At 38.8% G+C, this 72,089-nt stretch overlaps 1 protein-coding gene across 1 annotated transcript; it reads left to right on the top strand.

Annotated features, from left to right (window-relative positions):
• Window positions 1–30,334: 30,334 nt before the first annotated feature.
• On the top strand, window positions 30,335–71,877 carry rspo1 (R-spondin 1). Its single transcript, XM_062992144.1, has 5 exons — window positions 30,335–30,431; window positions 43,463–43,657; window positions 46,442–46,585; window positions 50,845–51,057; window positions 71,723–71,877. The coding sequence occupies exons 1-5, from the start codon at window positions 30,335–30,337 to the stop codon at window positions 71,875–71,877; spliced, it is 804 nt and encodes a 267-aa protein (XP_062848214.1).
• The last annotated feature ends 212 nt before the right edge of the window (window positions 71,878–72,089 follow it).

The following is a 72,089-nucleotide window of genomic DNA, read 5'->3' as shown; positions in this document are numbered from 1 at the left end:
AAATCAGAAAAAGTTGGGACAGCATGGAAAATGCAAATAATAAAAAAACTAAATTACCTTTGCCAATGGCACTGACTCATCCCCATACCATGACAGACCCTGTTATGGACTTATTGCTGATAACAGTCTGGATGGTCCTTTTCGTCTTTGGCTTGGAACAAATAGCGTCCATTTTTTCCAAAAAAGACCTGGAACACTGATTCATCTGACCACAAGTCGACGCTTCTGGACATGGTTAACATAAGGCTTCTTTTTTGCACAGTAAAGTTTTAAGTGGCATTTGTGCATGTACAGTGCCTTGCAAAAGTATTCAGCCCCCTTGAACTTTTCAACCTTTTGCCACATTTCAGGCTTCAAACATAACGATATGAAATTGTAATTTTTTGTGAAGAATCAACAACAAGTGGGACACAATCGTGAAGTGGAACGAAATTTATTGGATATTTTAAACTTTTTTTAGAAATAAAAAACTGAAAAGTGGGGCGTGCAATATTATTCAGCCCCCTTGCGTTAATACTTTGTAGCGCCACCTTTTGCTGCGATTACAGCTGCAAGTCGCTTGGGGTATGTCTCTATCAGTTTTGCACATCGAGAGACAGAAATTTTTGCCCATTCTTCCTTGCAAAACAGCTCGAGCTCAGTGAGGTTGGATGGAGAGCGTTTGTGAACAGCAGTTTTCAGCTCTTTCCACAGATTCTCGATGGGATTCAGGTCTGGACTTTGACTTGGCCATTCTAACACCTGGATACGTTTATTTGTGAACCATTCCATTGTAGATTTTGCTTTATGTTTTGGATCATTGTCTTGTTGGAAGATAAATCTCCGTCCCAGTCTCAGGTCTTTTGCAGACTGCAACAGGTTTTCTTCCAGAATGGTCCTGTATTTGGCTCCATCCATCTTCCCATCAATTTTAACCATCTTCCCTGTCCCTGCTGAAGAAAAGCAGGCCCAAACCATGATGCTGCCACCACCATGTTTGACAGTGGGGATGGTGTGTTCAGGGTGATGAGCTGTGTTGCTTTTACGCCAAACATAACGTTTTGCATTGTGGCCAAAAAGTTCGATTTTGGTTTCATCTGACCAGAGCACCTTCTTCCACATGTTTGGTGTGTCTCCCAGGTGACTTTTTATAGATATCTTTGAGAAATGGCTTTCTTCTTGCCACTCTTCCATAAAGGCCAGATTTGTGCAGTGTATGACTGATTGTGTCCTATGGACAGAGTCTCCCACCTCAGCTGTAGATCTCTGCAGTTCATTCAGAGTGATCATGGGCCTCTTGGCTGCATCTCTGATCAGTCTTCTCCTTGTTTGAGCTGAAAGTTTAGAGGGACGGCCGGGTCTTGGTAGATTTGCAGTGGTCTGATACTCCTTCCATTTCAATATGATCGCTTGCACAGTGCTCCTTGAGATGTTTAAAGCTTGGGAAATCTTTTTGTATCCAAATCCGACTTTAAGCTTCTCCACAACAGTATCTCGGACCTGCCTGGTGTGTTCCTTGGTCTTCATGATGCTCTCTGCGCTTTAAACAGAACTCTGAGACTGTCACAGAGCAGGTGCATTTATACGGAGACTTGATTACACACAGGTGGATTCTATTTATCACCATCAGTCATTTAGGTCAACATTGGATCATTCAGAGATCCTCACTGAACTTCTGGAGTGAGTTTGCTGCACTGAAAGTAAAGGGGCTGAATAATATTGCACGCCCCACTTTTTAGTTTTTTATTTCTAAAAAAAGTTTAAAATATCCAATAAATTTCGTTCCACTTCACGATTGTGTCCCACTTGTTGTTGATTCTTCACAAAAAATTACAATTTCATATCGTTATGTTTGAAGCCTGAAATGTGGCAAAAGGTTGAAAAGTTCAAGGGGGCTGAATACTTTTGCAAGGCACTGTAACTCTGTATTGTAGTGCTTGACAAAGGTTTGCTAAAGTAATCTCTCACCCATGTGGTTATATCAGCTATTGATGAGTGGCGGTTCTTGATGCAGTGTCGACTGAGGAATCGAAGATCACGGGCGTTCAGCTTAAGCTTGCGCTCTTGGCTGTTACGCACTGAAATTCCTCCTGAAATTCCTTGAATATATATATATTATGCACTGTAGAGGGAAAAACATGTAAATCCCTTCCAATCTTTCTATGAGGTACATTGTCATTAATTTTGGAGATCCTCTGATCATCTTTGCTCATCAAAGACTCCTGGATGCTGTTTTTGTACCAAACCATGATTACAATCACCTGTTGACATCATCTGTTTAAAATCGCATCATTATTTAGTTTTTTCACCTCATTACTAGCCCTAAATTGCCCCCGTCCCAACTTTTTTTGGAATGTGTTGCAGGCCTGAAATGCAGAAATGGATGTTTATTAATACATGAAATGAAATTGAGCAGATAAAACATGAAATATCATGGGTTCATCCTGTCTGCAATCAAATTAAAGCCAAAGTAAATGTAAGGAACACTGCATTTTTATTTTATTTGCATTTTCCAATACTGTCCCAACCTTTTCTGATTTGGGGTTGTAAGTAACCTTTGAACATCATACTACACATTGCTACGGTAATTCTATTCAACTGCAAAAAAGTCCATAGATAACATCTGTTTAAAATGTGTATAAATTTTGCCCCCTTCTGTATACAATGCTGTTAAAAAGTATATGCCTTAGTTCCAATATCTTCTATTTTTGCTATTTTGGTTCAAACATTTTGATCTTTAAAAAAAAATTAATATAAGGTAAAGAAAACACAAGTAAACACAAAATACAGCTTTTAAATGTTTGTCCTGTTTATTAAAGATACAGATTTAGATTTAAAACATTTAAATGTGAGCCGCTCAGGTGGCGCAGTGCTAAAAACACACGCTGGAATCTCGAAAACACCAGAGCTGGGATCTCGAATACATCGTATCGAATCTCAGCTCTGCCTGCCGGCTAAGGCTGAGCGGCCACATGAACAACAATTGGCCTGTTGTTCAGATGGGCGGGTCTAAGCCGGATGGGGTCTCTCTCTCATGACTGGTGCAATTACGACCTCTGCTGGCTGATTGATGGCGCCTGCACAGAGATGAGAAAAGAGTGCTCTAAGGGTGTGTCTCTCTGTACACAACGCGCGAGCTGCACTGCACTCGTCAAAGTGTAGGTGATAAGATGCATACGCATGCTGCCCACGTGTCGGAGGGGGCGTGGGTTAGCTTCGTTCTCCTCAATCAGAGCAGGGATCGGCATTGGTGGAGAGGAAGCATGATGCAATCGGGCAGTTGGACGCGCTAAAAAGGGGGAAAATGAATTATATATATATATATATATATATATATATATATATTTATATATATATATATATATATATATATATATATATAAATATTTAAATGTGACAAATTATGGGAAGAGGAAAATACTTTTTAGTACTCACTTAATCTTTTCAACCTAAATTATTTGAAAATCTGCATTGAGGAATGTTTCTTTTGAACTGACTGACAATTTTCAGTGCAGTAGCCGACTGCATCTTTTCACCTGCATGAGGTGAGTTCATATGTAGATCAGCTTTGTGCATGGAGAGCCACACCCTGATCAATGTATTATTACTTAACCCTGTGCAGGTGCCATCAATCAGCCAGCAGAGGTCGTAATTGCTTCAGTTATGAGGAGTCCCTATCCGGCTCCCACCCTGTATGATTTTAAGTGTAAAGTGACATTTTAGTTTTCAAATTAGTTTTAAGTTTTATTCAAAATATATTGTTTAGCCACAAAAAAGAACAATTGGAAAGATCATTTCATGATATACAGTGCTGTGAAGGATTTGTTAATGTTTCAGATCCTTGGCTTGATGCATTGACACTCTATTGCACTACCACTAGCATGTTTGACTCTTGATATAATGTTCTTATTTTCAAAACACTGTTAGCTTTCACATCAGATGTAAGAAGGGGTTATCAATATTTTTTTTAGCAAATGTAAGATGAGCCTTTATGTTTCTCTTGGTTAGCAGGGGTTTTGCCTTACAGCTCTTTCATGAATGCAATATTTGCTTAGGCTCTTAGGCTCACTAGTGGTGCAATAATTAATGCTGTTCTTATCAGAGGCAAGTGAGGCCTGTCGGTACTTAGATGTTCCGTTTGGTTCTTTTGTAACTATTTGGATGAGTTGCCAGTGTGCTGTGGAAAGAATTTTGGTAGGCTGACCACTTCTGAAAAAATTCACCACTGTTCCAAATTTTCTGTATTTGGATAATGGTTCTCATTGTGGTTTGATGAAGTCACAAAGCCTTAGAAACGACTTTGTAACTATTTCAAGTGTCATATGTTTTAATAACTTTCAATGTCATCTCATCTGAATTTTCTTTTGATTGTGTCATAGTTTGCTGCTTGTTGGAACCTTTGTATCCTGCTTCACATTTCTGAAGAGGTTTTATTTAAGTAAATAAACAAGACCAGCTATAATCAAGACGGTCTAGGCTTAATTATCCAATATTCTGTAGTTCATTGCAGTCCAAGACAAGACAAATACCTTGTGTAAGATACATGATAAAATTAAGTGATTTTTATATACGTAGAAACAGGGCAAATACTTTCTTAAGGAACTGAATGCATAACAAGTGTGTGCAAACTTTACACTTTAACTGCACTGAATTTATAAAACACATTTTTATTAAAAAGTACCTATTTGTGTCTTATTTTTAAGTGTGTTTTTATTTAAGTTTTTTTTTCCCAGTACCTATAGATTTTATCTCATGTTCTAACACAAGTAAATGCTTCCATGGCCTAAGTTCAGCTTAAATACAAAAAAAAAAACCAAGTACCTAATGAGTTCTTAATATTATCAAAATAGCAAAGATGGTGACATGTCAACATAAACAACCTTAATTCCTTGCAGAAAAAGAAACACTGAACCTGTACTGATGATACATGCTGTGGTTAGGTATGTTACCTGGCCAGCCATATCCAGCCATATCCACCTAATATGGTCAAACAAATAAGCTCTGTAATAAGCTATTTTCTCCCCTTTTTCTCCTGACCTTTTAGCATATCCAATTATCTAATTGCATTATGCTTCCTCTCTACTGATGCCGATCCCCACCCTGATTGAGGAGAACGAGACTGACACACGCCCCCCCTCCGACATGTGTGTAGTAGCCGGCTACATCTTTTCACTTGCATGAGGCGAATTCATATGCGGATCAGCTTTTTGCACGGAGAGCCACACCCTGATCAATGCATTATTCCTCGACCCTGTTCAGGCGCCATCAATCAGCCAGCAGAGGTCGTAATTGCCTCAGTTATGAGGAGTCCCTATCCGGCTCCCACCCTGTATAATCAACAGCCAATTGTTGTTCACATAGGCGCCCAGCCCAGTCGGATGGCAGAGCTGAGTTTTGAACCGATGAGTTTGAAATGTCAGCTCTGGTGTGCTAGTGTTTAAGTGTGTTTTATTTACGTTTTTGTTCCAGTACCTAGATCTCATGTTCTTACATAAGTGGATGCTTCTATGGCCTAAGTTCAGCACAAATACAAAAAAGCAAGTACCTAATGACTTTTTAATCTTATCAAAATAGCAAAGATGGTGACATGTCAAAGTAAACAACCTTAATTCCTTGCAGAGCAAGTGACTTATTACTTAATTCTAAAACACTGAACCTGTATGGATGATACATGCTGTAGTTAGGTATGTTACCTGGCTAGCAATAACCACCTGTGATGACCTAAGATGGTCAGATAAATAAACTCTGTCATGTCTTTTTATTAAATACTCAGAGCTCAGAACAATTTTAGAGGAATGTTCAGTGTGTCCTTAGGAGTTTGTCCTTACTAGTTTGAGTTGCATGACATTTTTTCTACAACCCCAAATCTGGACCATTCAGACCATCTTTGTTCTTTTGACTTTCCATTCATGGATACTGCTTCCAAATCATGATTACAATCACCTGTTGACATTATCTGTTTGAAATCACATCATTATTTAATTTTTTACCTTATCACTAGCCCTAAATTGCCCCCATCCTAAGTCTTGGAAATGTGTTTCAGGCCTGAAATGCAAGAATGGATGTACAGTGCATCCGGAAAGTATCACAGCGCTTCACTTTTTCCACATTTTGTTATGTTACAGCCTTATTCCAAAATGAATTAAATTCATTTCTTTCCCTCAGAATTCTACACACACACACACAATACCCCATAATGACAAAGTGAAAAAAGTTTGTTTTAAATTTTTGCAAATTTATTAAAAATAAAACACAAAAATATAACATGTACATAAGTATTCACAGCCTTGGTGAAGGGTACAGAAATGGTGAAGGGTACAGAAAAATTTTGGCAGCATTGAAGGTCCCAAAGAGCACAGTGGCCTTCATCATCCGTAAATGGAAGAAGTTTGGAACCACCAGGATTCTTCTTAGTGCTGGCCACCCGGCCAATCTGAGCGATTGGGGTAGAAGGGCCTTAGTTAGGGAGGTGACCAAGAACCCGATGGTCACTCTGACAGAGCTCCAGCGTTGCTCTGTGGCGAGAGGAGAACCTTCCAGTCAGGCCTGTACTGTAGAGTGGCCAGACGGAGGCCGCGTCTTAGTAAAAGGCACATGACAGCCCGCTTGGAGTTTGCCAAAGGGCACCTGAAGGACTCTCAGACCATGAGAAACAAAATTCTCTGGTCTGATAAAACAAAGATTGAACTCTTTGGCCTGAATGCCAAGCGTCATGTCTGGAGGAAACCAGGCACCGCTTATCACCTAGACAATACCATTACTACAGTGAAGCATGGTGGTGGCAGCATCATGATGTGGGGATGTTTTTCGGCAGCAGGAACTGGAAGACTAGTCCTGATAGAGGGAAAGATAAATGCAGCTAAGTACACCAAGATCCTTGATGATAACCTGCTCCAGAGCGCTCTAGACCTCAGACTGGGATGAAGGTTCATCTTCCAACAGGACAACAACCTAAGCACACAGCCAAGAGAACAAAGGAGTGGCTTTGGAGAAAGTCTGTGAATGTCCTTGAGTGGCCCAGCCAGAGCCCAGACTTTTACCTGATTAAACATCTCTGGAGAGATCTGAAATTGGCTGTGCACTGATGCTCCCCATCCAACCTGATGGAGCTTGAGAGGTTCTGCAAAGAAGAATAGGAGAAACTGCCCAAAAATAGGTGTGCCAAGCTTGTAGCATCATACTCAAAAAGACTTGAGGCTGTAATTTCTGCCAAAGATGCTTATGTACATGTTATTTGTAAAAATTTCAAACTAACTTTTTTCACTTTGCCATCATGGGGTATTGTGTGTGTGTGTGTGTGTGTAGAACTTTGAGGGGAAACATGAATTTAATTCATTTTGGAATTAGGCTGTAACATAACAAAATGTGGAAAAAGTGAAGCGCTGTGAATACTTTCCGGATGCATTGTATTTTAACAAATGAAATATTCGGTTCATACTGTTTGCAATTAAATAAAAGTCAAACTAAATGTAAGAAACAGTGTAAAGTATATTCCTGACAGTTTTCTTACTGAGCAACATGCTTTGCTCAATGTTCTGGTTTCATGTGTTTTGACTTTCAAGCTTTTTCATTTTGTCTATTGTTTAAGTTTCAATTTGAAGTTATCTGGTTTTTGTACTAGTCACTCATATCATTGGGAACATTTGGCTTTTGTACTCAACTCATTTTGTTAATAAACATTTTGTACTGCACTTAGTTCCAAGCTACATTAACATTGTGTCATCTATCCAAATGTTATTTATAGTGGAGAACTCTTCCATCAACCATCTGCTCTAGTTCTATAAAAAAATTCTGATGTTTTTTAATTAGTGAATACAAAAACATTAATAATTTACACATCATACTTTACTATCCTGTACAGTATACTTAAGCATGGTTTAAAGTAGACCTATTTACACAGATTTTCTATGAAACTTAGGATTTTAGGATGATTTCAATTAATCAAATAATTACAAAAGTTAAGCAAGAGTTAACCTTTTAATACTCCTGTCTCTGCTGAATGTATGACACCAGTGTGGCCTTTCAATAAACATGCCGAAAGCACAAAGCACACTTCATGTTATCATGGGTATACTGTCTACCTAGATAAAGAACAGGATGAAACAGAGCAGCTTTCTTTTGAATTGTGCCAAAACGCTGTAAGTTTTCCAACCACACCACCTCTCCAGACTGAGGAAATGAATAATTTGGAATCCAGTTACAGGATTATTTATTGCTGTAAATATGCTGCATTGCTAAAACACATTCAGCACTCTATATTATTTTGCTTTTACTTGTTTTCTACTAAGCCAAAAATAACTAAATACAGTGGTACCTTGAAACTCGACGTCAATTGGTTCTGGGAGTGGCGTTGAGTTTAAAAGGCGTTGAGTTTAAAAGGCGTTGAGTTTCAGGGTATTTTTTTCCATAAGGATGTTTGGGAAACCTGTGGAACTGCATACACCGATCAGCCATAACAATAAAACCACCTCCTGGTTTCTACACACACTGTCCATTTTATCAGCTCCATCTACCATATAGGAGCACTTTGTAATTCTACAATTACTGACTGTAGTCCATCTACTGTATTTCTCTACATACTTTTTAGCCTGTTTTCATCCTGTTCTTCAATGGTCAGGACCCCCCACAGGACCATGACAGAGCAGGTATTATTTAGGTGGTGGATCATTCTCAGCACTGCAGTGACACTGACATGGTGATGGTGTGTTAGTGTGTGTAGTGCTGGTATAAGTGGATCAGACACAGCAGCGCTGCTGGAGTTTTTAAATACCGTGTCCACTCACTGTCCTCTATATTAGACACTCCTACCTAGTTGGTCCACCTTGTAGATGTAAAGTCAGAGATGATCTATTGCTGCTGTTTGAGTTGGTCATCTTCTAGACCTTCATCAGTGGTCACAGGACGCTGCCCATGGGGCGCTGTTGGCTGGATATATTTGGTTGGTGGACTATTCTCAGTCCAGCAGTGACAGTGAGGTGTTTAAAAACTCCAGCAGTGCTTCTGTGTCTGATCCACTCATACCAGCACAACACACACTAACACACCACCACCATGTCAGTGTCACTGCAGTGCTGTGAATGATCCACCACCCAAATAATACCTGCTCTGTGGTGGTCCTGTGGGGTCCTGACCATTGAAGAACAGGGTGAAAGCAGGCTAAAAAAAGTATGTAGAGAAACAGATGGAATACAAACAGTAATTGTAGAACTAAAAAGTGCTTCTATATGGTAAGTGTAGTTGATAAAATGAACCGTGAGCATAGAAACAAGGAGATGGTCATAATGTTATGCCTAATCGGTGTATATTTTAGGCTAATGAAAAATAATGGGGTTGTTTTTAACACTTATACACTAAAAAGAACACAAATATAATGAAAGAAAACACTGGAATACAATTAAAAACAGTTAAATACATTAAAACCTGCTCTTTAAGATAAGATAAGATAAGATAATCCTTTATTAGTCCCACAGTGGGGAAATTTACAGTGTTGCAGCAGCGAAGGGACAGTAAAGCACTCAGTACAAAAAATAGACAATAAAAAGTACAGTGTATAACAATAATAATAATAAAAAGTCAAAAACTCTGAAAAAACTAAATATTTACAAATAATTACAAACAATAATTGCACATGGGATTTATTTTAAACCTTTACCTTTACCTTTACTTCTTTATTGTTTTCTTTATGCTTCTTAATCATGGAGATGCTTGATCTTGGAATACCGTATTTTGTTCAGTAAGTGTGCATTCACATGACAGAGCTGGCTGTGTATAGATTGTGGTGGTGCACAAAGCTTAACGGGACTAATTGTCCTAAAACAACGCGTGAGGAATTTTATTAGTGGAGAGAACTTATGAGCAGTAATAATTAAGAGAGGTTTAGTTTTCCTATGTTGTGACGATTAGCATTTTAGACTCTCTCGGAAAAGCTGATTCGCCCAGTGCTGAGCAAAACGGCAGTTGCACACTCGTCGAGTTTAAGGGAAACGTCAAGCTACAAGGTACCACTGTATTTAAAAATTAACCAAGAGATGTGTGTTTGAAGGTGTGTGTGTGTAGGGGGAATCTACATCAAATAGTGTTCAAGTTTTATTAAATTTATGTTACTATTAAAATTTTACTAGTTGTATGTAAGTTGTTGTTGTATGTAATTGTCTAGTTTAGTTTTTTGACGTTTTGTTTACTTAGATGTTTATATTGCAGCCCTAATCAGCTGTATTAAACATCCTGTCATTCATTTAATTTGCATTAATAAGTTTATTTTTGCATTTTTTGATGCACTTTGTGGGCATAGAGTTACTGACTGTAGCCCATTTGTCACTCTGTTGATCTGGGGCTCTATTTTTCCCAGTCATTACATTAGTGTGTTTCAAAATTCCAACAACTATGATGTACCTGCTACACTTATAGACATAAAACACACACTACCATGTTATTACCATGTTAGTGTCATTCGGTTCATCTGGTTAAAGGGAGTCTTTTGACTGATAATCGGCATACATGGTGGTAACAAAGTGTTCAGAGCAACTTTGTCTACCTACAAAGTTCGTCTTTATGTTAAATGTAGCTTAGAAAATAATCTATAAATGCAGATACCAGATACAGTGGGGCCAAAAAGTATTTAGTCAGCCACTGATTGTGCAGGTTCTCCTACTTAGAGAGATGAGAGAGGTCTGTAATTTTCATCATAGGTACACTTCAACTATGAGAGACAAAATGAGAAAAAAAAATCCAGGACATCACATTGTACGATTTTTAAAGAATTTACTTGTAAATTATGGTGGAAAATAAGTATTTGGTCACCCACAAACAAGCAAGATTTCTGGCTCTCACAGACCTGTAACTTCTTCTTTAAGAAGCTCTTCTGTCCTCCACTTGTTACCTGTATTAATGGCACCTGTTTGACCTCGTTATCAAACAGTCAGACTCCAAACTCAACCATGGCCAAGACCAAAGAGCTGTTGAAGGACACCAGGAAGAAAATTGTAGACCTGCACCAGGCTGGGAAGAGTGAATCTACAATAGGCAAGCAGGTTGGTGTGAATAAATCAACTGTGGGAGCAATTGTAAGAAAATGGAAGACATACAAGACCATTGATAATCTCCCTCGATCTGGGGCCCCATGCAAGATCTCATCCCGTGGGGTCAAAATGATCATGAGAACAGTGAGCAAAAATCCCAGAACTACACGGAGGGACCTGATGAATGACCTGAAGAGAGCTGGGACCAAAGTAACAAAGGCTACCATCAGTAACACACTACGCCGAGAGGGACTCAAATCCTGCAGTGCCAGGCGTGTCCCCCTGCTTAAGCCAGTACATGTCCAGGCCCATCTGAAGTTTGCCAGAGAGCTTATGGATGATCCAGAAGAGGATTGGGAGAATATCATGTGGTCAGATGAAACCAAAATGGAACTTTTTGGTAAAAACTCAACTCGTCGTGTTTGGAGGAAGAAGAATGCTGAGTTGCATCCCAAGAACACCATACCTACTGTGAAGCATGGGGGTGGAAACATCATGCTTTGGGGCTGTTTTTCTGCAAAGGGGACAGGACGACTGATCCGTGTTAAGGGAAGAATGAACGGGGCCATGTATCGTGAGATTTTAAGCCAAAACCTCCTTCCATCAGTGAGAGCATTGAAGATGGAACGTGGCTGGGTCTTCCAGCATGACAATGATCCCAAACACACCGCTCGGGCAATGAAGGAGTGGCTCCGTAAAAAGCATTTCAAGGTCCTGGAGTGGCCTAGCCAGTCTCCAGACCTCAACCCCATAGAAAATTTGTGGAGGGAGTTGAAAGTCCGTGTTGCCCAGCGACAGCCCCAAAACATCACTGCTCTAGAGGAGATCTGCATGGAGGAATGGGCCAAGATACCAGCTACAGTGTGTGCAAACCTGGTGAAGACTTATAGGAAATGTTTGACCCCTGTCATTGCCAACAAAGGTTATGTTACAAAGTATTGAGTTGAACTTTTGTTATTGACCAAATACTTATTTTCCACCATAATTTACAAATAAATTCTTAAAAAATCCTACAATGTGATTTCCTGGATTTTTTTTCTCATTTTGTCTCTCATAGTTGAAGTGTACCTATGATGAAAATTACAGACCTCTCTCATCTTTCTAAGTAGGAGAACTTGCACAATCAGTGGCTGACTAAATACTTTTTTGGCCCAACTGCAGATGTACCCAGTAAAGTACTCAGTGAGTGTATATTCCATTACACAATGTCATTTTCAGATTACAAGGAGGTTTAAGCATTTATCACTCCCAGTAGGAGGTTTAGAAATGTTTAAGTCATTAACTGAGCAAAAGCGATTGTTGGCCCACCTCTTAATATTATGTTCTTTTCTGTTTGATGGATTTGAAGAACATCCACATATATTATTCTGACAATCATATCCTGCCTCTCAGGGTAGTCTGATGCTGGAGTCATAAACCTATCATTAAATGTCATTAAGCCCCAGGTTGCTTGTTATGTTGGCCACACAGTCATCTATGCTGGATGTAGTATAGCAACCTTAACCACCACTGGCTGATGGACAATGACAAAAATTATGACCCTAATAAAATTTTTTTAAAGAGTTGCATGGATAAGCATCTTAAAACTGACACTAAAAAGACTGTGTTAGAGTTGCTTTAGAGATGTCACAGAGAGTGTGGTTTAAGGTGCCATGGTAGCAAAGCAGGTAGCCATAATTTTGTATAGCTTAAGAGAGCAGGGTTCAAGTCATGCTTTGTTACTATCCATGCAAAGTTTGCCTAACACATTTCCTTTAACATCTTGAAACATGCCAGTAAACAGACAGGCTACTGCAAATCGCCCCTACAAAGTGTGTGCTGCCTTGCAAATGATTTTGGCCTGTGTCTAGTTTGTTTCCTTACTTCTGTATTGAATCTGTATTGTATTACACATGTAAGCTTTAACACAAGCTTAATTAGAATGTCCATGCAGCTCTCAATAATGTGAACCATATTTCATGGCTTTTTAACCACAGACATATTTTTATGTAATACAAATGGTTTCTATAATTAATTAATTTGATTTCATTAAGTGCTTTACTGGGTTTAGATTTTCTTCACCAACGGCAACAATCAAATTGGAAATTATTGTTAGCAGCAGATCCTTTAACTCCTGTAAGTTGAGAGGTGGAGCCTCATTTAAATTTGTTCATTTAAATCCAGCTGGACATAAAAGAAGTATTTCAACTATGATGTTTATGTTGGTAACCAGAAACCAAAAAATACAACGCACTCTGCATGATCCAAAGGCAAAAACCCCCAAACCATTATTTTTTTTCACTAATTTACAACTGCAGTGCAGATTTTTATTTGTAATGTCATAAAACCAGTGGTCAATTTCTTTATGCATTTAGGATGTGGTCACAAATCAACCACACAGCATAATGTCAACAAAACACTGTACCACTACATACTGCTCCTATTTAGTATAGCATGCATTGTTTAAATATCAGAATTTACTGTATTTTAGTCTGTAGTATCATTTAAATGCCTTAAAGGATCCAAAAAAATTGATAAAAAGGGTCTGACTTGTGCCCAGGTGGCACAGCGGGATATTCCGCTGACGCACCAGCACAGAGTTTCTGAACTCCCGGGTTCGAGGCTCGGTGTTGCCACCGGTCGGCTGGGCGCCATCTGGCGGGCATAATTGGCAGTGCCTGCAGCAGATACAAATTGTCCAATGTATCTGCAGGGTGGGGACCGGACTATATGTGGGTGGGTGGGTCTTCATACGCTGTGTAAGGACCCTGATTGGCAGAAGAGACGCCCGTGCAGGAAGCACGGACGAGAAGAGGAGGGCTGTACACGTGTAAAGAAGGCGTGGGCAGCGGCGTGCTCTCATTGGATGCAAATCTGGAGTCTGTCTGCAGCTAAAGACAAATTGGATGTGCTTAATTGGGAAGAAAAATGCATAACACCGCCCAAAGGGTCTAACTTCAAAACATCTTGCCTGCACTGTCCCTTTAATAAACTTGTTCCTAATGTTGGGCTCATTACTCCCAACAAGAACTGCAGCATCTTCATCTTTGCCACCTCCAGCTTCCTCTTCTGCTTTTTAGTCGGTGCCCCTGCCTTTGATCCATAAAACATACTGTAGCAGGCCTAACTACTGTCTTCTAAACTTTTCCTTTCACTCTGGCACATATTTTGCATCACCCTCACATACTACTCTGCCACTCCCTATTTTAGTCTAGTTGAAAACAGTCTAGTTGCCACCTCTCCCAAACATTTTTCCACTGGTAAGTCATCTAGACCAACTGCCTTTCCACTCTTCATTCTCTTTATAGCTGCCATCACTTTCTCCTTGCTATTCCGGGGCACTCCCTGATTTACTATCTGTGTCGTCCAACCTTCTCTTTCTCTTTTTCTTTAATCATCAGCTCCCTTAAATACTCTTTCCACCCTTTCAATACACTCTCCTCAATGGGTGGCATGGTGGCTCAGTGGGTAACACTGTTTCCTCACAGCAAGAAGGCCCTGGGTTTGATCGCCAGGTGGGGCGTGTGGAGTTTGCATGTTCTCCCCGTGTCTGCGTGGGTTTTCTCTGGGAGCTCTGGTTTCCTCCCACAGTCCAAAGACATGCAAGTGAGGTGAATTGGAGATACAAAATTGTCCATGACTGTGTTTGGCGTTAAAACTTGTGAACTGATGAATCTTGTGTATCAAGTAACTACTGTTTCTGTCATGATGTCACACCAATTACCTTCCTACCTTATTCCCTCATCACTTTCAAAGTCATTGGCCAGTTGTCTAGCTTCCCTGTACTGCCACCCATCACCTGTTTCACCTCTTTCGTGAATTTCACACCACAGTGTTGTTTCGTTTAACCTATACCATCTGATTATTGGTTCTTTCCTTACTCTCTTCCTCCTCTTAACCTGTAAAGACATCCTATAGACCACCATCCAATGCTATCTAACTACATTCCTCCCTGTTACCACCTTCCAGTCTCCAATCTCTTTCAAGTTCCATATCCTGCATAGGATACTGTCCACCTGTGTGCACCTTCACCTGCTCTTATACATTACCCTGTGTTCATCATCCAGACATCAACGTGTTTTCTGTGCAGCACTTCACCCAACACTGCAAGAGAGTTTGAAAGAAAACCCATAACACCCTCTGAACCACCACTGCCTAAGAAAATTCTGCCCACAGAAAGAAGCACTTGGGTCTTTCCCTTCAACTAAGGCAATGAGTCGGGCTATCCATTAAAGACCTTCCACTGCCTCTGGACTTAAAGAAGTTAGGACCCAGATATGTGGGAGCATTTAAAGTGGTTAGAAAGGTTAACCTGGTAACCTATACCATCCGGCTACCTTGGTCCATGAGGATTACCCCAACCTTCCATGTAGAACCTCTCAGGTAATATGCAGCTCCCTGAACCACCCCCATACCCAATCCTTTACCTCCACAACTGAAATTTGGAAAGTATATGAACTAAAAGAACAATTCTGGGTGCCAGCCTAAAACATCCTTGACCTAGAGTTCATCAGTGTTCTGGCACAATTAAGCAGCAGGTATTGGAACATTAGGAGCTGTTCCTGTGGGGAGGCTCTGTAATGGGTTACCTTTGCCCATTTCATCTCATGGCAGAAGGTGTAGATAAGCTCATCATAGGCCTAAACAAACTACAAATCCCAGGAGCTGTAGCATTAATTAACGCTATTACACTGCACCTGAGGCCAAGTGTGGTGCCGAGTCATTTTCTACACTTGGTAAGGTAGTCAACTGAAATGTGTTCTTCTTGCTTTTTCTTCAAAGAGAAAGGAGATCTGTTTTATGTTTGCCTACTTGGCTATCTATTTATTTTAGTGTACTCTTCTACATTACTCGGTCATCCTACCCTATTTAAAATATCCAGCAGTTTTGATTCTTTAAACCAACTTCAAGTCGTTTTTGTCTCGCTTTCTTCCTTCTTTTTGTTAGTTTGTCTTCTAGGTGAAAAGCATTGAAACTTCAGCTGTGTCAGCTGATTGGTGTAGGAGAAGCTAGTTGGCTGACTGTGGTTACAGTTCCGCTCTCACCCTTAATGCCTAGTTCACACTACAGTACAATATTTTTGACCTGATTTTCGCTCGCCGACTGGTCGGAGCTAGATTTGCCGGCTCGGGAGAAACTCGGCCTTCGTTCAGCAATCAAAACCTGGCTCTAATCACTATGTGTGAACTGCTCAACAACTCGATCTGAACGAATGACTGAAGATAAATATCTAGCTTGCTAGATATCTGGATATGAGTCGGCCGACTGGCAATAAGTGCGGTGTCGAACAGCCATTGAGAACGCAAGTTACAGCGTGAGGGGAAACGCAGTGGAGGAGTTGTAAAAAGGTGGGACAATTGCACACACTCAAGTTTGACAGTATTTCTGACCTTATCGTTCTCTACAAAACATAACACCATTAACCTCCAACTCACTATAGAACAAACATCCCTGCTGGCCACATAGCTCAATCCACTCAGATTCACTTATTTTTTCACCTTAATTTATCAGCGCACAAACTTTGATCGCTCGCTACTTATTGACGTGCATTTTTGGATGTGGTATCATTAAACCCCTCATCACTTCTCGCGTGTGTTTTTATGACAAAACATAGTTTGGGAGACCAGAGAAGCTCGCCTGCGATTCCAGTTGGTGATAGATGGTGTAGTGTGAAACCCCCTACCGCCGATCAGTCGTGTAGTGTGAAAGCCGACTTGAAAGACTCCCGATTACAAGAGATCCAGTTGTGTAGTGTGAATTGTACAGCGACCTGACGACTTGGAAAGTCGTGTAGTGTGAACTCGGCATAAGTTGAGAAAATCTCAGAGGAGGAGGAGGAGTCAACTCTTGTTAGTGAACAGTGGTCTGGGCTCCCTTTTGGCTGACATAGTAGAGTGTTCAACTATAATGCTCTATGGACAAGTATCAAATCCTGCTCTTGGTGGTGATTTTTTAATTTTTTAGCCATCCCTTTTGTGTATATTCCTTTTCTCCATTCCTAGAAAAGATGAGACAGTTTGTAAAATACAAAATAATTAAATAAATAAAACACTGTAAATCTGTAAATTGTAAATTTTCTTCTGTCAAAAGTAGGGCAGCATGGTGGCTAAGTGGGTAGCACTGTCACAGCAAGAAGGTCCTGGGTTCGATCCCCAGGTGGGGCGGTCCAGGTCCTTTCTGTGTGGAGTTTGCATGTTCTCCCTGTGTCTGCGTGGGTTTACTCCGGGTGCTCCGGTTTCCTCCCACATTCCAAAGACATGCAAGTGAAGTGAATTGGAAATACTAAATTGTCCAGGACTGTGTTCGATATAACCTTGTGAACTGATGAATCTTGTGTAATGAGTAACTACCGTTCCTGTCATGAATGTAACCAAAGTGTAAAACATGACATTAAAATCCTAATAAACAAAAACATAAACTGTCAAAAGTATAAAGAAAAGATTTTCAATGTTTTTTTCCTGACTAACTTAATTACATGTTGTAAATATAAACAAATTAAAAATTTGGTGCTGCTCAACAGTCCATGGTCACCATTGGCTTATTCTCCTCTTTATAAAATACAATACAGTTTAAATAGGAGACAAATATGGACTGCAGGCAGTCCAGTCAAGCACATGCAGTCTGTGTCTACAAAGCCATGCTGTTGTAGCACATGCAAAATTAAACCTGTTGTTGTCTTGCTGAAATAACCATTGACTTTCCATGAAAATATGGTCCTTCTGAATTTTTGGATTAGAGAACTCGATATCCTATAAAACGTTTTAACTGTTTTTCTCTCTATCAGAGATAAACTCTGGTCCAAAGAACTCAGTTGTGTTTCTACATAGAATTGATGTATGGCTTACTCTGTGCATAATAGAGTTTCAGGTTGCATTTCTTGAAGTGGCAGATGACTGGTTTTCCGAAGTACTCCTGAGCACATGTGGCTATATTTATCACTGTAGCATGACAGTTTCTCATGCACATTAAACAGTGGTTTCCGGCTTTACCCTACAAAGACTGAGATTTCTCCAGATTTCCTGAATCTTTATACAATATCACATAAAATTGATGTTGCAACATTTAAAGTATTTGCAATCTTGTGCTGATCAAACTGATTGATGAATCTCTCACAAATTTTAGCACAGATCGGTGATCCACAACGCTTGCAAAGACTGAGCCTTTGTTTGTTTGTTTGTTAAAGGATTTTAACATCATGATTTTACACTTTTGGTTACATTCATGACAGGAATGGTAGTTACTCATTACACAAGGTTCATCACTTCTCAAGGTTATATCGAACACAGTCATGGACAATTTAGTGTCTCCAACTCACTTCACTTGCATGTCTTTGGACTGTGGGAAACCCATGCAGAACATGCAAACTCCACACAGAAAGGACCCAGACCGCCCCACCTGGGGATCAAACCCAGGACCTTTTGCTGTGAGGAGACAGTGCTACCCACATAGCCACCATGCCACTCAACTGAGCCTTTAGCCCAACGACGTTTGCTTGGCGTTCGAAACTTGGCTCTCAATCGCTATGTGTGAACTATCCAACAACTCGATCCGAGTGGCTCGCCGAGTGCTTGGCGATCGAAGCGAGATTTCTAGCATGTCAGATATCTGGATCTGAGTTGCCGACAGCCAATGAGAACGCAAGATACAGGGTGAGGGGAAACGCAGAGGAGAAGTTGTAAAAAGATGGGACAGGGGCATAATATAGTTTATATCAGAATACATCGGTACACACACAAGTTTTATACAGTATTTCTGACCTGATCGTTCTCTACAAAACATAACACCAACGTTACATTGCAAAAATATTTATTATCCTCCAACTCACTATAGAAAAATCCATGCTGTTCCTATTTTTACTCCTTGATTTTACGCTGCACATCAGCGCACAAACTTTGATCGCTCGTTTCTTGTTGACGTGCATTTTTGGACGTGGTATCATTAAACCCCTCGTCACTTCTTGTGTTTGTTTTCATGACAAAATGTAATTGGGAGACCAGAGAAGACCACGTAGTTTGGGAGACCAGAGAAGCTCGCCTGCGATTCCAGTGGCAGATGGTGATAGATGGTGTAGTGTGAAACCCCCTATCTCCGATCAGTCGTGTAGTGTGAAAGCCACACCGACTTAAAAGACTCCTGATTACAAGCAATCCAGTTCTGTAGTGTAAACTGTACAGCGACCTGACGACTTGGAAAGTCTTGTAGTGTGAACTTGGCATTAAGATCCGCCGAGCCACTATGCTGCGGCATACACACTCACATTTGGGGCAATTTTAGTAGCTTCAGTTATCCTGACTACATGTTCTTGAGCTTGAGAGAAAAAAATGGAGCAGCTGAAGGAATCCGACACAGACAGGGGGAGAACATGCAAAGTACACACCAAAAGGATTATAATAATTATTATTGTTATTATAAATGCAACATGCAGTATATTTATCATGCAAGGACAGTTTAAATGCATTCAGTTCTGTTGTAAACAGTTCACCCTTAGTAACACAGCTGAGCCAGAACTCGTTAGAGAACTCTGCTGCTCTTTATAAGCCAATGGCACGCAACCTCAACTGAACACACTAAACCAGTGCTAGGATTTCTCGACAGCTCATAAGTAAAAAGGAAACGTACTTGATTATGGGCATGGATTATTATTTTGTTTTGAGACTGTATAAAATGATTTATAAAATGGTTATGAATTGGAGCCTGTAAATATTAGCACCAATCATCAGCACAATTACAAAACATAACATATTAGCTTTAAAACATTTGCAAAACAAATTCTGCACATTGCAAAAGCTTGAAGCATCATGGAAAACCTACATTCCGTCATACATGATAAACAGACCTTTTTACCATTAAACTCTAGATTTAATATACACAAATAAATAAAGTACAACTCTTTCACAAAAACTGTGGACACTAAACATTTTAATAGCTCATTATTAACTGACATTTGTAGTGTGGTTTTATTTTGTAGAACATGTTGCTGTAAATTTCACTAAAATAAAGAGAAAACCTAAATTAAGCTAACTTGTATATATGCAGGATAATCACTTTAGCTATCAAATTTCCTTTAATGCTGTTTTGCTGGGTATCTTGCTATATGGTGTGTGTGTGTGTGTGTGTTTGTGTAGGGGTGGGGCCAGCCGAATCTCCTGTGCGACAGAATTACACTAAATGGAGTTGGATGCAAACTTCTAAAGAGAGAAAGCACCAGACTCACCGCACACACAGCTGGATGTTGTCCGGCCTTTAAAAGGGGATTTATGTGGAGCTTACTTTAGAATGACTACAGAGAACTGCACAATAAACAAGACCTTTTTAGGGCTGTACATGCAGCTCAATTAATTTAGGAAATCATTACAAAATACTAATTTAAAGGTGATCATTTTTTTATTTTCTTCTACTGTTCACGTGGGATATCTATCAAGCATTACATCTTTGGGGACATAAACTGAAAGAGCGTGTTTGTTCCAGCCTAAAGAGACACATTGTTAGTATTTCGGCATTGTGTGTGGATATCTATATAGACTGCACTGAAAACATTTAGAGGCTAAATAAGTCTCTCAACACATAGCAGGTAGGATCAACTTAAGCCTTCTTTTTTATGGGTGACAACTGAAAAACCAAAATTACACTGAAATCTATCAACTGATCACTACAGCACCTGAATCATCTGAATCAGGTTAACTAGCAGTACAAAACTGATGTCAATGTATCCTAAGTAGAATTTTGCAGTTTTTGGGTTTGTACATGTTATGTGTAAAAATACATGTTTAACAACAGTAGGTTACTAAAGAAAACCATTAAACATCTTATATACAATAAATTTAAACAGAACAATATATTTAATATATACTTTTATATAATATATTTTATTGGCGATGGACTGGTGTCATGTCCAAGGTTTTCTAGCCCGCCACGACCCTGATCAGGATAACAGTCAAAATCTAATGTGATTGTATTGGTGTCTGTTTGCAACCTTTTATAACCTATTATAGGTCTATTTGAAATTGTATATGTTTATAATATAATTATAAATATAATTTTAATTATAATTCTAATAAATTCTATAATTCTAATTAAATTAAATAAAAAATATAATTAATTTTTCCAAAGTGCATTTACATTTAGGGAATAGAGCACTTGATTTATTCTGGCACCATGTACTTGACAGTTTGTGTCTGCCTGTTGCCTGTTGAGAAGGACTATAACATTCACCTTGTACTCTCTTTCCCTTGACATAAGTGACATGTGCTTTTCAGTTATAGATCTATAGATATAGATATTATATTGCTATATTTATTAATTAACAAACCCCATTTTCAGAAAAGTTGTGACATCCTAAAAATGCAAACTGAAATCTCTAAGTTGTTAGTTCACTTGAACCTTTATTAAAAGACAAAAAGAACAAAAGATTTCAGTGTTTTTAATGATGATGAAAATTTTGAAAAAAAAAAAAAAAAGCTGGGACAGAGGCATGTTCACCACTCTGTCACAGCCCCCCTGTTCTCAACTAATTGTTGAATTTTTCCAAGTGGATTTTTGCTGTATACAAGACTTGAACTGCTGAACAGTTGTCCGATTCTCCTCTTCATGATGCGTCATACATTTTCAATAGGCTACAGATCTGGACTGCAGGCAGGCCAATCAAGTGCACTCTATGTCTACGAAGCCTCACTGTTGTAACTTATGCGCTATAGGCCTGGGATTGTCCTGTTGAAATATACATACATACATAAAGTTCATGGGAAAAGACGTGGCCGTATTGTAGCACATGTCAAGATACCAACATAAGCCTTCGCATTCATGGCACCTTCATAAATATGCAGGTCACCCATGTCCTGGGCACTAACTGATGCTGTTTTAGTAGTCTTTTAGTTAGACAGTCTTTTATCTCTGGCACCTAGAGTTCTATGTCCGTTTTTCAAAAAACAAGCTAAAATTAGGACTCGTCTAACTACAGAACACATTTTCTGTGTTTTGGTTCATCTCACATTACTTTGGGCCCAGAGAACTTGCTGGCATTTCTGGGCAAAATTAATATATGGCTTTCTCTTTGCATAACACAGTTTCTTAATAAAGTGGTGGACTATGTTAATTAATACTGATTTACTGAGTACTCTGAGTACTCCTGAACCTATGTGGCTATGTCCATCACTACTGAATGAAGATGTCAACAATACTGCCTGAAGGCTCAGTGGTCAAACATTCAGCAGTGTTTTTGCCCTTGGCCTTTTTATGCAGACTCCAAGAATCTTTTTATAATATTATAAACTGTAGATGGTAAAAGACCAAAACTTTTTGCAATCTTGCACTAAGAAAAATTGTGAGAAAATTGTCAGTCAGTTAAGGGAAAATTTTTTAGCACAAAGTGGTGAATCACAACCCATTTTAGCTTGCAAAGTCTAAGCCTTTGGTAGATGCTCCTTTTATACTCAGTTTTGATGACCTCACCTGTTACCTGTTATGAGTTAAACTGCTAATTGTGAAACCCTCCAGAACAATGTTACATTTATAAACATAGTCTTGTTTTACCCCTGTCCCAACTTTTTAGAGTGTGTTGCAGATGTCACTTCTATTAATTTTTGAATTTACAATATACAATTAGGTTTTGTCAGTAAAAACACTAAAAATGTACTTACTTTTATCATTTAAATAAAAGCTCAAGTGATTTAACAAATGATACTTTTATTATTAGTTTTTATTGCATTTTAAAAAAATGCTCCAACTTTTTTGTATCCCTTTATAACATGTTTATATTTTGCACTCTGACACCAACAGTCTGGAAAGATTAAAACTGTATATATTTTTTTAAACTACCGTCATGCATCATTGTTAAGCATTTCTAAATGGTTGAGAAAAATGTATGCATTCGGCTTTGCCACATGATATGATAGCAACCGAATCAACTCGTATAGAAGTAACAGCAAAGATAAAGAACCACCCATCCACTGAAATAATCCAGAGCTCTAGAAAGAATGAACTTTGTAGCCTCCCTTACATAAATATTATTTGCTAATCTAGATATAGACTACACAAGACATAGATATTATATACACACACATGAACTCATTTAAATAAACTGAAGAATACATACATGTTGGTTTATTCATAGTAGTATTATTAGTTTAAGTGTTTCTTCTATAACAAAATAAATCATTTAATAAATAAAATAAATTTAATTTTAAAATTTAAATTAAAACAATTTAAAAAAGCGATATGATTAGGGTAAATACATTGGAAAAATATGAATATTTTCTGAACGCAAAACAGCCACACATGGAGATTTAAAATATGGGGCCACATGTCCAGATTTAAATGTGTTAGTTAGAAGTCAAAAGATTTATTACTCCTGCAGCTTTAAACATGAAGTGGTCTCTGAGCTTGTGCCCTACCAATTTTAGCTGATTAATAAATAATAAATAAATTAATATAAATAATAAAGATTATTAGAAGATCATAAGAGGCTACTTTTACAAAACTAGATTATGAAACTGAATATTTATTCTGCAATATAATAAAACTAAAGAGATTGTAGTTTATGTACCAAAAGTATAGATATAACAATAGTTCTAAATCCAGATTATAAATGCACAGTTTATAACACATATAACAGTATACTTCATATAATAGTTAGTTTAGTAAACCAATATTTAGTTTATCTATTTAACTATGACTATTTTAAACATTGATGGATGGAGCCGTTAAAGTACAAGGCAGTAATTATTTTAAGGACCAGAATAGCTTTTAACTTGCCCTGCTCTTCCACACGGAACAGACCAGACAAAGACATCTTTGCTTTGTTCTGAGCTTTATTACCGACTGTGTTTATAGCCTGTTTATTGCTTCATGGTTCCGCCTTAACTTCCAGTGCTTAGCGGATTATGCTGGTCTGTAGTAGGGCTTTTGGAGCTGGAATGGAAAAAGCTTGGTTTACACAGAAAAAAAATGTGGGAAAAGCTGGATCTCCTGGAGATGCTAGGCTTTTAGGACTTATTTTATTACACCAATAGAACTAATTGCGTGCTCTCTTGTAGGCTCCCCCTTGGTGGCAGCTCTTTTTCAGAGCAGCCTAAATAATTAATAAATCAAATAGAACTTACAAAGCGGCAATTTAATCTCCTGATTATTTGATGAAGGGTTTCAGATGCCAGGTTCAGTTTGTCATTAGGTTGAAAGGAAGCAATGAGGAAGAACGAGACGCCTGCGTAATGAATGTGGAAGCTAAAATAAAGCATAATGTTAAAAAGCTTGTTCCTCAATATCATAAACACTCATTTACAGAAAATGCTTATTAGACTGCCTTATTAGGACAGAACTGAACTCACAGCCTGACATCTATTAATACAGTATATTACAGATTATGGAAATTTAAAAATAATCCATACTCATGTTGTTTAGTTTAATTGTTCTACTGGAAACTATCTTACATGAAGGCTCACTTCTTTCCTTGTTCCAGGGCGATGGCATATCCCTGTGTCAGACATGACACATCGCTCCCAATTAATATCTTTAAACTAGGCCTTGGACAGCAGGCTCTGGGAGTTTTTGGCTCATGCTAATAAATATGAGGAAGGTGTTTAAGACATTTGTCTATTATTCATCATCAAAGGCAAATAAACACTGACAAAACTCTCTCTGGGGCAGAGTAGAATAAAGGTAGTGCTGTGAGGATGATGGGTGGTGGGAGAGATGGAAGCAGTCCAGATATTTTGTACATCCATATGTGTGTCTTCATGCAGCTGTGTGTTTCTGAGCGTTTGTGTTAGTTCATGGATTGGTATTTGTTAATCACTTCTTTGGACAAAATATCTGATTTAGACAAGCAAGAGAGGATGTGACTAAAAGCTTTCTGGAACCTGTTAAACAAAAGCAACTTCATACATTTTAGGAAGTAACTTGACATTCTACATAACCACTGTGACGTTCTGTGTGACTCCTTATTACATCTACATCTTCTGCATTTAGCAGACGCTTTTATCCAAAGCGACTTACAGTACTGTGACAGTATATTGTCTAAGTAATTGAGGGTTAAGGGTCTTGCTTAAAGGCAACCTGGCAGTGGTGGGACTTAAATCAGCAACCTTTCCATTAAGCGTCCAGTACCTTAACCACTAGGCTACAACTGCCCCCTTTATAGTGGTTAATTAAAACACCTGCAAATATGCTCATGTGTATAATAAAATTGTGTTTCTCCCATTGTCAAAAGACATGCAGTCAAGCCAATTGGCGCTACTAAAATTGCTCTAAGTGTGTGTGTGTGTGGCTGTATATGTGTCTGCCTTGTGATTGACTGGCGACTTGTCCAGGGTGTTTCTTACCTTTTGCCCAATGAATCAGACCCTCTGTAACCCTGACTTATACCCTGATAAAGCAGTGGTAAAAACAGACAACGAATAAATGACCACAACCCTGATAAAGCAGTGGTAAAGCAGACAATGAATAAATGAATTAATGTTTCTAATTCTCTTGAAGGTGTTTTTTTGCATTCCTTTCCATGGCTGACAACACACCGTTTAGCTCTAATGTAGTGCAGTTTGCTTTAACTAAACAATGCCTCACAAAATTTATCTTCATCATATTGTTCTTCTCACTTGTGAGACATGATTACATACTTAACTGACATATTACCTACTGCTGTTCAGTAAGGTGAGTGTAAATCCACAAATATAACAGGCAACTCTATGTAAACAGCAAAAAAAAACATTTGGTTGTGTCCCAAATGGAATCTAGTTTGCTACACTCTTTAGTACACACTCATTTACATTTAAAATAAAATTCCTTACAACTTTCTTATACACTGATCAGCCATACAATTAAAACCACCTTCTTGTTTCTACACTCACTGTCCATTTTATCAGCTCCACTTACCATGTAGTAGCACTTTGTAGTTCTACAATTACTGACTGTAGTCTACCTGTTTCTCTGCATGCTTTGTTACCCCCCTTTCTTGCTGTTCTTAAATGGTCAGGACCCCCACAGGACCACTACAGAGTAGGTATTATTTGGGTGGTGGACGATTCTCAGCACTGCAGTGACACTGACATGGTGGTGGTGTGTTAGTGTGTGTTGTGCTGGTATGAGTGGATAAGACACAGAAATGCTGATGAAGTTTTGACCTCACTGTCACTGTTGAACTGAGAATAGTCCACCAACCAGAAATATCCAGCCAACAGCACCCCGTGGGTAGCGTCCTGTGACCACTGATGAAGGTCTAGAAGATGATCAACTCAAACAGCAGCAATAGATGAGCGATTGTCTCTGACTTTAGATGTACAAGGTGGACCAACTAGGTAGTAGTGGACGGTGAATGGACACAGTGTTTAAAAACTCCATGAGCGCTGCTGTGTCTGATCCACTCATACCAGCACAACACACACAACCACCATGTCATTGTAACTGCAGGGCTGAAAATGATCCACCATCTAAATAATACTTGCTCTGTGGTGGTCCTGCGGTCCTGACCATTGAAGAACAGGGTAAAAGCAGGCTAAAAAAGTGTGTAGCGAAACAGATTGACTACAGGCATTTTAAGAGAGATTAAAGCCTTTTTGGAAGCAAAGGTTGGCCCAAGTTTACATTAGTGCCTTTATATTAGTATACAGTTATAAGCCTAAATTATTTTGTCCATCATATGTATTGCACATTTGACAGTATACATTCAAAAAATTTCACATGGTCATTGTTGAGGGTCAACACAAGTCAACAGGAGTGGGAAATCGACTCCTCTTTATAATTATTTTTGCAGATGATATACAACACAGTGTTGTCTCTGCCGTTTCTCATTTATATAGTTTCACGAAGACTCGACCTCTTTGCTCAAGGCATTTTTTTTACATAAACTTTTGGCATGTATATGACACAAAGGTTGTCTGGTTGATCTCAAGATCAAGATGTTGGTTTGACTCATTATTTACAAAACATAATTTCTGTAAAACATAAAAGCCATAATTCTGAGATTTATTTATTTAATAATAAAGCTGGTGATTTACCAGTTTAGTTGTTAGTACTACTGTCAGTACTGGAATGTTTTCACATTTACAGAATCAGCCCAAAGGAATTCAATCCAACCAAACTGCATCCTGATATGACCCTACATTAAAAGGCATGAACGCCTCATGTGTAGTGACAGAGCATTGTCAATTTTACTTTGAATATGACTTAACTCATGAGTTAGTCAGAATATATTTATTTTATTTTTTGAAATAAACATTAAAATGTAATTGTGTTAATTCATGTCGGACGCTGTTTTTGTGTTCACACTGTTTACAGAAAAAAAATTGAGTAAACATGTTTTTATGCTCTTGTTAAGCTTGCGGGCAATGACCAAAACTATTTATGGCATTTTCTTCATCATGCCATGACTGCTAGTGATGTCACGCCAAGACACAGCAGTCTTGGAACAGGAATAGTATGGGAATTTACTTTCATATCATGCTTTTTACTTATATGATTGTACTGTATCTCACAATCTATGTAATGGTTACCCTAGTTTACTGTTATAAAGTTTTCTTTAACCCACTGATCAATTAAAAAACCTTTTTCTTGGACATGCTCATAAAATAATTTAGTTATTCTAAATAATCTTTTCGGGCGGCACAGTGGCTCGGTGGGTAGCACTGCCACCTCACAGCAAGAAGGTCCTTGGTTTGATTTCCAGGCGGTACGATCCGGGTCCTTGCTGCGTGGAGTTTGCATGTTGTCCCTGTGTCTGCGTGGCTTTCTCTGGGAGCTTTGGTTTTCTCCCACAGTCCAAAACCATGAAGTCAGGGTAATTGGAGACACTGAATTGTCCTATAGGTGAATGTGTGTGTGTGTGTGTGTCTGCCCTGCCATGGACTGGCACCTCGTCCAGGGTGTTACTGTGGGCCTTGCGCCTATTAAAAAGCTGGGATAAGCCCCCCCAGCAAGCAGAATCTGTAAACCCCATGAACTGTCAAAAGTACAAATAACTTTCTGTAAATATGGTCCATCAAAGGCTCAATCTTTGTAACTGGCTTATCACTTTGTACCAAACTTTGTAAGAGAACTGACAATACCTTGTCAGTACTTCTGTCAGTACTTCACCATCTACCATACATAATATAGTGGAAATAAAATCAGGGAATTCAAAGAATTTTTTGTACAGGAGGGGCACAGTCTGCTGCTGCATTAAGAAATTAAACCTAAAACGCTGTTATGAAAACAGAAAGCCGTAAATGAAATCTATGCAAAAATGCTGCTGAATTCTTTGGGCCTTTTATGGGCTTTTATCTCAGAATAAGTGAAGGACAGTGGAAATGTGTGCTGTGGTCAAATGAGTCCACATTTTGTCTTGTTTTTGGAAAAACAGAATCTAGTTTTCTGTGCGATAGACGAAACAGACCATCTAGACTGTTATCAGCAAAATGTTCAAAAGCCAACAGCTGTCATTGCATAGGGGTGACCTGCATATTTGTGAAGGTACTAATAATGCAAAGACATACACTGATCAGCTATTACATTAAAACCACCTCCTTGTTTCTACACTCACTGTCCATTTTATCAGCTCCACTTACCATATAGAAGCACTTATACAATTACTGACTGTAGTCCATCTGTTTCTCTGCATGCTTTGTTAGCCCCCGTTCATGCTGTTCTTCAATGGTCAGGACCCCCACAGGACCACTACAGAGCAGGTATTATTAAGGTTGTGGATGATTATCAGCACTGCAGTGACACTGACATGGTGGTGGTGTGTTAGTGTGTGTTGTGCTGGTATGAATGGATCAGACACAGCAGCACTGATGGAGTTTTTAAAACACCTCACTGTCACTGCTGGACTGAGCACCTTGTGGGCAGCGGCCTGTGACCACTGATGAAGGTCTAGAAGATGACCAACTCAAACAGCAGCAATAGATGAGCGATCATCTTTGACTTTACATCTACAAGGTGGACCAACTAGGCAGGAGTGTCTAATAGAGTGGACATTGAGTAGACATGGTATTTACAAACTCCATCAGCGCTAACTCCATCAGCGCTGCTGTGTCTTATCCACTCATACCAGCACAACACACACTAACACACCACCACCATGTCATTGTCACTGCAGTGCTGAGAATGATCCACCACCTAAATAATACCTACTCTGTAGTGGTCCTGTGGGGGTTCTGACCATTAAAGAACAGCATGAAAGGGGGCTAACAAAGCATGCAGAGAAACAGATGGACTGCAGTCAGTAAAACTACAAAGTGCTTCTATATGGTAAGTGGAGCTGATAAAATGGACAGTGAGTGTAGAAACAAGGAGGTGGTTTTAATGTTATGGCTGGGAGTTTAGAGAGACATATGTTGCCAAGGTGATGTCCTTTCCCCAGATGTACATGGTTATTTCAGCAAGACAATTCCAGGCCTCTTTCTTTTTTTTCTGACTGTGTTAAATCAAATTTTCGTTTTGTTTATATTTACAAAATACAATTTAGTCAGTGAAAACACTGGAAATCTTTTAATTTTGCTTGTTTTTTTGTGCATTTTGCAAAATTCTCAACTTTTTCAGAAATGGGATTTGTAAGAGGCATGTTGCAATACTTTAAAACATTTAACATTAAGTATATCCGACTAAAAACTTAAGTGAAATAAGGAATGAATAAATAAATAAAAGATTAAACACAAGCTTTTTGGTATTTTAAATATCTATTCTGAGACTTGTATTATGGTAATATACAATACCATCATTACACATTATTTGCTTTCAATTTAATATTCTTTTATTTATTATTCTTTCTATTCCTTTATAGGTTGTAATTCAGTAAAAAAAATCTGCATTTTTTGACATACAGTTTAACATGCTCATGTCTCATTGTGTTTTCTACCACTGCCTCCTATTTCACCTTCCATCTTTCCGTGTCTTTCTTTCCCTGGCAGGTCTTGGCACTGACAGATGTGCTGTCACACACAGGAGCCCAGAACTTCTCTCCACTTTGTTTTGGCACTCCTCCACCCCCAGCATCTCTAATAAAACACATACTTCTGGGCTGGGCTGTTCACTCACACCAACCTCTCCAGGCTGCTGCTGCTGCTGCTACGTACTACATTCTCCCTCCAGTCCAGCGTGACTTCATGGGTTGAAGAGCCGTGGCCTTTTACAAATTCATCATCTCACCTTCTGTCTGGACACCTGAGCCCAGCTCTGTTCCTAATCGACACCTTCATCCTCATATTAAGTGTTATGGCTCCTTGTTCTTTGGGTGTGTTTGGATTTGCAGCTGTGTTAGTCTTGGCTAAAGGGAGTAGAGGCAACAGTGGGAAGTAAATAGCTCCACCTGCCTCAGTGTAGTAAAAGGGGGGCACCCCTTCACATCCGTCAGCCCACAGGGGGAGTACCAGCACTGCTGGGCAGCAAAGAATATGCAGCTGGAACTGGTAGTGCTGACGGTGGTCTTCCTCAGCTCTATGGGTTTCAGCGACAGCCTGAAGATCCTCAGAGGAAGAAAACAGAGACACAGTAAGTTAACACATCTGTACTGATTCATCTGCTCTCTTTCGGGTGCTGCTAATCTGTCAGACTTTCCCTTCGTTTTCTCTTTGATTTTTTTTGTCATAACAATATGTAATTGTGTAATTTAGGTTTAAACTTTACTTAAAATTGCAAGCGACTTATGCCCTGGTCTTTGCGATTGTTATAATTTCTGCAGCTGTTCTTTCTTACCTGGACTAACAATTATAAATGTAAATGTTGTAGCATGTGCAAAATGAGGCCTGACATTTTCTTGGTGAAACAACACTCTGTCTGGATGGTCCCTTTTGTCATTGGCATAAAGATCGTTATGTCAGTTTTACCCAAAAACAAGCTGAAACAGTAATGACCAAAGCACATGTTGTCACACTGTCATTTGGTTCTAATAAGCTTGGGCCCAAAAAACTTAGCAGTTTATACATAGAATTAGTGTATGCAGGTACTGATGCAGGTACGAACTGTGTTATGTGACAACAGTTTTACAAAGTACTCCATAACCCACGTGGCTATATTTATCACAATAGTTTAAAGGTCCCCAACCACCAAGCCGCAGGCGGGTACCGGTCCGTGGGTCATTTATTACCGGGCTGCACAGAAAGAATAAATAATTAAAGATTGCTATAAGCGCAATTCAATTTCCAATACTCTTCGGGTGTTACTGTCTCCAGTCGCCACTAGGTGGGAGCAGCATCTTGTTGCATCGAAAAAAGCTCAGGCTTCCCACTGATTTTCCATTCTATAGTTTTTCTATTTTAAATCCTCCCGCCCCCGCCGGGCCGTGAAATTATATCTTATATGAAACTGGTCTGTGGTGCAAAAAAGGTTGGGGAGATTTCTCCTGATTCCCTAAATATTTTCACAATATTATGTAAGGAAGAAGGGGAAAGACTTTGTTTACACTGAGAAACGCTGACTTTATAATTGGTGAGTTACGACCCATCTATACTTGCAAAGACTGAGCCTTCAGTGGATCCTTTTTTTATTCCCAATCATAAAACCCTCACCTGTTATCAGTTTACCTGCTTATTGTGGATTGTCTCAAGAGTGTTACTTATATATTCTACAAATTGTTACTCTTATTTGGTTATATTATTAAAATATGTTAGGCATTTTTAATTTATCTTATAGATATACAAAAATAAACAATGTGGATTTATAATAACAGAAACATGCAATGGAGGTTACATTTAAAACTGACTTGTACAGGGAAAGGTTAGGTTATGGAATTTTGGTTGGGTAAAAAATATGCAGGTACCTACCTATTCTTATCTGTCTGTTCCAATACACCCTGGTTAGTAAAATATAAGGATTCTTAAATTATTAAAAATATGACAAATCTAATAAACACTAAACTTAACAGCTGGTTGTGCCACCTTTGCCAGTAACACCTACAATTAAACATTTGCGATAACTTGGAATAAGACTTTTACATCGCTGTGGAAGAATTTGGGCCCACTCTTCCTTGCAAAATTGGTTTAATTTAGCTATTTTGGAGGGTTTTTAAACATAAACTGCTCATTCAAGGGCGTACCACTATATCTCAATAGGATTCAAGTCAGGACATTGAGCAAAACCCTAATTTTGTTTCTTTTGAGCCATTCAGAGGTGGACTTACTTGAATTCATGGTTACATTAATTATGACATTCTTTATTAATTAAGAATTCATCCAGGTCCATGTTTGACTGTTGGTATGATGTTCTTATGGTGGAATGCAGTGTTAGAACTGAACCCATGTCCTCCAAAAAATTCAGTTTTTACTCATCAGTCCACTGATAAATATCCCAAAAGCCTTGGGGGTCATTTAGATGTTTTTGGCAAACACAAAATAAGCCTCTCTGTTCTTTTTGGTCAGCAGTGGTTTGTGCCTCGTAACCCTCTCATGGATGGCTTTTTTCAGTGTCTTTCTCATTGTGGAATCGTCTACATTGACCTTAACTGAGGCAATTGGAGCCTGCACTTTCTTAGATGTTTGTCTTGGTTCTTTGTGACCTCCTGATTGAGTTGTTGATGTGTTCTTGGTGAAATATTGGTAGACCAGTCACTCCTGGGAAGGTTTACCACTGTTCCAATTTTTCTACATTTGTGTATAATGGCTCTCACTGTAGTTTGCTGGCCTCCCGGAGCTATCGCAATGGCTTTATAACCCTTTCCAGAATAGTAAATTTTAATTACTTTGTTTCACATATGTATTTATAAGTGATATTTCAATTCAACAGGTTGGCAGGAATCATGACTGGGTGTGGCTGATGAAATAGAAACAAATGGTCAATTTAATTAAATTAATTGATCGATTTAGTATCTAAGGGGGCCACTACTTTTTAACATTGAGCCAGGTAGAACTAACAGTATTTTTTTCTCAATAAATGAAATAATCATAAAATAAAATAAATAAAAATATTGTGTTAACTTGGGTTTTTTAAGCACTAAAAGTAGTTTGATTATCTAAAACTTATATGTGTGGCAAATACACAAAATTAGAAAAAATGTGAAGAAGCAAGTACTTTTACAGCACTATATGTTGTGGATAATTAAACAATAAAAGCCATAAGTCCTTAAGACTGCTGGACTTAAACCATCAGCAGCAGTATAAATCTCATCTTGTGAGTCTTGTAGCATCTTGTGGTTAAATTAATAAAAGACGTATCATGCTTTAAAACATTACCACAGAGTACGAAACATGTCAAAATAAATATCTTCTACATTAGAAAGTTTACAATGTGAAATAAAACATAACCCATAATCTCTCAGGAGGACCCTAAATTCAATACTGCTGACCAGTAAGCCTCCCTGAAATCCATGATGACATTACTTTTAAAGTCTTCATCAATTTTATGGGCAAAAATGATTCAGACAAGTGCTATTTCACAATAAGCCTACTATTACTTTTTTATACTTGGCAAAAACTAATGCCTAAATCAAAAATATCCATTCCCCTTTACATCTGTGTTTAGTGTGTATATTGTCTAGAATAATTTTTAAAGGTTTGCTTAGAATTGGATACATTGCCTGATGCAATATACTGTATATATATTTGCTAATTCATTTAAACAATTTGTTTATTTAATTAACCCTATTCATGTTTCAATGAATGACCTAAGATATCTGAATTGGCATGTTTAATTCCCTAATTTTCTTATTAAGGGAATGTTAAAGTTACTGGTGATGGTGGTGTCATGCAACAATTTTGATTGTACTATATGTCTATGCCATGTTATCAAACTGTTGATGTGTAAAATTGAGTCCAGGATCCATACTAAGAATAGCAAAGCAATTTAAGGACATGTTACACTATAACAGTTTGTGACTTACAGTAAATGTAATATACACTCATATACTATATACACCGATCAGCCATAACATTAAAACCACCTCCTTGTTTCTACACTCACTGTCCATTTTATCAGCTCCACTTACCCTATATAAGCACTTTGTAGTTCTACAATTACTGACTGTAGTCTATCTGTTTCTTTGCATGCTTTCTGCATGTCCTTTCATGCTGTTCGTCAATGGTCAGGACTCTCCCAGGACCACTACAGAGCAGGTATTATTTGGGTGGTGGGTCATTCTCAGCACTGCAGTGACACTGACATGGTGGTGGTGTGTTAGTGTGTGTTCTGCTGGTATGAATAGATAAGACACAGCAGCGCTGCTGGAGTTTTTAAACATCTCACTGTCACTGCTAGACTGAGAATAGTCCACCAACGAAAAATATCCAGCCAACAGCACCCCATGGGCAGCGTCCTGTGACCACTGATGAAGGTCTAGAAGATGACCAACTCAAACAGCAGCAATAGATGAGCGATCGTCTCTGACTTTACATCTACAAGGTGGACCAACTAGGTAGGAGTGTCTAATAGAGTGGACAGTGAGTGGACACGGTATTTAAAAACTCCAGCAGTGCTGCTGTATCTTATCCACTCATACCAGCACAACACACACTAACACACCACCACCATGTCATTGTCACTGCAGTGGTGAGAATGATCCACCACCTAAATAATACCTGCTTTGTGGTGGTCCTGTGCAGGTCCTGACAATTAAAGAACAGGGTGAAAGCAGGCAAAAAAAGTATGTAGAGAAACAGATGGACTAGTCAGTAATTGTTGAACTACAAAGTGCTTCTATATTGGGGAGCCGATAAAATGGACAGTGTAGAAACAAGAAGGTGGTTTTAATGTTTTATTGGTATAGCTGATATATATATATATATTTTTTTTTTTTCAATCATTATCTAAATCCAGAAATCACACCTCTGCAGAGATTTGTGATTTCCCTCTTCGAACGCACCATGCTCAGGCCTTAGTAATCAAGAAATAACAAGTATCAGGTTTGATTAATAAAATAAAGTGTTAAACATTGCAGTGCTGTGGCCTTTCAGGACTGGGCTTTGATAGAACCGCTGTAAACGTTTACCTCATATTTCTATTAAATGAAATAGAGTGTATATCTACATGAATGTTATTACATTTGCTGCATTTAGGTAATGCTTTTATCCAAAGCAACTTCTAATTATGATTAAATACAAGCTGAGCAATTAAGGGTTAATTGGCCCAACGCTGGCAACTTAGTGGCAGTAGGGCTTGAATCAGCAACCTTCTGATAACTTGCCCAGTACCTCAACCGCTGAGATACCACGGGCCTTTAGATAATCCTAATAATTAGAGTGCTTTCTTTATCTTTAAATTTATGTCACTAAACATCCTGAGTCTATTCTTGTATTTTATTGCTATGACTGAAATGTCATAAAACCAGCACTAAATCAAACAACAATCCACACTAGCAGCATTCCTGTGGAATCAGTGTGCTTTCTTGGCCAGAACTGAATTTTGGGCCAAAAACTGCCTCAGTTGCATTGTCCAGCTAAACAGAACAAGATTCTGTTTCCATTTAAGATCAATAGACAACAGTTAATTTATTCTCTGCTTGTTTATTACCTCCAATTTGTTTGCACAATAGCTACAGTAGATAGATAGAGTTTATGTTTAACATTAATTCTCTAGATGATCTATTACTCATACAATGACCATGAAATACACTCAGGTTATGCAACACAGGGGTAGTTACTTCTTAATAAATATGATTTGATGGGCAGTTACAGGTTATGATTCATCAGTTCATGTTCAATGTTGATTATAGTCACAGGCAATTCTGTAGCTCCAATTCACCTAACTCACATGTCTTTGTACTGTGGGAGGAAACCCACACAGATACGGGAAGAACATGCAAACTTCACACAGCAAGGACCCTGACCACTCCACCTGGGAATAGAACCCAGGACCTTTTTGTTGTGAAAGCTATTGACTAAAACAGCACTTTAATGGAATAAGCTGACCTGTGTTTCATAAACCCAAAACAATCAGTGATTTAGCTAAACCATCTTTTTGTTATGTTGTTATCTGTTCTGAGGAAAGAAAAGGGACACAAAATGAATGCTGCTGTGCTTAATAAAGCTCGGCAATCAGAGGTGTAAATGCTCTAAGAGATGTGTATTTGTAACACCAGTGGAAAATTTGGCTTGACTAAACTTTGTGAGTGCTGTCAGAGCTGGTCACAGTTACTTATTGTTGTGTGTTCTCGTAATGAATCTACAGAACATGAAAAGGGAGGAGAAACATGTTTGATACATGTGTTATCCTGAATGTCAAGGGTTTCAAAATAATTTATACATGTGTGTATTTATTTTTGGATATACAGTGGTACCTTGAAACTCAATGTCAATTGGTTCTGGGGGTGGCGTTGAGTTTAAAAGGTGTTGAGTTTAAAGGTATTTTTTCCCATAAGGATGTATGGGAAACCTGTTAATGCATTCCATGGTCCTGTGGAACTGCAAATATTTTAGGCTAATGTAAAATAATGGGGTTGTTTTTTGTTTTTCTTCTAGTGTAATTTTTTTCATTTCATTATCTAGTCATTATCTAGACCTCTGCTCCATCCTCTTGCTTGTAATATTTTTTTGGTGAATTAAAATTGAGACTAAGCAAAGTTGGCCAAGTATTTGTAAAATGTACAATACACAGTATTATATAATTGCCAAAAATGTTCCAAGGGGAGCTACTGCTCACTTAACATGCACTGTAAAAAATATTACCCTATATCTACTCAATAAAATTGAGGCAACAGATTACACGCAATACTATTAAGTAAAAACTACTAGGCTATATTTTGATTCAAATGTAATCAATTATAACACTTTAAAAAATCATTTAATTTGAGTAGAGGTAATACAATATATTAAATATTTAATTTCAATCTACACAAAAGAATTAAGTAGATTCAAAGCGCAAACTACAATTAGTACTAATAAAATTAAGTTGACTATAGAAAACATTATTAGTGATATTTACTCAATAAAATTAAGCCAACAGAATAATAATATTAATGACATGAATAACTGTAAATGGAAAACATGAAAAAGGAACCACTTCAGAGGTTAATACTTTTTTTAAATACTCTTGCAGTGACTTAAAAATAAAGTTGTCCCAGCTGAAATTTTAATTTTTTGTTTCAACTGCTTAAACAAAAATTTATTTAAATTTTTTAACAGGAAATAGTAAAACAGTTTTGATAATTTAATATACAACTCTAAATAAGAAAAATTTGGGACAGACCGGAAAATGCAAATACAAAATGCAGTGTTTCTTACATTTCCTTTGACTTTCATTAAATTGCAGAAAGAATGAACCCAACATTTTTCAGTTTTTGCCTGGTCAGCTTAATTTCATGTTAGTAAACATCCATTCCTGCATTTCAGGGCTGCAACACCTTCAAAAAAAGTTGGGATGGTAAAGCATTTACCACTTTGAAATGTTGCCATTCTGTCTCAACACAAAGATGTTTTGGCACGGTGAATGAAGTGTTCCAGTGTATTTTGTACCATTCTTCCTGAAAACTTGTCTTCAGATGTGCAAAAGTACAGAGTTGTCATAGTCATGTATTTCTTACAAAATTCTCCACACATTCTCTCTGGTAGGCCGGTCCAATACTTCACCCTTTTCTTCCACAGCCATGCCTTTGTAATGTCTGCCGGCTGGGATAACTGAGGTTTAGCACATGGGTAAAGCCAAGGAAGGCAGCATGAGCCATAGCATTATCTTTTAGTCCTGTGATGACAAGTACTTTCTCAATAATAATCATGATGTCCTTTGGTGTGTCACCTGCAGAAGCTCCCATGTTCCTCAACATAACTACTGGCGATGAGAGCTGGTCCACTTCTAAACCTTCAGGGTCCTGCAACATCAATTATTATAGTATGAAAAGTGTCAAAAGTAATTTGTTAATACTTCAATTTGTCTTGTCAAAACATGCAGTTAATAAACATTACATTTTTGGAAATGCAACACACAGACATCAAACTAATTGTCACATTAACACATTTCATTTTAATTACATTTTTATAGTTTAATCTTTATTAGGATAAAATGTACCAAATTGGAAGTTTAAATATGTCTCACAAATGACTTTGAATATTAAGATAATTGAGGTTTGCAAAAAAATTACTCGGTATGTTGTGGTTAACCAAGTTAACTACCCTGACATGAGGTTTAAATGAAGTTAACTATGTTTTGTCTAACAAGCTTAGCATGTTTACAGATGAATGCTAAACTTTTTTCCAGATTTCAGATAAAACTTCATACAGCATACCATCTGTATGTTATCATGTTTTAACTTCGCTCTCAACGCTGGGTTAAAGTTGTAACTTACCTCAGCCAACAGAGATATTTGCTAAGTTACAAAAAAAGGCCAAAATGAACCACCTAAATAGCTCAGTTCACAAAATGACAAGCCTAAAGAACAGTTCAACCTATTTTCAGATGAGAAAAGTGAGACGTTGTAATTAATAAAACTACAAGAATACTTCAGCATCTCTAACATGTAATGTTCTTATTTGAAGCAAATGTAACAACACACAGTTTCACGTTCAACTTAAAACTAATACTAAGTTTACAGTAATAAACTGTGGTAACTATACAGATTAATAGAACAGAATTATTTACCTTAGTTCATTTGCTCACAAACTGTGCAGTCTGGATTCCGTTGTAGAGGCTCTTCACAACCGTTGAGGATTAGATGAGAAAAAAACAAACAAACACACGTGCACACAGACCGGAAGTGCTTGTAAATTGAAATCAACGTATTTATATAACTTATTATTTTTATATTCACACGAATAAAAGAAGTAGATTTTATAGCATTTTTTAATAAGTAAAATTTACTCAAATAATAGCCATAAATTCAAGAACTCAATTCCATTAAATAAATTTAACACAAAACATTTGTATGAAATCTACTGGATCACTGATTCATTTTTTACAGTGTGGACATATGCCCCTTGAAATGCCCCCCCATTTAATTTGTAGTGAGCTTAATGATTAAATTAACAAACCCACTGATAAACAGTTAGCCTGTCATGTTTGATTATTTATACAATTAGCTTTAGCAATTAGCAATTGGCTTGATCCTGATTAGGGTCAGGTTGCGTCCAGTGCCACCTGAAAACACTGGCCATAAGACAGTTTACTGCATCATTCTTATACCAATTCATTCAGGCACATCTGGGGCAATTGAAAGCAACTCATTCACCTTCTGCATTTTTTTGGTGTAGAAGGAAACCTAAGTACCTAAAAGAAATACAGTATATATACAGTCTTGGAAGGAACGTTCAAAATGGTAAAAAACACAAAGTTTAAAGCCAGGTCCCAGTGCAGCATGTTTTATATGTACAAAATATGTATTCAAGCAATCCATAAAGTATTTCAAAACAATTCTTAAAAATGACAAACTATTTGTATGGTAAAACTGCATTTTTAAAATGTATCTTATAATTAAAAAAAACATCAGTACGATGCAGATTACTGTGGTTTTGATGGTGGCTGGACATAACACATGGATGTCTAAAATATGTACGTGTGGGAATGTTATATGCATGTGTAGGGTTATAAGCCAAGCTATGAGTGAATTTGCTAGTAAGTATGTGTAAAGGCCAAAGGTATGCACGCAAGTGAGGTTTTTCATTAGCGTCAGCTGTCAGGTTAATTGTTTCCTGGAATGATAGAGACCTAGATATCTAGGAAACTGTCTGGAGAAAAATGGAAGTGGTGTCTCAGTTCGTCTATTCCATAAACATGCTGATTTTATTAGACAATGTTCTGTTGGCTGATTTACTCCACATTGAACTGGCAAGTGTGTAAAATCAATTCCTAATCTAAAAAAGGTACTAGTATGAGATGTGCTTCCAAAACTTCTCACACAATCAACAAAAATATACGTTTAGTGCTTTTGATAGGTAAATTAAACAGTGTTAGTTTTCAAAATTCCATTGTACTCCTAGGTAAATTAGTTACAGACTTGAACCCATATGTTCTAAAATATTACACTGCCATTATTACCTTATTACCCTGTTGAACACCTTTAAAGGAAACAGTCAATGTTTCCAAGTCATTTAAATCCAACAAAAGAGATGGTAAATAGCCTTGTAAACTTTAGGGTTAATGGGGAAAAAATAAATGCATACTTTAGTTTTTTGCTTTCTTAGCCCCCTTTCATGCTGTTCTTAAATTGTCAGGACTCTCCCAGGACCACTACAGAGCAGATATTATTTGGGTGGTGGATCATTCTCAGCACTGCATTGACACTGACATGGTGGTGGTGTGTTAGTGTGTGTTGTGCTGGTAAACACCTCACTGTCACTGCTGGACTGAGAATAGTCCACCAACCAAAAGAATATCCAGCCAACAGTGCCCCGTGGGCAGCATCTTGTGACCACTGATAAAGGTCTACAAGATGACCAACTCAAACAGAAGCAATAGATGAGCAATCATCTCTGACTTTACATCTGCAAGGTGGACCAACTAGGTAGGAGTGTCTAATAGAGTGGACGGTGAGTGGACACGGTATTTAAAAACTCCAGCAGCGCTGCTGTGTCTGATCCACTCATACCAGTGCAACACACACTAACACACCACCACCATGTCAGTGTCACTGCAATGGTGAGAATGATCCACCACCTAAATAATACCTGCTCTGTAGTGGTCCTGTGGTGGTCCTGACAGTCAGTAATTGTAGAACTACAAAGTGCTTCTATATGGTAAGTGGAGCTGATAAAATGAACAGTGAGTGTAAAAACAAAGAGGTGGTTTTAATGTTATGGCTGATCAGTATATATATATACAGTGTATCACAAAAGTGAGTACACCCCTCACATTTCTGCAAATATTTCATTATATCTTTTCATGGGACAACACTATAGACATGAAACTTGGATATAACTTAGAGTAGTCAGTGTACAACTTGTATAGCAGTGTAGATTTACTGTCTTCTGAAAATAACTCAACACACAGCCATTAATGTCTAAATAGCTGGCAACATAAGTGAGTACACCCCACAGTGAACATGTCCAAATTGTGCCCAAATGTGTCGTTGTCCCTCCCTGGTGTCATGTGTCAAGGTCCCAGGTGTAAATGGGGAGCAGGGCTGTTAAATTTGGTGTTTTGGGTACAATTCTCTCATACTGGCCACTGGATATTCAACATGGCACCTCATGGCAAAGAACTCTCTGAGGATGTGAGAAATAGAATTGTTGCTCTCCACAAAGATGGCCTGGGCTATAAGAAGATTGCTAACACCCTGAAACTGAGCTACAGCATGGTGGCCAAGGTCATACAGCGGTTTTCCAGGACAGGTTCCACTCGGAACAGGCTTCGCCAGGGTCGACCAAAGAAGTTGAGTCCACGTGTTCGGCGTCATATCCAGAGGTTGGCTTTAAAAAATAGACACATGAGTGCTGCCAGCATTGCTGCAGAGGTTGAAGACGTGGGAGGTCAGCCTGTCAGTGCTCAGACCATACGCCGCACACTGCATCAACTCGGTCTGCATGGTCGTCATCCCAGAAGGAAGCTGACGCACAAGAAAGCCCGCAAACAATTTGCTGAAGACAAGCAGTCCAAGAACATGGATTACTGGAATGCCCTGTGGTCTGACGAGACCAAGATAAACTTGTTTGGCTCAGATGGTGTCCAGCATGTGTGGCGGCGCCCTGGTGAGAAGTACCAAGACAACTGTATCTTGCCTACAGTCAAGCATGGTGGTGGTAGCATCATGGTCTTGGGCTGCATGAGTGTTGCTGGCACTGGGGAGCTGCAGTTCATTGAGGGAAACATGAATTCCAACATGTACTGTGACATTCTGAAACAGAGCATGATCCCCTCCCTTCGAAAACTGGGCCTCATGGCAGTTTTCCAACAGGATAACGACCCCAAACACAACCTCCAAGATGACAACTGCCTTGCTGAGGAAGCTGAAGGTAAAGGTGATGGACTAAACCCAATTGAGCACCTGTGGCGCATCCTCAAGTGGAAGGTGGAGGAGTTCAAGGTGTCTAACATCCACCAGCTCCGTGATGTCATCATGGAGGAGTGGAAGAGGATTCCAGTAGCAACCTGTGCAGCTCTGGTGAATTCCATGCCCAGGAGGGTTAAGGCAGTGCTGGATAATAATGGTGGTCACACAAAATATTGACACTTTGGGCACAATTTGGACATGTTCACTGTGGGGTGTACTCACTTATGTTGCCAGCTATTTAGACATTAATGGCTGTGTGTTGAGTTATTTTCAGAAGACAGTAAATCTACACTGCTATACAAGTTGTACACTGACTACTCTAAGTTATATCCAAGTTTCATGTCTATAGTGTCGTCCCATGAAAAGATATAATGAAATATTTGCAGAAATGTGAGGGGTGTACTCACTTTTGTGATACACTGTATATATACGTATATATATATATATATATATGCAGCAGGTCATAACAGCAAAAAGCTGCTCTACTAAGTACTACAGACAGTTTTCATGAAGGGTTTGAATAATTCTGAGACTGCAGTGGCATTTTATGTTGAATTTGAAGAAACCACTTGCTATATTAGTTGTGTTGAGCTATTTAAATTGTTTGTTTGATTGATTTATTGCAAACATAAACCTAATTCGCAATGAAGGTAAAAAAATTGATTGCAGCTGTAGCTACATTATATGGGCAAAAGTATTTGGACATGCCTACTATTTATTTAGTTTAGATTTCAGTCACACCTATTGCTGACAGATGTATACATTTAATTATATGGTTTTAACCTCATCTGCTTTTAAAAGGTCTATTCCTTTTTCAGCATGACTGTACACCAAATCTGGTGTGAAGGAATGCCATTTGACCTGCACAGAGCTCTGACCTCAACCCCACTTAACCTCATTGGGATTAGTTGTAACAGAAATTGTACATCAGGCCTTCTCATACAAAATCAGTACCTGATCTTGAAATGTTCTTTTGACTAATTGACCAGGTACTATATGTACACAGACATGTCCATCTAAAATATTCTGGAAAGCTTTCTCAATAGAGTGGGTGGGGGTATCCATATGTCCATTGGTTTGTAATGGGATGTGCAACAAACTAATGATTGTGTGTTCACATACTTATGTTCATATAGGGTTTTTTATTTTTAAATACCCACTTTTAAAGCCAACACACTTCGGCTCTTTTCATTTGTGTATTCTTAATTATTTCCCATGTTGATGAATGACTTAAAGAATTTGGCTTCTTTGTCACCTTATATTTGTACCAATTGAAACAGGGGCATGGACTGCAGACCTAGGTATTCGTGAAGATGTAAATATAATTTTAATATAATGAAGTGTAAATATATTTTGCATTTTAGTGTGTTTATTCAATTCTTATATTTTCATATATTTTAGGTTTAGTGTTTATTTAATGTTTATTGTTGCACCATGGGTCTGAAAATAACGTAATTTTAATCCTCTGTATGTCCTGTACATACTGCAGTATATTGACAATAAAGCAGACTGACTTTTTTGACTTTAAGATGCCTTAATATGTGGCTTTTCTTTATATTTTCAGTGAGAGACATTTTTATAATTCCATTTTTATGTTTATCACGGTCAGCAATAATTCTGAAGGTGACTATATTAATAATGCTGAGATAATTATACTGTTTCCTTTGCTTTTGTGTCCCAGCAGCAAGCACTGAATTTCCACCATCATGTTCCAGTGGTTGTGAAAGCTGCTCAGAATACAACGGTTGCACAAAATGTCGACCGCGGCTTTTCATCCTCTTGGAGAGAAATGACATCCGTCAGACAGGCATATGCCTAGCCACTTGTCCTGTAGGATATTATGGCATTCGAAATCGGGATGTAAACAGGTGCACACGTGAGTATTAGTGTGGTTTCGATATTTAAAAAAATATTTAAAAGAACCTAAAACTAACCAGAGTTTATACTGAACTCTTGATCCAGAGCTTATAATTCCTTCCAAACAGAGCTTCACCAGTGGCATTAAATCAGCATGTCTTACTGAGCCAGTGATCTGTTTTCTCTTACTTTGTGGGTGAAAAATAGGATTTGCAGGGAAAAAATATCTAAAGCAAAACATTGGTTATACAGCCTTTGTTTCTGTTAGGAAGTCTACATTAATACTTTGGCCTATAAATATAAAAGTTCATCCAAGTTCACTAAACTTACCAGATTTTTCTACTCAAAACACTTTGAGCTTTGTGTAAGCTATTTTATTTTACAATTTGATGTTTTTATTCTACTAACTGCTTTATCCTGGTCAGGGTGACAGCAGGTCTGGTTTTACTGGTGAACACTAGACACAAGGCAGGAAAACCCTGGACAGGGTGCCAATATATCACAGGGCTTCAGCCATCCCATCCCTTTATGGCACAGCAGGTGAGAAAGCTCAACATTTCATCCAGAGGACTCAGCAATCTAATAAGGACAACAAAGAAAAAAATGTTACTGCAAAAGACTTACACAATAACTTGCAGGGACAAATGTCTATTCATGGTTGGACTCCACTGCACATGCTAATCTTGACCAAGAAGTACAGAAATTGTCGACTGGAATATGCCAGAATGTAGCACTGTCGCATCACAGCAAGAAGGTCCTAGGTTTGATCCCCAGGTGGTGAGGTCCGAGTCCTTTCTGTGTGGAGTTTGCATGTTCTCCCCGTGTCTGCATGGGTTTCCTCCCACAGTCCAAAGACATGCAAGTGAGGTGAATTGGAGATACAAAATTGTCCAAGACTGTGTTCGATATAACCTTGTGACCTAAATAAACTTGTGTAATGAGTAACTACCGTTCCTGTCATGAATCTAGCCAAAGTGTAAAACATGACGTTAAAATCCCAATAAACAAAAAAACAAACATATGCCAGAACAGGATTTGGATAGGTCTGCAGATTTATGGGACACAGATCTCAAGAATGATAATTAGGACTAGAGGTTTTTGAATCAGCAGGCACAAGAAAGGCAAGGCATATAACCAGAACAATACTATCTTAACGGTCAAGTGTGATGGTGGGTCATTGATCTGGGGGGTGTTTTACTGCTGCAGGAACAGGCAGTCTTGACCGTGTGACTGGCTTCATGGATTCACAGAAATACCAAAGCATTTTGTTATGCCTTCTGTGGTGAGATGTGAACCTTGGTGATAATTGGACTTCCAGCAATACAGTGATCCCAAGAACACTTCCAAGTCAATCAAAGCTTGGTTCTTAGTTTCCAGATTTAAATCCCACAAAATCTTTGGTTGGATTAAAACAAAGCAGTTGTAGGATAAAAGCCATCAAATTTAATGAGGGGGAAGATTTCATAAGAAGAATGGGCAAAGATTCCACAAGAAAGTTGCCAGAAGCTTGTTAGCACTTACTGAAATTGCTTATTACAGATTATCAAGGCAAACAGTATTCCAAGTATTGAGGTTGGGGGTTTAATAACAGACCACACTGACATTTGTTAAGAGAACTTAGTTTACTTAGATGTCTATTCTATACACATAACTAGGGCTGGCACCGATCCGATACTCTGTATCAGTCCAATATTGGCCCAAATCACTAGATCGGATATTGGAAGGAAAAGAAAAAGTGTAATCCAATCCAATACTGTTGCTAAATGTAAATAACACTTAATGTAAATAAGGCCATTGTTTGTGTGTAAAGCAAATAACACACCAAGGTACGTTCCAACAGAGCGCCGTTTATTGCCAGTTCACTCGACAACTGCCGCAACAAGGTGCATCTTGATGACATCATTAACATGTGCCACTGATCTACAACTCATCTGCAACAGCCATTCAGAAATTAAAACACACTGATCTGCTTAAACTTTTAGAATTTAAAAAAAATCATCTACTACTGCCACATCTAAAAACACTGTTTAAACACACACAAAAAAAAAAGTTTTATAAATGATAAATCACTCGCCTGAGATAAGGAAACTTATCTTGTACCGACTTGGAGATATCTCACATCCTTAACGATTAATCCATTAGTGTTATGAAATAAAACAAACGACACCGTTTCCTGTTTAGCCACAGATGTCCTCTTTAAAATCCAGCAGGGTTTAATAATCTAAAAATGTTGACAGAACTTTAACGGAAAATCTCAACCAATCTCTGCGTCAATTCTAATTGGTCCATCGCGTTTGATTGACATCCACATCTTTCAATTGTAGACACTTTTGACAACACACCGTAAAGCGAGATGTGTCACGTGAACAACAGCTCGAACGTAAGTGAAACAAAAAATGCTGCTAAATGTTCTGTGTGTAAAAGTTAACATAAAAACAGCAGTTTTGCATAAGTGTGATGTTGTAGGTTCTGTATTTATTCCTTTAAAATGTTTGTTTCACAGTCTGAGCATTGTTATTTAGATAGCTAGTTTAACCATGTTGCATTGAGACATGTATTATTACTGCTTAGTTGTTTGAGAGGAGAAATGACGGTATCGGCAGATACTCAATTTGCAGTATTGGTATCGGTATTGGACCTAAAAAAAAAAGTGGTATCGAGCCAGCCCTACACATAACCATAATATCTTTTAGGGAGATAGCGTTGAACAATCATGATCGCAAATGTACCTATAACTAATAAAATGTGCTGTAAAAGTTCCATCTGTCATTATTAACAGTTTTCATTTGTATTTTCTTTACAGAATGCAAAATAGAAAACTGTGCAGACTGCTTTAGCCGAACCTTTTGTGCAAAATGTAAAGAGGGCTTATTTTCATACAGTGGAAGGTGTTACTACAGCTGCCCTGAAGGCTTAATCACCATCAACAGTACCATGGAGTGTGCAGGTGAGTGCAACACATTTTGTGATACCACAGAATGCCTGTAGTTTGACTTCAACTGCTAACCTTTGTGGTTTGAATCTTAGCTGTTAGAGTTAATGAATGCTTGACAATTTCTATTAAATTAAAAGCATGATACCTCTTGTTAAAATTGCAGATATTAGCAGCAGATTAAGGAAACTGTGTAGTATTTTTTTTTTATTAATTGCTTTAAATTGACCATTGTAATGATAGTATTTCTGCCAGCTGATTTAAAAAAACAGTGTGCATGATGTCAAATCAAAATAAAAAGATTGAAGCTTTTTATCAGTATATTAAAAATATACACTAATCAGCCATAACATTAAAAACACCTCCTTGTTTCTACTCACTGTCCATTTTATCAGCTCCACTTACCATATAGGAGCACTTTGTAGTTCTACAATTACTGACTGTAGTCTATCTGTTTCTCTGCATGCTTTGTTATCCCCCTTTCATGCTGTTCTTCAATGGTCAGGACCCCCACAGGACCACTACAGAGTAGGTATTATTAAGGTGGTGGATCATTCTCAGCACTGCAGTGACACTGACATGGTGGTGGTGTGTTAGTGTGTGTTGTGCTGGTATGAGTGGATAAGACACAGCAGCGCTGATGGAGTTTTTAAACACCTCACTATTACTGCTGGACTGAGAACAGTCCACCAACCAAAAACATCCAGCCAACAGCGCCCCGTGGGCAGCGTCCTGTGACCACTGATGAAGGTCTAGAAGATGACCAACTCAAACAGCAGCAATAGATGAGCAATCATCTCTGACTTTACATCTACAAGGTGAACCAACTAGGTAGGAGTGTCTAATAGAGTGGACAGTAAGTGAACACAGTGTTTAAAAACTCCAGTAGCGCTGCTGTGTTCGATCCACTCATACCAGCACAACACACACTAACACACCACCACCATTGGCATTGTCACTGCAGTGCTGAGAATGATCCACCACCTAAATAATACCTGCTCTGTGGTGGTCCTGTGGGGGTCCTGACCATTGAAGACCAGGGTGAAAGCAGGCTAAAAAGTATGTAGAGAAATGGATGGACTACAATCAGTAATTGTAGAACTACAAAGTGCTTCTATAAGGTAAGTGGAGCTAATAAAATGGACAGTGAGTGTAAAAACCAGGAGATGGTTTTAAGGTTATGGCTGATCAGTGTGTCTGGTAGGGCCAACAATTATAGGACCACTAGTGAATTTAATACAATGTTTTTCATAAACAATTATGTGTCATGTCAATTGTTGTGTGCAAAAGGTTAACTTCACTGAAGTCTTATCCTTTCCTTTGCAACAATTCCACAAAATGTAAAGTAAAATCTCCAGTGTAAAATATGGTGGATGCTTTTGAGCAGCAAGCACTATTGATCAGGTTAGGACTGATAGGATGAAATGATGAATGAAAACCTTCTCTCCGCTGCAAGAAAAGCTAAACGTGGAGTAAAGTTTGTTTCTCTGCATGACAATAATAGCCCATTGCACAGAGCAGAAGCACCTCTGGGTTAATATAAAATAAGGATAAATGAGGTCCTTGAGTGGCCAAGTTAAGGTCCTGATTGAACTCTATGTAAGCATTTGTGGTGAGATCTCCAAATCGCTGTACATCACCACCCCATCTAACCTGACAAAAGAGAATTCTGTGAAGAGGAATTGACCAAGATTGCTTAATCATGATGTGCAAACGGTAATTAAGCCAACTAGCTGTAACAAAATCTGTGTCTGGTCAAGCCCAAACCTCAGGTTGTTTACATCTAGAAATAAAACACTGTTGGTTTATATAAGGTGGTGTGTAGGACTGTTTTTTTTTCAAACAGAGCCTGAAATTTGAAAGTACGGAAAATTATACCAACATCGGATTTTCTAGTCAATACATATTTTACAACCCCAAATCAGAAAAAGTTGGGACAGTATGGAAAATGCAAATAAAATAAAAACACAGTGTTCCTTACATTTACTTTGACTTTTATTTGATTGCAGACAGTATGACCTGAGATATTTCATGTTTTATCTGCTCAACTTCATTTAATTTATTAATAAACATCCATTCCTGCATTTCAGGCCTGCAACACATTCCAAAAAAAGTTGGGACGGGGGCAATTTAGGGCTAGAAATGAAGTGAAAAAACTAAATAATTATGTAATTTTAAACAGGTGATGTCAACAGGTAATTGTAATCATGGTTTGGTACAAAAGCAACATCTAGGAAAGGCTGAGTCTTTGAAGAACCTTAAAGAAAGATTGGAAGAGATTTGCATATTCTCCCTCTACAGTGCATAATATCATTAAACGATTCAGGGAATCAGGAGGAATTTCAGTGCGTAAAGGCCAAGGGCGCAAGCTTAAGCTGAACATCCGTGATCTTCGATCCATCAGACAGCACTGCATCAAGAACCACCACTCAACAATAGCTGATATAACCACAAGAGTGAGAGATTACTTTGGCAAACCTTTGTTAAGCACTACAATACTGAGTTGCATGCGCAAATGCCACATAAAACTTTACTGTGCAAAAGAGAAGCCTTATGTTAACCATGTTCAGAAGCGGCGTTGAATTCTTGGGGCTCGGAGGCATCTAGAATGGACCATCACACAGTGGAAACGTGTAATTGTGGTTAGATGAATCAGCATTCAAGGTCTTTTTTGGAAAAATGGGCACTGTGTGCTTCGGATATGGCTGCGAAAGAAGAGGGTACGGGTACTGGACTAGCCTGTCTGCAGTCCTGACCTGTCCCCAATAGAGAATTTTGAAAGGAAAAATGCGACAATGACGACCCCGTACTGTTACACATCTTAAGACGTGTTTGCAGGAAGAATGGAACAAAATAAAACCCGAAACACTAAATCACTTGGTATCCTCGGTGCCAAAACGTCTTTTAAGTGTGGTGAAAAGGAATAGCAACATTACAAAGTGGTAAATGCTTTACCGTCCCAACTTTTTTGGAATGTGTTGCTGGTCTGAAATGCAGGAATGGGTGTTTTTTAATAAATGAAATAAAGTTAAGCAGATAAAACATGAAATATCTCAGGTTCATCCTGTCTGCAATCAAATAAAAGTAAATGTAAGAAATGTGTGTCCACTCTGTGTTTTTTATTATTTGCTTTTTCCACGCCATCCCAACTTTTTCTGATTTGGGGTTGTATAATACCAAAGCACTTGGCACTGGCACAATGCAGTAGTCTTTTTGATATACTTTGTTCTCCTTGTTCTGAGTTTTTAAATAACTGGTTAAGAAAATGTCTGTTGGATTTAAAGAGGCTTTATTGATTTGTTCTAAAAAATCTGTCATAAGACGCGCTGCAACCAGAGCTGGATTCTGAGTACGTGGTATCGAATCCAGCTTTGCTTCACCGGTTCGAAGCTAAGTGGCTGTATGAGCAACGATTGGCCAGTTGCTCATATGGGGGGGTGGGACAAAGAACCGGATGTGGGTCTCTCTCTGTCAGAATGCGATTACGTTCTCTGCTGGCTGATTAGAGGCGCCTGCACAAGAGATGAGGGAGGGTGCCCTTAGGGTGTGTCTCTCCGCATGCAACGCTAGGTGGCACCATACTCATCAATGTGAGGGTGGCAAAGATGCATCTGGCTGCTGCTCGTGGATATGGGTTAGCTTCGATCTCCTCTGTCAGGGCAGGGTTCGGCATAGACAGAGAGGAAGCACGATGCAAACTGAACAATTGGATGCACTAAAGGGGGAGAAAAAGAGAAAAAAAAAATAATAATAAATAAAATCTGTCATAAGCACACAAACACAGTAATGTCATTATTCTCAAAGGCTAAGCCCTGGCTCGCTCAACCTGTTTAGATTTTACATGTAAGACTTGACTCCTAAGGTATCATTTTGGCATCAGCCGTGCTCTCTTATCTTCACCAATACTCACGAAAACCCCAGAAAGAACGAATGCTGAAATTCAATCTGTGATTGAAAGCAGCTGAAACCACATGGAAGTCATGACCGGAGCTTGACAGTATGTCACGAGGTTGGATGAAGTTGTAGCCCTCGACATGTAATCACAAAGTTTTTTGGGTTTAGTGTAGAGGAACAAGAGAGCATGAGTAATGCTGGATACCACACTCTGTCGAGAATTCTTTGGGGTTTACTGACATGTTTTCCTCCTAATGAATTTGGAGTAACTCTTCACCTGGAGCTCAGGCACTGTGTCAACCTGATTATGAAATGAAAAACGGTCTCTCCCTGTAGATTGATGCCTGTTTGTTTCAACTTCGCTTTCTTACTTATTGCAGTGAGATGTGAGCTAAGTGAATGGAGTCCATGGGGCCCTTGCATGAAGAAAAACAAAACTTGTGGTTTTAAAAAGGGCAGCCAGAGCCGGAAAAGGGAGCCTACACAGCCCCCAAGTCCAGCCACTGTCAGTGGGTCTGCATCTTCCTCTACCTGCACTCTTCAGACTGACACACGGAGATGCAGTGTACCAAAGAGGATCCCCTGTGGAAAAGGTAAGCCCCAAATATTGAGGTGAGGCACCCCAAAGGAACTTACTTAATAGGAATATGAAGTTATGGATTCTGTTTTAAGACTTGGGGCATATTGGAGAGCATAAAGAGAAAAGAAAATATTTGTTCAGGGAAACAGTAAGAGAGTCCAGATGTATATCTGTTAGCAGTAAAAGCATGTAACCATTGCCATCCTTCCATGGAACCAGGATTCATGGATTTCCAGACAAAACTCCTCATACTAAAGAATGTTTATGCACTGTAAGTTCATGTTGGTACCATGTTTATGGAAAAAAATTATACATGAGATAACAAAACAGAAACTAATTTATGTTAATGATCAGTAAACAAACAGCAGCTTAACTGAGAATGTTTCATTTGAGCACTGGTTGAATTAAGTCGCAAAATAACATTTAGACACATGAAAAGAAATACATTCAAATTAACTCTTCATTTAGTAGATACAGTATGTGGTGATAAACTAGACCTAAATTAGCACAATACTTTCAGAGCTACAGAATGTTTTAGACATGTTCCTACGATGGCGGATTAGGGCCACTGTAAAAAAATATTTTTAAGTTTTGATTTCAAGAATAAAAGTTTCAATTTCGAGATTAAAGTCAAAATGATTTCGAGAGTAAAATCGTATAAATTTCAATTTCAAGATTCAAGTCAAAATGATTTTGAGAATAAAATCGTATAAGTTTCAATTTCGAGATTAAAGTCAAAATTATTTAGAAAATAAAGTCGTATAAGTTTTAATTTTGAGATTAAAGTCAAAATGATTTCGAGAATAAAGTCGTATAAGTTTCAATTTCGAGAATAAAGTCGAAATGATTATGAGAGTAAAGTCGTATAAGTTTTAATTTCAAGAGTAAAGTTGAAATGATTATGAGAATAAAGTCGTATAAGTTTTAATTTTGAGATTAAAGTCAAAATGATTTTGAGAATAAAGTCGTATAAGTTTCAATTTCGAGAATAAAGTCGAAATGATTTTGATAATAAAGTCGTATAAGTTTTAATTTTGAGATTAAAGTCAAAATGATTTCGAGAATAAAATCGTATAAGTTTCAATTTCAAGAATAAAGTCGAAATGATTTCGAGAATAAAGTAGTATAAGTTTCAATTTCGAGAATAAAGTTGTATAAGTTTTAATTTCGAGAATAAAGTCGAAATGATTATGATAGTAAAGTCATATAAGTTTTAATTTCGAGAATAAAGTTGAAATGATTATGAGAATAAAGTCGTATAAGTTTTAATTTCGAGAATAAAGTTGAAATGATTATGAGAGTAAAGTCGTATAAGTTTTAATTTCGAGAATAAAGTTGAAATGATTATGAGAGTAAAGTTGTATAAGTTTCAATTTCGAGAATACATTTGAAAGGATTATGAGAATAAAGTCGTATAAGTTTTAATTTCGAGAATAAAGTTGAAATGATTATGAGAGTACAGTCGTATAAGTTTTAATTTCGAGAATAAAGTTGAAATGATTATGAGAGTACAGTCGTATAAGTTTTAATTTCGAGAATAAAGTTGAAATGATTATGAGAGTACAGTCACATAAGTTTTAATTTCAAGAATAAAGTTGAAATGATTATAAGAGTAAAGTCGTATAAGTTTTAATTTCGAGAATAAAGTTGAAATGATTATGAGAGTAAAGTCGTATAAGTTTTAATTTCGAGAATAAAGTTGAAATTATTATGAGAGTAAAGTTGTATAAGTTTTAATTTTGAGATTAAAGTCGAAATGATTATGAGAATAAAGTCAAAATATTATGGCCAAAGAGTGTGCAGCCGTTGTAGGCTTGTCGGTTCAGAGAAGCACGGGTCTCAGTACCTGGATCGGCACGTAAGCGCTGAGGGCAGCCTCCAATGTGCGTTACTGTGGTTATCCAATAACCCCCGATTATTTTTGGGTCGTTGTTTGTATTGTACGCTTCCATCCACATGACATAATGCCTAAACCCGTCAATGCAACCAATTATAGCAATGGCGTACGGCTTTAGTTTATCGTACGACTCCACAAGGCTACTGAAGGCTGAAGTACTGGCAACGATGCAGACTCTGAGTGCAGCGGTGGTGCAAGTTCTTCTAAATAAACACAGTTTATTGCAAAGCCGTAACAGCGTCCTTATGCTAATAACAAACTGGTGCTGATGTGCAGGAGATTGGGGATTTCTTTATTTGTAAAACTGATACAAAAGTATAACTTTACCACAAGGAGGTTGCTATGGCCATAATATTTCGACTTTATTTTCGAAATCAAAACTTTAAAGTGGCCCTAATATGCCGTTGTATGTTCCATCAATACAGATGTAAACAAAATTAATCAATAAAATAAAACAAAATCTATATATATATATATACTGTATATATACTGTATATATATACTGTATATACAGTGTATCACAAAAGTGAGTACACCCCTCACATTTCTGCAAATATTTCATTATATCTTTTCATGGGACAACACTATAGACATGAAACTTGGATATAACTTAGAGTAGTCAGTGTACAGCTTGTATAGCAGTGTAGATTTACTGTCTTCTGAAAATAACTCAACACACAGCCATTAATGTCTAAATAGCTGGCAACATAAGTGAGTACACCCCACAGTGAACATGTCCAAATTGTGCCCAAATGTGTCGTTGTCCCTCCCTGGTGTCATGTGTCAAGGTCCCAGGTGTAAATGGGGAGCAGGGCTGTTAAATTTGGTGTTTTGGGTACAATTCTCTCATACTGGCCACTGGATATTCAACATGGCACCTCATGGCAAAGAACTCTCTGAGGATGTGAGAAATAGAATTGTTGCTCTCCACAAAGATGGCCTGGGCTATAAGAAGATTGCTAACACCCTGAAACTGAGCTACAGCATGGTGGCCAAGGTCATACAGCGGTTTTCCAGGACAGGTTCCACTCGGAACAGGCTTCGCCAGGGTCGACCAAAGAAGTTGAGTCCACGTGTTCGGCGTCATATCCAGAGGTTGGCTTTAAAAAATAGACACATGAGTGCTGCCAGCATTGCTGCAGAGGTTGAAGACGTGGGAGGTCAGCCTGTCAGTGCTCAGACCATACGCCGCTCACTGCATCAACTCGGTCTGCATGGTCGTCATCCCAGAGGGAAGCTGACGCACAAGAAAGCCCACAAACAGTTTGCTGAAGACAAGCAGTCCAAGAACATGGATTACTGGAATGCCCTGTGGTCTGACGAGACCAAGATAAACTTGTTTGGCTCAGATGGTGTCCAGCATGTGTGGCGGCGCCCTGGTGAGAAGTACCAAGACAACTGTATCTTGCCTACAGTCAAGCATGGTGGTGGTAGCATCATGGTCTTGGGCTGCATGAGTGTTGCTGGCACTGGGGAGCTGCAGTTCATTGAGGGAAACATGAATTCCAACATGTACTGTGACATTCTGAAACAGAGCATGATCCCCTCCCTTCGAAAACTGGGCCTCATGGCAGTTTTCCAACAGGATAACGACCCCAAACACAACCTCCAAGATGACAACTGCCTTGCTGAGGAAGCTGAAGGTAAAGGTGATGGACTAAACCCAATTGAGCACCTGTGGCGCATCCTCAAGTGGAAGGTGGAGGAGTTCAAGGTGTCTAACATCCACCAGCTCGGTGATGTCATCATGGAGGAGTGGAAGAGGATTCCAGTAGCAACCTGTGCAGCTCTGGTGAATTCCATGCCCAGGAGGGTTAAGGCAGTGCTGGATAATAATGGTGGTCACACAAAATATTGACACTTTGGGCACAATTTGGACATGTTCACTGTGGGGTGTACTCACTTATGTTGCCAGCCATTTAGACATTAATGGCTGTGTGTTGAGTTATTTTCAGAAGACAGTAAATCTACACTGCTATACAAGCTGTACACTGACTACTCTAAGTTATATCCAAGTTTCATGTCTATAGTGTTGTCCCATGAAAAGATATAATGAAATATTTGCAGAAACGTGAGGGGTGTACTCACTTTTGTGATACACTGTATACCATAATATAAGCAATATATAAGCCATAACATTAAAACCACCTCCTTGTTTCTAAACTCACTGTCCATTTTATCAGCTCCACTTACCATATAGAAGCACTTTGTAGTTCTACAATTACTGACTGTAGCCCATCTATTTCTCTACATACTTTTTTAGCCTGCTTTCACAGGACCACCACAGAGTAGCTATTATTTGGGTGGTGGATCATTCTCAGCACTGCAGTGACACTGACATGGTGGTGGTGTGTTAGTGAATGTTGTGCTGGTATGAGTGGATAAAACACAGCAGCGCTGCTGGAGTTTTAAAACACATCACTGTCACTGCTAGGCTGAGAATAGTCCACCAACCAAAAAAAAATCCAGCCAACAGCGCCCCGTGGGCAGCATCTTGTGGCCCATGATGAAGGTCTAGAAGATGACCAACTCAAACAGCAGCAATAGATGAGCGATCGTCTCTGATTTTACATCTACAAGGTGAATCAACTAGGCAGGAGTGTCTAATTGAGTGGACAGTGAGTGGACACGGTATTTAAAAACTCCAGCAGTGCTGCTGTGTCTGATCCACTCATACCAGCACAACACACACTAACACACCACCACCATGTCAGTGTCACTGCAGTGCTGAGAATGATCCACCACCTAAATAATACCTGCTCTGTGATGGTCCTGTGGGGGTCCTGACCATTGAAGAACATAGTAAAGGCAGGCTAAAAAGGTATGTAGATAAATAGATGGACTACAGTCAGTAATTGTAGAACTACAAAGTGCTTCTATATGGTAAGTGGAGCTGATAAAATGAACAGTGAGTGTAGAAACAAGGAGGTGGTTTTAATGTTATGGCTGATCAGTGTATATATATATTCATATTCTTCTATAGGTAATTGGTTAGACTGACCAAACTTTTAATATTATACAAAATTGCAGCATTCTTTTTGTGTGATAAGTGGAAACGATGCACTTGTTAAAATACTGTTCATGCTACATAAGCAACACTTTGTCCCTGAACAGAGTTTTTTCCTCATTGGTTGAGGAGTATGCTCTTCCTTATGGATGAAATAGACTTCATGCTGTACTGAATATGACAGCACCACCTGAGAAATTAAAGGCAAATTCACACTGCATGACGCCTTGCTTTTGGAAGGAATTTCAACCCTGGGTCCGTACGAATAACTAACAGTGAAATACTATAAATTACCTATGAAAGTGCTTAACTACCTGCCAGATTTTTAAAGCTGGAAATGAACTGTAGAAAGAATGTGTCAAGAAACAGGACCATGTTGCCTTGAAAGGGTTTGAGGTTTTAATACATTATTCATTCTTGTCTTGAAATTATTTTCAAATGTTATAAGTTAGATCTTTGTTGATCATGTCATTGTCATCTCACTCAAAAACCTGTAGAACGTAATTTAAAAATTAAATAGAAAAACTACATTTTTAGTTCTTGTTCTTGCAACAAACACATTTGTTTACTCCAGCAGCACAGTGCAGAGATAAATTAAGTACATGTAAATTTTCTAAAACAAGATATTAGTTAGTTAATATCATGTTGGTTGAAACAATATTAAGTATTGTGATTAAATGCTGTTCTGCCTTTGATTTTGATGTGTCCTTAGGGCAATTTTTATGCAGTTTGGCAGGATTTGAACATGCTTTTGGCTGGAAATTATTAGGAAATTCTTGCAAACACGGATTTGGATGAAGGCATTTTTCAGGCAACAAGCAAATATATCACTCATGCTTCTCCTGTGCTCATGTTTGAGCCAAATCAAGTTTGTGTGGAATCAAGTCAAGTTTGTGTGAAATAATTTCCAAAAACTTCATAGTCACTATGTTTTCATTCTCAATGGAATTGGAGAATTAATACCCACTATTTGTCTTCTTTTAAACTAAGAGGACAGTGACCCAAATATAACACTTATAAAAGAGCTTTAATATACACCGATCAGGCATAACATTAAAACCACCTCCTTATTTCCACACTCACTGTCCATTTTATCATCAAGTCCATCTGTTTCTCTTCATGCTTTTTTTGCCTGCTTTCACCTTGTTCTTCAATGGTCAGAACCCCCACAGGACCACCACAGAGAAGGTATTATTTAGGTGGTGGATCATTCTCAGCACAGCAGTGACAACGACATGGTGGTGGTGTGTGTTGTGCTGGTATGAGTGGATCAGACGCAGCAGCGCTGATGGAGTTTTTAAATACCATGTTCACTCACTGTCCACTCTATTAGACACTCCTACCTAGTTGGTTCACTTTGTAGATCTAAAGTCAGAGATGATCACTCATCTATTGCTGCTGTTTGAGTTGGTCATCTTCGAGACCTTCATCAGTGGTCACAGGACGCTGCCCATGGGATGCTGTTGGCTGGATATTTTTGGTTGGTGGACTATTCTCAGTCCAGCAGTGACAATGAGTTGTTTAAAAACTCCATCAGCATTGCTGTGTCCTATCCACTCATACCAGCACAACACACACTAACACACCACCACCATGTCAGTGTCACTGCAGTGCTAAGAATGATCCAACACCCAAATAATGCCTACTCTGTAGTGGTCCTGGGAGAGTCCTGACCATTAAAGAACAGCATGAAAGGGGGCTAACAAAGCATGTAGAGAAACAGATAGACTACAGTCAGTAATTGTAGAACTTCAAAGTGCTTCTACCTGGTAAGTGGAGCGGATAAAATGGACAGTGAGTGTAGAAACAAAAGAGGTGGTTTTAATGTTAAGGCTGATCAGTGTAAGCTGTCTTATTAAAATTATCCGCTGCTTAACATTTACTCCTATTCACAGCATTACAATAGACAAAAGTATTGAAGTAAAAGAAAATGGAGCAATTACATGAAAATCATACTCGTGGAGTTACTTTGAAACTAGGTTCAGGTATGCAAAACCATTTACTGGTGTCTGGAACTCTCGCAGTTAGTTAGTGACTTTGCAGGAAAGTTAAAACAATACCATGCAGTGTCATATGTTTCTGTTTTATGCCAGGCCATTATTTTATAAACATAATTTAAATGATTACAGTTTGTTTTAGACGTCAAACTCCATTACATGTAAAAATGTTTAAAATTGTACTGCCAAAGTAAGCATTTTAAAGGAAAAAAAAGATACTGTTAGCAAAAGATCACTCAACATTTCTGTGTTCTGATCACCTAATTAAAAAGTGTAAAGGCCATACTTTTTGAAAATAGGATGTTTATTGAAAAAGATACAATCACATAACATACTAATTTCATTAAACATGGCCAATGCACAAAAATTGTGTAAACATTCAAAGTGAGTGTTATGTAATGCTACACTGTTTTACAGCTTTCTTGCACGCAAATGTTGATCTTTTCATAACACCTGTATAAGTGTTCTGAGACAATCTGTGGAAACTTGACTCCACCAGAATCATTTGTTCATATATTAAAACAAAGAACACTATGCACACTATTGGATTATTGATAAAATGCTGGCATTAGGTAGTTGGACATGAAGGAAGGTGAAAAGAACTTGTTCAGATTGGCCAGATTGAGGAACAGAGCTGGGAGAGATATAAAGCAGGTTAGAATGATTAGAATGCAGATGGGAATAAACTGAAAAATGAGGAGAGTGTACTGAGAAGGTGGAAAGAGTATTTTAAGGAGCTGATGAATAACGAAAATGAGAGAGAGAAGGTTAGATGACGTAGATGTAATAAGACAGGAAGCCAAGATAACATACCAGTGGAAGCATGGAAATGTTTAGGAGATTGCAATAGAGCTTTTAACTAGATTGTTTAACAAAATCTAGGAATGTGAGAGAATGCCTAAGAATGGAAAAGAAAGGTGTTAAAAGTGGACACGTTTAAATACCTAAAGTGGAGAGTACAAAGTTATATAGAATGGGGTAGAAAGGTGAAGAAGAGAGCGCAGACAGGGTGGCGAGGATGGCATGGAGAGGCAGGATTGATTTGTGATAGAAGGGTATCTGCCAGAGCGAAAGGGAAAGTTTACAAGACAGCAGTGATGTCTGCTATGTTTTATAGCTTGAAGGCAGTTTCACTGACTGACAGACAGGAGAGGGAGCTGGAGGTGGCAGAGATGAGGATGTTACTATTCTCATTGGGAATGATGAGGATGGACATGGTCTGGAACAAGTTTATTAAAGGGACAGACCAGGTGGGATTTTTTTTAGAGACAGAGTTAGGGAGATGAGATGAAGATGGTTTAGGCATGTGCATGGGAGGGAAGAGAGTTATATTGAAAGAAGGGTGCTGAGGATGGATCCGCCAGGCAGGATGAGGAGAGGAAGGCTAAAAAAGAGGTTTATGGATGCAGTTAAGGAGGACATGCAGATGGATGGGGTAACACAGGAGGATGCTGTGATCTGCTGTGGTGACCACAACAAGGAAAAGCCTCACAATAAGAAAGATACAATGATGTCACAACGTAGACACCAAAACCCCACCCTTAAACTCCTGTACTGATGAAGTCACCCATTCAACAACATTAAGCCTCCACCCAGCAATTTTCACAGCATCCAAGCCACTCCACATACTAGAATGCTTTATCAGGATTTCAAGCAACCAAAAAGTGACACTGAAATCAGTTAACCTTAAATCAAGCCCCTAGAGGAGAAAAATCAAACCAAAGCTGTTTATTCACCAAACACAGCAATCTCAACCATTCCAAGGCAAGTCAGACCAAACTTCCAACACTTTCCAGATCTCACAAATAATGTCATCAAAAAACCATCCAGCCTCTCATATACCCCTCATAGTCTGCCTGACTCTTTCTACTAGGATGTTACCATCTAATCTCCATTTAATCTCGACAACCTAGCAACCAAACTATTAATCAGGGACACTTCAAACCCTTAAACCACACCATATTACTTCACTGTCACATGTGGATATTCATTACTTTAAGTAAAAATCACCTCTACTTCTCTACCTTCTTATTCAAGCTCCTCACATCCAATCCTGCAGCTCTCCAAATCTACCAAATGCAAACATCAAACTACTTGCAGCACTCTCAACCAACATCTGGTTCAGACGGAAACGCCTCCATTATTCCTTACCACACGAAATGCCTCCTATCAACCAAACAGCATTTCAGCAATTACAGCATTCCATCTGCGCCATCACATCCCACCACCAGCGTTTCCAGCAGGCTCGTCCATTCAGCCTCGCAACCACTTTACCCACCAGATTCTCTCCTCCCCATTAAAACCCTCTGTATACGCAAATACACTCTGTATACTGCATTCTAAATATGGCCACAAGCCTTAGGTTAGCATTTTACTTCTGGCCCTGCAACAAAAATCCCACACACCATCCACACCTCTTCAACCTCACCCAAACAAGGCCATTCAGTCTTCCTAACCCAAAGTCTACCAATTCAGCCACATCCAATACAACTTGTATTATTCATGAACACAGGTACCTAGTTTGCAGGCAACAGTTCCTCCGCCTAAGTGGCAACCCTCCTAAAACATCCTTCCGTTATTCACTCAGGCTTGAAGCAACATTCAGATACAGAATACAACACTACGCAGCCCAAGGTCTCAACGTATCAGCCATTGTAAGCATACCACTGCTAAAGGATGCTGCTATAGTTCAAGGCTACAACATCATAAACCTTGCTGTCACTACTTACAAGCAGCAACTCAACTAACCACATATGCACGTGTCTGCTTCTTAAACATCCACATCCATATACTTTCTTCTCTTAATAGTCCCAGCTCTAGCCTTACCACCCCAGTGTTATCCACTTCCTGGTGTTGGACAGTAAAGAATTAGTTTCCCTTTTGAGCCTGGTTTCTTTTAAGGTCTTTACCTCATGCTTTCTTTTCTCAACAAGGAAAGCATGAGTGTCTCTTCCCATACTGTCCTATGAGACTTTTAACAAACATTCCTGTAAGGGGGACTCATAATCACTAATTCATTAATCACTAATTCTCTAAAGGTGTGGTCTGCACTATTAAATGACAACATTTGTTTAGAATTGTGTAGAATAATAAAATAGCCTGTCTGAGCTGACAAAAGAAAATGTATGAACTGATTAAATGTATGTGTCAACTGGCATCTAGCATTTGAATCTCAAATGATTGCTTAACCATCTACTGGCTTTTACACACTGTGTAGTGTACTATATAGCTCATCTTAAAACATTTTGGATTTGATTGCCAAAAGCATTAACAAGTTCCAATAAAATCATTTAATTAAGCCGCTCAGGTGGCGCAGCAGTAAAAAACACATGCTAGCACACCAGAGCTGGGATCTCGAATACATTGTATCAAATCTCAGCTCTGCCATCCAGCTGGGCTGAGCGGTCACATGAACAACGATTGGCCTGTTGTTCATATAGGGGTGGGGCATTAAGCCGGATAGGGACTCTCTCTCTCTCTCTCTCTCTCTCTCTCTCTCATAACTGATGCAAATACGACCTCTGCTGGCTGGTTGATGGTGCCTGCACAGAGGCGGGGAAAAGAGTGCAGATCAGGTTGTGTCTCTCCGTACCCAAGGCTGATTCGCATATATGCACTCGTCTAGTGTGGGTGACAAAATGCATAAAGCTGCTGCCCACGTCTCGGAGGGGGTGTGGGTTAGCTTCATGTTCCTCAAATCAGAGCGGGGGTCAGCATTAGTGGAGAGGAAGCATGACACAACCGGGCAATTGGACGCGCTAAAAAGTCAGGGGAAAAAGAGGAGAAAATGCATAAACAATGTATATATATACAGTATATATATATATATATATATATATATATATATATATATATATATATGTGTGTGTGTATATATATATATATATATATATATATATATATATATATATATATATATATATATATAAATATATATAAATATATGTATGTATGTGTATATATATATATATATATATATATATATATATATATATATACAGGGGTTGGACAAAATAACTGAAACACCTGGTTTTAGACCACAATAATTTATTAGTATGGTGTAGGGCCTCCTTTTGCGGCCAATACAGCGTCAATTCGTCTTGGAAATGACATATACAAGTCCTGCACAGTGGTCAGAGGGATTTTAAGCCATTCTTCTTGCAGGATAGTGGCCAGGTCACTACGTGATGCTGGTGGAGGAAAATGTTTCCTGACTCGCTTCTCCAAAACACCCCAAAGTGGCTCAATAATATTTAGATCTGGTGACTGTGCAGGCCATGGGAGATGTTCAACTTCACTTTCATGTTCATCAAACCAATCTTTCACCAGTCTTGCTGTGTGTATTGGTGCATTGTCATCCTGATACACGGCACCGCCATTGGATGCACATGGTCCTCCAACATGGTTCGGTAGTCCTTGGCAGTGACGCGCCCATCTAGCACAAGTATTGGGCCAAGGGAATGCCATGATATGGCAGCCCAAACCATCACTGATCCACCCCCATGCTTCACTCTGGGCATGCAACAGTCTGGGTGGTACGCTTCTTTGGGGCTTCTCCACACCGTAACTCTCCCGGATGTGGGGAAAACAGTAAAGGTGGACTCATCAGAGAACAATACATGTTTCACATTGTCCACAGCCCAAGATTTGCGCTCCTTGCACCATTGAAACCGACGTTTGGCATTGGCACGAGTGACCAAAGGTTTGGCTATAGCAGCCCGGCCGTGTATATTGACCCTGTGGAGCTCCCGACGGACAGTTCTGGTGGAAACAGGAGAGTTGAGGTGCACATTTAATTCTGCCGTGATTTGGGCAGCCGTGGTTTTATGTTTTTTGGATACAATCCGGGTTAGCACCCGAACATCCCTTTCAGACAGCTTCCTCTTGCGTCCACAGTTAATCCTGTTGGATGGGGTTTGTCCTTCTTGGTGGTATGCTGACATTACCCTGGATACCGTGGCTCTTGATACATCACAAAGACTTGCTGTCTTGGTCACAGATGCGCCAGCAAGACGTGCACCAACAATTTGTCCTCTTTTGAACTCTGGTATGTCACCCATAATGTTGTGTGCATTGCAATATTTTGAGCAAAAGTGTGCTCTTACCCTGCTAATTGAACCTTCACACTCTGCTCTTACTGGTGCAATGTGCAATTAATGAAGATTGGCCACCAGACTGGTCCAATTTAGCCATGAAACCTCCCACACTAAAATGACAGGTGTTTCAGTTATTTTGTCCAACCCCTGTACATATATATATATATATATATATATATACTGTATGTATGTGTATATATATACATATATATATATAGTCAAGTCAAGTCAACTTTATTTATATAGCGCTTTTTACAATATACATTGTCTCAAAGCAACTTTACAAAATCCAGGACCAACAGATACAAAAACCCCTGTTGAGCAAGCCGAGGGCGACTGTGGCAAGGAAAAACTCCCTGAAAATTACAGGAAGAAACCTTGAGAGGAACCAGACTCAGCAGGGCCCATCCTTCTTGGGTGGCCTGGAGGATACTTTAAATAAATACACGATTTACACAAATCATACAAACACAGAATTAAATGATCTAAAAGTCATAACTGGTAATAAATAGATAAATAAACAATTAAATAATAATAGAGTTGTTATCCGCTCTAGTCTTCAATAAAGTCTGTAGTGATTTCTTGTCGTTGCAATTACTCCAGACCCGTCACATCTGACAGGAGCAGCATCGTTGTCCCGGCAGTCTCGACTTTAATCCTTAACCTCGGCGGGTAAACAGGTTTCCATCAGAATGCCCTCGGGGTAAAACAACAGAGAATGTAGTTAATAATGTACAATGCTAGTTGACAAACAGTTTTACAGAGAGTTTTAGATTCCGGCAGCCCTAATTATTACAGCATAACTAAAAGGGAGAGCAAGCAGGTAACAAGGTCATGAAGGCTTTCACAGGACATCAGCGCCCATCTCCCCACCGTCATCAAACCTGAGTGATCGGACAAGAGAGGCAGAACGACAGCAACCCAACATCCCTGATCACCACAAGTTTCTATGACCAAGAACCCCCAAGCTCTGGGCCTTTGTCTATACTAATCAAAAGCCTGAGAAAATAAATATGTTTTCAGTCTAGACTTAAACATTGAGACTGTGTCCGAATCCCGAACAGAGGCAGGAAGATTATTCCAGAGTTGTGGAGCTTTGTAAGAAAACGCTCTTCCACCAGCCGTGATCTTTTTAATTCTAGGAACTATAGGTAACCCTGCATCTTGTGAACGAAGTGGACGCGCTGGGCTGTAGTGATTAATAAGTTCACTCAGATACTGTGGAGCCAGACCATGTAGCGCTTTATAAGTTAGTAAAAGTATTTTGTAATCAATGCGAAATTTAACTGGCAGCCAGTGTAGAGATGATAGAACAGGAGTAATATGGTCAAATTTTTTAGTTCTTGTTAGCACTCGAGCTGCTGCATTTTGAACTAATTGGAGTTTGTTTAAGGATCTACCAGAGCATCCAGTTAGAAGAGCATTACAATAATCTAACCGAGAAGTTATAAACGCATGGATCAGTTTTTCGGCGTCATTAACAGATAGTATATTTCTTATTTTAGAAATGTTACGCAAATGATAGAAAGCAACTCTAGTAATATTATTAACGTGTGTATCAAATGAGAGATCTGAATCTATTGTGACACCTAAGTTTTTTACATCTGGGCTGGGAGTAACAGAGAACGTGTTTAAGTTTAGCACCAGGTTAGACAACTTGTCTCTTGCAGCTTTAGAGCCAACAAGTAAAACCTCAGTTTTATCTGAATTAAGTAAAAGAAAATTACACGACATCCAGTTTTTTATGTCGTTTACACAATCTTCTATCTTACTGATTGTGTCAGTATCATTTGGTTTGGCTGATATATACAGCTGTGTGTCATCTGCATAGCAGTGAAAGTTTATGCCATGTTTATAAATAATTTCACCTAGTGGAAGCATATAGAGTGTAAATAATAGCGGTCCCAGTACCGACCCCTGTGGAACACCATACTTTACTTTTGTAGTTTCCGAGCATTTATTATTTACATAAACGAATTGAGAGCGGTCAGTCAGATATGATTTAAACCAAGAGAGTGCGAGTCCTTTAACACCTACTGTATTTTCTAGCCTCTCCAGTAAAATGTTATGATCGACCGTATCAAACGCTGCGCTAAGATCTAATAGAACAAGAAAAGAGACACATCCATTATCAGAAGACATTAACAACTCGTTAACTACTCTAATTAATGCGGTTTCGGTACTATGGTTGGGTCTAAATCCTGATTGAAATTTTTCATGAATACAATTTTCATTCAAATAAGAACATAGCTGTTTGGAAACGACTTTTTCTAATATCTTTGAGACAAAAGGAAGGTTTGAAATTGGCCTATAATTAGCTAGTACATGTGGATCAAGATTAGGTTTTTTAATCAGGGGTTTAATAACAGCACTTTTAAACAATTTAGGTACATATCCAAGGCTAAGGGATGCATTGATTAATGTTAGCAGGGGCTCTACAATAGCTGGGAGTAAATCTTTAAGTAGACGAGTTGGAACAGGATCGAGTATACACGATGATGACTTCGATGATTTAATCAACACAGTTAGTTCATTTTGGGAGATAGGATTAAAGGAATTTAGTTGGATTAACTCGTTACTGTTATCATCACTGTTCTCACCAATGCTGCTCGGAGTGAGTCCATACTTAACATTGGCAGGTGACACACTCTGACTCTGAAGTCGTATTTTTTCTATCTTGTCATTAAAGAATTTTTAAAAATCATCGCTGGTACAGTCAGGCGGTATATTAGATTCAGTTTCATTGACGTTTTTAGTTAATTTGGACACTGTCTCAAAAAGGAATCTGGGATTGTTTTTATTTTTCTCTATTAGGGACGAATAACATAAAGATTTAGCTTTTATAAGTGCATGTTTATACTCAGTTAGAGCATCTTTCCAAGCAATCTTATACACTTCCAGTGTAGTGTGACGCCACTTGCGTTCTAATTTCCGTGCTGCTTGTTTAAGTGCGCATGTGTGGTCATTGTACCAAGGAGCAAGTTTTTTCTCCCTAATCAGTTTAGTTTTAAGTGGGGCTACGTTATCTAAGGTTGCGCGCAATACAGTCTCTAGGTTTTGAGTTGCCTGATCTAGTTCTTTAGGTTCTGATGCTGGTATATTTGGTAATTCTGGTAGGCAGTTTATGAACGCTGCTGCAGTTGCAGATGTAATAGTGCGCTTACATTTAAAACGATTTGGTTGCTGTACCTTATTGGACAGGGACACTTCATAAATTAGTAGAGAGTGATCAGAGATTAAGTCATTCTGTGGTACAATTTCCAGGTTGTCTATGTTTATACCATAAGTAAGTATTAAATCTAAGGTATGTTTACAGCGGTGAGTGGGTCCTGTTACATTTTGGGTGATGCCTAAAGATTCTAAAATAGAGTCAAACGCAGTTTTGAGTGGATTACATTTATCCTCATAATGGATATTAAAGTCACCAACAATTAAAGCTTTCTTAGTTGATAAAACTAATTTAGAAAGAAAATCGGCAAATTCGTTAAGAAATTCTGAGTAAGGACCAGGGGGTCGATAAACAGTAACCAGCTTAAACATACTAGTTTTATCAGATGAACATTTATTGGTTATGTCAGAGATAAGAACTTCAAACGAGTTTGTTACGGGAGTTGATTTTACAGTGAGACCTATGTCCTTGTCATAAATTGCGGCTATTCCTCCACCACGACCACTAAGACATGGCTTATGTTCATAACTGTAACCCGGAGGAGATGCTTCATTTAAACCTAGATACTCATCAGGTCTAGCCCAGGTCTCAGTTAAACAAAGTGCACTAAGACTATTATCTGTAATTATTTCATGATGCTCATTTAGATAAATTTTAATTAAGTTATTATGACATACTTTTTGATTTTGTTTTGGCTTACACCTGCCACGGTAAACAGACACAGTCTCAATGGTTTGTGACCTAAGGATTCCGGGTGACGTCCGATGGCGACTCGCAGACAGTTGGTTAGGCCTGTTAGTCTGCTGCCTGGTCTTGGCTCTGGATAGTCATTTAACACTATCTTCCGCTACACTAACGCGGTGGTAAAGCCTGTCACCTATGCTGCAAGAAATGCGAGCAGCACCCTCCCACGTGGGGTGGACACCATCCCGCTTCAAAAGACCAGGCCTTCCCTCAAAGGTGGACCAATTATCTACAAAATCAATGCAGTTTTCTGAGCACCATTTAGACATCCAGCGGTTCAGCGACAACAACCTGCTGTAGGTTTCGCCACTGGGTCGAATCGGTAAGGGGCCAGAGCACACTACTGCCTCAGACATCGACCTAGCTAACTCACACACCTCTTTAACATTACTCTTAGTAACCTCAGACTGCCGTAAACGAACATCATTAGTGCCGACGTGGATAACAATCTTCGAAAATCTACGATTAGCATTAGCCAGCACTTTCAGGTTTGCTCTGATGTCAGGCGCCCTGGCCCCCGGAATACAAGTGACTATGGTTGCTGGTGTCTCTATGGGGGTTGCAATACGCACGTGTCGGAGCTGAGAATCTCCTATAACCAGAGCACTTACATTAACAGGCTGCTCAGCTTGTGGCTCACTGAGTGGGGAAAACCTGTTGGACACGTGCAACTGAGATGGTCGGTGCTTTGCCCTACGACTATGTCGCCGAGACGTCACCCAGTCGCCCCGCTGTGAGGGCTCTAATGCCGGAGTCTGGGGTTCTATACCTGAACTGCTGGCATTCGGGACTGCTACAGCTGAAACTAAGCCCTCACTAGAAGTGGTCTGTTCTAACGCCCGAATGCGCCCTTCTAACACTGAGATCTTCTCCGTCAGACTAACAACTAATCTACACTTATCACATGTAAAGTTATCACTAAACACGGAGAAGGAATAACTGAACATGTTACACTCGGAACATGGATATAATGCTCCTGCTGGGGCCATAATAACAGAGAAATGTACTTAGCTTTACAAGATGAGTTGGAGATGATGTTTATGTTGGATTCACCGGCGCTTCTGCTGGTAGTCACAGAAGAACGGCTTTAATTCCGGATGAAACAGGCGATGATAAGCTGGAATACAAAAACCACCAACCAAACCAACACAAACGCGCTTCGTTCGGACAAAAGCGGCTGTAATTCTAAAGGAGAACGGTGTTATGCGCTGGTGTACTAAACAAATAAACGCGCTTCCTACGAACAGAAACGGTTATAACTCCCCACAAAACAGAGGTGTTTTAAGAGCTGAAATACAGAACACAACCAAACACAAACGCGCTTCGTGTGGACCGAAAACGGTTTTAATTCTGGATAATTAAGATGTTTATGCGCTGAAGTACAAAAACAAACAAAACCGGCTTCGTTCGGATGCCGGTAGCAGAAGTTTCCTAGTTTCCAACACAGCACGAATTTACGTTAGTAAACACAAGCGCTTTTTTACGATAAACAAAATAAAACTAAATCAACAACACACGGAAGATTAACGTGTATGTATATATATATATATATATATATATATACATACATACATACATATATTTATATATATATTTATATATATACGTATATATTTATAACTGTATATATATTATACAGTATATATTTATATATATATATATATATATATATATATATATTTGATCCCCTGCTGATTTTGTAAGTTTACCCCCTTACAAAGACTTGAACAGTCTATAATTTTTATGGAAGGTTTATTTTAACAGAGAGAGACAGAATATCAACTAAAAATCCAAAAAAAAAACATTAAATAAAAGTTAGAAATTAATTTGTATTTAATTAAGGGAAATAAGTATTTGATCCCCTACCAACCAGCAAGAATTCTGACCCCCACAGACCGGTTATGTGCCCATGAGGCACACAAATTAGTCCTGTCCCTGTATAAAAGACTCCTGTCACAGAATCAGTTTCTTCCGTTCAAATCTCTCGACCACCATGGGCAAGACCAAAGAGCTATCAAAGGACGTCAGGGACAAGATTGTAGACCTGCACAAGGCTGGAATGGGCTACAAGACCATCAGCAAGAAGCTTGGTGAGAAAGAGACCACTGTTGGTGCGATAATTCGAAAATGGAAGAAATACAAGATCACAGTCAATCACCCTCACTCTGGAGCTCCATGCAAGATCTCACCTGGTGGGGTAAGAATGATTCTGAGAAAGGTGAGGTCAGTACAGAATTACACGGGAGGAGCTTGTCAATGATCTCAAGGGAGCTGGGAGCACAGTCACCAAGAAAACCATTAGTAACACACTTCGCCGTAATGGATTGAGATCCTGCAGTGCCCGCAAAGTCCCTTTGCTCAAGAAGGCTCATGTACAGGCCCGTCTGAAGTTTGCCAATGAACACCTGAATGATTCAGAGAAAGCTTGGGAGAATGTGATATGGTCAGATGGACAATCTTGTCCCTGACGTCCTTTGATAGCTCTGTGGTCTTGCCCATGGTGGTCGAGAGATTACAACGGAAGAAACTGATTCTGTGTCAGGAGTCTTTTATACAGGGACAGGACTAATTTGTGTGCCTCATGGGCACATAACCGGTCTGTGGGGGTCAGAATTCTTGCTGGTTGGTAGGGGATCAAATACTTATTTCCCTTAATTAAATACAAATTAATTTATAACTTTTATTTAATGTTTTTTTTGATGATTTTTTGTTGATATTCTGTCTCTCTCTGTTAAAATAAACCTTCCATAAAAATTATAGACTGTTCAAGTCTTTGTAAGGGGGTAAACTATATATAAAATATAAAATATTTATATATATACACACATATAAATAAATCATTTAATTAAAATTTAACTTGATGGGGTACAAGGTGATGATCTAAATGTTCATAATTGTCACTGTACATATTTTTTTTTTTTTTTTTTTTTTTTTTTTTTTTTTTTACTATTTTCATGTTTTAACGTATCAGTAATATTGCAAAAAAATTAACTTAAAGTTAGATACTGTTACTGGTACTTACAAAATGGTTTTATAAAACTCTTCCCTACTTGTTCACATGTTTACAGTCTCCTTACGAGACACAAAACAGAAAAGCTTCTTGGCTGTGTGCAGTATAAAGAGAGCACCAGGTTCTGGACAACAGAGTGGTTGTAAGTCTCATGTCATCCAACACAAAACAAATGCTGTACAGCACCTTACAATGTTGACTTTGTTTCCTGGGAACACCAACACTCACAACAGCAGCTTTACACATCAGACATCAGTCAGCGGAGATGATTTGATGGTCAAGCAGAAGTGTGTATTCCTTTCTCACTGTTTCATACCATGCTATGGTTGAAATGGTCCTGCTGAGCATACCTGGAACCAGGCCAGCCTGGTTAAGATGCTACATTGTGCATATGTGACTTTTACACACAGAAGTATGAATTTTCTAAACAAACGGAACCTACAGTTATTATAATCAGGCCTGTTAACTGTAATTTCTCATGTCCCCTTGATTTTGAAAGCCTCTTAAATGGACGTTTGTGCTGATGAAGTGGTTTTGCACTTAAAATAAGTGACAGATGCATACACACACTGAGCTTAGCTGCAAGAGGGAATGTGTTTGAAAAGCTACTCACCCGGCTTTAGTAAAGGGTGTCAAGTTCTTGATTATTATTGTCTGGCCCACAGTTATTGCATACAGTGTGCTGCTGTGTGTTCCCTGTCAGCTTCAAGCAGTACTGTGTTACATCATGATGACATTTACATACAACATAATTTTTCTTTAAGACCACAGTCGATCAAATGAAATAGATTTTGTTTTTAGAATAACGTCTTGGTCCAAATGGTGAACTACACCGATCAGCTATAACATTAAAACCACCTCCTTGTTTCTACACTCACTGTCCATTTTATCAGCTCCACTTACCATATAGAAGCACTTTGTAGTTCTACAATTACTGACTGTAGTCCATCTGTTTCTCTGCATGCTTTGTTAGCCCCCTTTCAGGCTGTTCATCAATGGTCAGGACTCTTCCAGGACCACTACAGAGTAGGTATTATTTGGGTGGTGGATCATTCTCAGCACTGCTGTGGCACTGACATGGTGGTGGTGGTGTGTTAAGACACAGCAGCGCTGATTGAGTTTTTAAACACCTCACTGTCACTGATGGACTGAGAATAGTCCACCAACCAAAAACATCCAGCCAACAGCGCCCTGCAGGCAGCATCTTATGACCACTGATAAAGATATCAAAGATGACCAACTCAAACAGCAGCAATAGATGAGTGATCGTCTCTGACTTTACATCTACAAGGTGGACCAACTAGGTAGGAGTGTCTAATAGAGGACAGTGAGTGGACACGGTATTTAAAAACTCCAGCAGCGCTGCTGTGTCTGATCCACTCATACCAGCACAACACACACTAACACACCACCACCATGTCATTGTCACTGCAGTGCTGAGAATCTCCACCACCTAAATAATACCTGCTCTATGGTGGTCCTGTGGGGCTCCTGACCATTGAAGAACAGGGTGAAAGCAGGTTAAAAAGGTATGTAGAGAAACATATGGACTACAGTCAGTAATTGTAGAACTACAAAGTGCTTCTATATAATAAGTGGAGCTAATAAATGGACAGTGAGTGTAGAAACAAGGAGGTGGTTTAAATGTTATGGCTGATCGGTGAATATTTCAACTTGGTCATGTCTGATTATTACAAAATAAACTCAGAAACTATGTTACAAGTTTTCTAAAAGTATGGATCTGCTTGTTTTATCCAGGAGACAGGGGAACGATGTCAAAGAACCACGGAACGTCAAATGGCAAAAGCCGTGGACGGGACTCAAAGGAAAGTGGCAAAGGGGGAGGCAAGAGGAAAAAAGCTCAAAACCCACCTACTACTGCACCATCTATGACAACAAGCACTGTTACTTGACTGAGCATGAGTAGATAGTGGGGGAAACGTTGGAAAGTACATGGTCCATCCTAAAGGCTGCTAAGTGTTGCTCACTGTGACACTTTTAAACTGATGTTTGAAAGGAATAATGCTGCTGCATATTAATGGAAATGCTCAAAGGGAACTGGAGGATTGCTGCAATAAAATCATGTGTGTACTGTATTATGTTTGAAGTACAGTAGAAAGAATAT

This window comes from Trichomycterus rosablanca, chromosome 3, assembly GCF_030014385.1.
Source record: "Trichomycterus rosablanca isolate fTriRos1 chromosome 3, fTriRos1.hap1, whole genome shotgun sequence".
Lineage (NCBI taxonomy): Eukaryota > Metazoa > Chordata > Actinopteri > Siluriformes > Trichomycteridae > Trichomycterus > Trichomycterus rosablanca.
This window is presented reverse-complemented; position numbering and strand designations above follow the sequence as displayed.

Excerpts from the sequence above, each read along its gene's own strand:
- rspo1 (XM_062992144.1), top strand. The coding sequence starts at position 30,335 with ATGCAGCTGGAACTGGTAGTGCTGACGGTGGTCTTCCTCAGCTCTATG. Across the intron at positions 46,586-50,844 it reads CAGTACCATGGAGTGTGCAG|TGAGATGTGAGCTAAGTGAA; the intron begins GTGAGTGCAACA and ends TACTTATTGCAG. Across the intron at positions 51,058-71,722 it reads GAGGATCCCCTGTGGAAAAG|GAGACAGGGGAACGATGTCA; the intron begins GTAAGCCCCAAA and ends TGTTTTATCCAG.